Source organism: Sorex araneus, chromosome 5, assembly GCF_027595985.1.
Source record: "Sorex araneus isolate mSorAra2 chromosome 5, mSorAra2.pri, whole genome shotgun sequence".
NCBI classification, from domain to species: Eukaryota; Metazoa; Chordata; class Mammalia; order Eulipotyphla; family Soricidae; genus Sorex; species Sorex araneus.
Window position 1 is genome coordinate 50,784,571 of NC_073306.1, and position 60,948 is coordinate 50,845,518.

The following is a 60,948-nucleotide window of genomic DNA, read 5'->3' on the forward strand; positions in this document are numbered from 1 at the left end:
GTTGAGTTTCCCTCCCTGCCCCAAGTAGAGCCCTGGCAGCTGAAAACCTCCAGAACCCAGCCACAGCCATGCTCAAGGCCACTCTCCACATGCCTCATCTATGAAGGAACCAACAGAGGAACCCAGGTATGTGGGGTCCGTGGCTGAGATCTCCAAGCCTGCTTGGATCAGGACTGGGCCTCCTCCACCCAGATCCCCAGTTTTCCAGTGGCTTGGCGGCCACACCCACAAACTGCCCTCAGCGCCATGTAATCTCATCAACGACCAAGATCCAGAGACTATAAAACAAAGCTCCCGGAAGAGAGCAATGTAGAATCTCACACAGCAGGCCTGGAAAACTATTCATGGCGTATTTGATATGGCAAAAACAGTAACAATAATGGGCTTCATTCCCCTGACCCTGAATACGACAGGGATGAATGGAGATGTTACTGGAGCCCACTCGAGCAAATGGATGAGCCATGGAACAACAGTGATACAGTGATTTATTCATTTATTAATTTATTTTATTTTTTGGTCACACCCGACAATGTACAGGGGTTACTCCTGGTTCATGCAGTCAGGAATTACTCCAGACGGTGCTCGGGAAACCATATGGGATGCTGGGAATCAAACCCGGGACAGCTGCTTGCAAGGCAAACACCCTACCCATTATGCGATAGCTCCAGCCCCCCCTTTTTTTTTTGCCTTTTTGGGTCACACCTGGCAATGCACAGAGGTTACTCCTGGCTCTGCACTCAGGAATCACCCCTGGCGGTGCTCAGGGGACTACATGGGACGCTGGGAATCGAACCCGGGTCGGCCGCGCGCAAGGCAAACGCCCCACCCGCTGTGCTATTGCTCCAGCCCCTCCAGCCCCTTATTTTTTAATCAAAACATCATCATTTACAAAATTATTCATAGTTGGGTTTCAGGTTTACAATCTTCCAGCACCAGTCCCACCACCAGTGTCAACTTCCCTCCACCAGTGTCCTCAGGTTCCTTCCCACCACCCAGCCTGCCTCATTGACAAGCACACTTTTAAGTTTGATTATTGTTGTTTGGGTCTCAGGCTTTCAGTGTTGTTGCTCTGTTGTTTAAATATATCCATATACCAGCCTCTACATCACCCATGTACCCCAGTCCCTACCCCACCCTTGCTACTTCTCATCTGCCTCTTCTTAATCCCTAACCCCTTGATTTCTTTCTTTTCTTATCTTTCTCCTTTCTATGTTCTAGGATCAATGGCGATCTAGTTATCCTAATGGCGATCTAGTTATCCTCCCTTAAATATCTTGTATTCCCTTTTCCTATTATTCTATATACCACAGATTAGTGAGACCATCCTGTTTGTTCTTCTTCCTCAGACTTTCTTCATTTAACAAGACACCCTCCAGTGTTATCCAACTTGCAGCAAATTACATGATCTCATCATTTCTTGCAGCTGTAGAATGTTTCACAGTATATATATGTATATATATATATATATATATATATCTCACCTTTATAGTTCATTCATCTGTCATTGGACACCTTATTTGATTCTGTAGCCTAGCTTTTGTGCTAAGAGTTGGTGTGAATAATGGTGTGCAAATGTCCTTTGGAATGAATGTCTTTCTTTCTGTCCTGGGAGTAGTTACCTGGAAGTGGGACTGCTTGCTCATATGGCAGCTCAATTCTTACTTTTCTGAGAAATCTTTGAGTAACAGATTTAATGACCTCACTCCTCACCTCTTTCCACACATAGATAGCATCTGACTGTAGGTTAATAGGTCATTTTGAAGTTAGACACAGCATTCCTCCCTGTCATTATCTGAAAAGGTTAAGATTTAACCAGAGATGGTCTAATTTTTTTTTTTTTTACTTTTCGAGTCACACCTGACAATGCACAGGGGTTACTCCTGACTCTGTGCTTAGGAATTACTCCTGGTGGTGCTCAGGGGAACATATGAGATGCTGGGAATCAAACCTGGGTTGGCCGTGTGCAAGGCAAACAGCCTACCTGCTGTACTATCGCTCCAGCTCCACCTTAATATTTTTTATAGAAGGATTATATACTCTTTCATGTGGGAAGCCTATCTGCACAAATTGCACATAAACTGGAATCAAATTTCTGAAGAGTGGTCATCTGTGCAGAGAAATCTGATAGCTGTTTCCTGGTACCTGGGTTCTCAGTAAAACTCAAAACAATATCCTTTGTGTGAATGCATAGGGCAGCAGTGTTTCCATATGATGCTCCAGAGACCCAGGGGCCCCACAGGGATTCTCAGCCAACCTGGCCAGTAGTTCAGTCCAAGACTGCAGGATGTGACGTTTCTCCAGCCCAGCAGTACCAGGGATACCAGACCACAAAGATGGTTCTGGGGCCATCAAGACTGCACTCAGCAATACATGAGGAACCTGTGGCACCAGGAATTAAACCTAGGTCAGGTACACGCCAGGCAACCAGTCTATCAGCTGCACTAGTTCCTGGTTCCTCTGAATAATATCTTTTCTTAAAATTTCTTCTTCTTCTTATTTTTTATACCCCTGCAACCTCATACCACCGATGAACTTTGATTTAATTTTGAATTTCCTTTACAGTGATGATTACTTCAGTTGACAGTAAGCAATTCTATATAACCAAGTATAGTTCAAGCTTTTTTTCAAAACTACTTATATCCTCCTCCTCTTTCTTCTTCTTTTTTGTTTTTTTGTAAGTCAAGAATTTATTCAACTATATTTATCTAAAACTAAGAATAATAATTTAGAGTGCATTAGGCAGATAACATATTGACCAAGTAAACAAATTAAAATCACAAATAGTGGAGCAAACTGCCACATGCCTTCTCATAGAATATATTAAAAAGAACAAATTAACATTTATACAGTATTTCTGTCAAAAATATATAACCAGGATCTAAGTGTGTGGAAACATAAGGCAATTACAAACTTGGGGAAAGTCTGCAAAATAGCTAGACTATTATTTGAAAGGCTCAAAAAGCTAGTAAGAGGTGGGGTACTTATCTTGCACATGGCCTACCTGGATTCACTCCTGAACACTACATATGGCCCCCCCCAAACCTTAATAAATTGAAAATAACTGAAATCTTAAAAAGAATGTTCTGTGTCCATAACTGAATAAAAGTACTGTATAGTGCCTCTCTTTGTTTATCCCTTGGTGTGGAGACGTTACTGGTGCCTGTTTGAGCAAATCGAGGAGCAGTGGGATTACAGTGACAGTGGCAGCATTCTCACTGTTTCATTTGACAATTTTATATGTGGAGTAGATTTCTTTGATTAAGTTGACTCTAATTTCCAAAACATTTGAAACTGAGCAGTGAATTAAGTGATAATTAGAGGACGTTTGCATTTGAGTATCAGATATTTTCAATAGAAAAGTATCCTTAAGGCAAGTAATTGATATCATGTTTTTATTTATTATTTATTTATTTCTTTATTTTGCTTTTTGGGTCACACCTGGCAATGCACAGGGGTTACTCCTGGCTCTGCACTCAGGAATCACCCCTGGCAGTGCTCAGGGGACCATATGGGATGCTGGGAATCGAACCCGGGTTGGCCGTGTGCAAGGCAAATACCCTACCCGCTGTGCTATTGCTCCAGCCCCGATATTATGTTTTTAATATGTCAAAATAGATCAGTTTTATTTTGAATATTTTATCTCTTGACATTAGAAAAGGCAGAATACAATTTTTTTACATTGAACTATTCTATATTGGGGTAGGGGTTGTTTGATTTACAGGTAGAAAAATCGCTATTTCAACTTTTACTGTAAATTTTTTATACAATTTAAAAATCATAAAATGTTATGATTTCTAAGTCATATTTAGATTTAAATCACCAGAACATGAGCAATGAATTTTCTCATATAGAAGTCTATCTAAAATAAGGAACTGGAGAAATAGGACAGTGGGGAGGGGTCCAACCCAGGTTTGATGCCAGCACCCTATAAGGCCCTTGAGCCTGCCAGAAGTGATCTCTGCCTCCTCCTCTTTAATTCTCCCATAAACTCCCAAGTTTTACCCCTCCAAAGGTGCATGTAGGTTTCTAGCTGAATCTGTCTACCCCAAATGACAATTCTTCAATTGCAAATAAGCATGCTTTGAGGCTGAAGAGATAATACAATTGGCTGGGGTCATACGGCCAACTGGGGTCAATCCCCAGGACGCCATATGGTCCCTCAAACCCTGCCAGGAGTTATCTCTGAGCATAGAGCCAAGAGTAAGCCGTGAGCATTGCCAGGAATGGCCCCAAAACAAAAATACAAAAATAAATAAACATGCTTTGTCTTTTCCATAGCCTCCTGAAAATTTTAGATTAAAATGATGTTTTTATAAAAGATGGAAAACAAATGGCATAAATTTGTTTTTGCGTGTGTTTCTTCAGCCACACCCAGTGGTGCTGGGAACCACTCCCAGTGCAGTGCTCAGGGACCACACCACTCCAGGGATCAAAGCTGGGGCTCCCACACAAAGCATGTGCTCCAACCCTCTGAGCTATCTCCCAGCCCCAGATTTAAAACTAATTTGTGTGTTTAAGTGTTATTGGTTCCTAAAGTAGGATATGCGCCCCCCCCTTTTTTTTTCTGAGGCACCAAGATTTATAATACTGGACCTTGGGTAAAGCCTGGGACTGATTTCTCCTTTCCTGCAAAGAGCAAATCCTCACTCCAGCCTGAGTCTGGCTCCCCGAGAAATCAGGTGGGGGATGCCTGGCAGACCAAGAGGACTTCAGGTGTGGCCTGACAGCCACCTTCTGGGGCTGGCAGGGTTCATACCCATGCTGAATAGGGGCTCATCGCAGACTTTACCAGTCCTAATCTTCCCAGGAGCGAGCAGATACAACTGGGCTACACTAGCACGTGACAGGGACAAATGGAGACATTGCTGGCGCCCGCTCAAGCAAATCGAGGATCAACAGGATGACCAGTGACAAGTGATACAATCTTCCCAGGGGGTCCCAGGTGGTAGAGGTGGAGCGAGAGAAAGTGACCATCTTTCTCCTACCCGCTTCACATAAGTCACCTGTGGGGTCCACCAATATCACTGTTAATGATAATATTTCATGCATTCTAATACCACACCTTCCAGCAGAGTGTCTCCTCACAACCCACCCACTCCTTGTCCCCCACCATGGTAAGCTCAGTTCTGTAGATCAGTTCTTGGGATCTGTTTCCTTTGGCCATTTGTTATCCCCTTATTATGTTTCTTTATATCCCACATGTTGTTCCTTGTGTAATCACAAAATAGAGAAGAAGCCACGGTGCTCTCTTGCCACCAGCATTCGGTGGTTTGGGGCCACTTTCCCTCACCCAGGACAGCTGATGGCAATGGGTGGATGAAAGAGAAAACAAGGGCAGGCTGCTTGGTGATCAGTTGCAGTTTATTCCAATCTCATCTCCCTCTGCCTCCTTTCAGCTTCACCCACTTTCATATTCCTCCTCTACTCCTCTTCTCTGTGCCCACTCTTACAGCCTTGGTTATATCCCAAAATCATGAGGGGTTGGGGTTGCAACATTTAGGTGTGGTTATATGATTAGCAAATGTAAAGTTCTTCCCTCAGGGGAAGCTTCTTCTAGGACAAATTCTCATCCAGCAAGATGATCTGCCTAAGGGCAAAATACCATGGAGGGGTGTGTTTCTCCTTTCCTTAAAAAAACAAACCATTTAAACATTCATCTTAGTTCTGCTTCTTAATAATATTGGTCATTTTGTATGAGTACAGTAACTGTCTTCCTGTGTCTATACAAAAAGGACATTGCTCTAAAATAAACTATGCAAAAGACATAAGGGAAAGAGGAAAGCAGTATTTCACTTACAAATACAAAATTCAGCGAATTTTGTGTCTTAGAAGAATTTGACCTTACAAGTCATAATAGGGTCTGATTTGGAGAGACAGGCGATTAGGGAAGGTGACTAGGAAAAAGAGCACAGGGAAGTTAAAGATAAACACAGAGGAATGGGAGCACTACATGGGTGTAACCCAATAAGTCTAAACTCCTTGCAGCAAGGGTGGAGAAGAAAGAATGAACCAATGTTAAACTTAAAATGTTTCAAGTTATATACCAACAGTTCGTCTTCTGACAGAACATGCCATTTTATTCATTGGTGGGTCTTTTCTTGCGTTGCACAAAAATTGACACCGAGAAAACGTTTAAGGAATCCTTAACCTAAAAATTCAGCACCCACTTTCCTTCTTTCTCCCTCCCCCTCCCCCAACAATGGCTCCCCTCTAGCCCACTTAATCATCCAGGGCTGTTTACAATGCCCTTTCATTTCGTATTCCTACCACCAGGCCTGCTCTTTCAAACTACTTCTCAAAAGTCTTACACGGCTCCAAAAAGCAAAAGGAACTGCTTCTAGTTCTCTGTACACATCGGACCTTCTCCGCTTCCGATATTTAACCCGTGCAATGAAATCCCTGTTAAATTCTCTGGTCCATCCTTTATCAGCGCTGTCAACGCCTCCCCGCGCCTTACTACATTTTGAGCACCAGAGGGCGCAGCAGGGTCGCCCTAGAGAGCCGGGACGAGACCCGGTAACCTAGCAGCCTGGATTGACCCGCCCCCTTTCCTTGCAAACCAATCATCTCTAAGTGGGCGTGGCCCCGCCCTGCACCGGCGAGTTCCGGGAGAGCGGTGGCGACTCAGTGGCCGCGATGGGGTGTCGCGGCGTGAGGTCTCGGGTTGGGGGCTCCGGGCTGCTGCTGCTGCTCTGGGCCGCCGCCTTGGTGCTTCTGGCCGGGGTCCCAGCCCTTTCTGAGATCCAGTACACCCCGGACTGGACGAGTCTGGACTCCCGGCCGCTGCCCAGCTGGTTCGATGAGGCCAAGTTCGGGGTGTTTCTGCACTGGGGTGTGTTCTCGGTCCCGGCCTGGGGCAGCGAGTGGTTCTGGTGGCACTGGAAGGGCGATGCCAAGCCTCAGTACCAGCGGTTCATGCGCGACAACTACCCGCCCGGCTTCAGCTACGCCGAATTCGGGCCGCTGTTCACCGCGCGCTTCTTCGACCCCGACGCCTGGGCCAGCCTTTTCCTGGCGGCGGGGGCCAAGTGAGTGTCCCCGCGGGGCGGCCGGGGCGCCCCTGCCCGGCCACGCTGGCCGGGCCGGCGTTGGGCTCACTGAGCCTTACGCCCGCTCTGCCTCGTGTCCCAGGGCCCTTCCCACGGGGCTGCAGACGCGAATCCGGAGGTGCCTGAGCACACGCGGGTGTGTCTGGGGATTCAAAGAAAATAAGTTTCCCGGAGGTGGTGGCTCTGGTAGCCTTCAGCGCCAAGAGGATGGCGCTAGGGGACGCCTAATGTCTCTTTGCAGGGCAAGACTCTCAGGATCCCATGACTTGAAGCTTGTGATCCTGGTTGCACTGTGAACTCCAGCCCGTGTTTCAGCTTCCTCCTGTGATTAGAGGAGGGGGTGGGGGGAGGTAAAGTACTTTCTTTCTGTTTCCTGCCTTGCTGGGGATTGAGCCCAGGGCCTCATTTGTGCAGGGCAAGTGCTCCACCAGCTCTTTCTTTTCCCTGTTTGCCGAGGGGAGGACTGGAGCTATAGCACAGCGGGTAGGGCGTTTGCCTTGCACGCTTTCCACGCGGGTTCGATTCCTCCATCCCTCTCGGGGGAGCCCAGTAAGCTACTGAGCGTATCCTGCCCGCGGTAGAGCCTGGCAAGCTCCCCAGTTTATTTGGCGTATTCGATATGCCAAATACAGTAGCAAGTCTCACAATGGAAACGTTACTGCTGCCTGCTTGAGCAAATCGATGAACGGGACGGGACGACAGTGCTCCAGTGCTGAAGGAAAGGGGGGAGGAGGATCTGGCATGCTGGGAGAGGGGCCCCTTCAGAAGTGCTTCAGACTTGTTCCAAAGGATGGAGCTTGCCTGTGGGTGTTTGAGAATGGACAAGTATCTCCTGCAGGGCTAGGGAAAGCTGGGAATCGGGAAGTGGCGGGAGGCTGCAGCCTCTCCTGAAGGAGAGATAGGTCCCTGGCGACCTATCCCTAGATAGGTCGCCAGGGATTGACTTAGGAAGTGATGCTTCTGGAAGGATGAGTGTGGCTTCTGGGACGAGGTCCTTTGGAGGAGAGTAAGGCTGGAGGCGGGGAGGTACTGTCTACCCTCACCTTGTCTCCTTGCTTTTTCCTGGAAGCAGAGCTGACATTAGTGTTATAAACAGGAAAAGGTATTCTCTGTCTTTTACTAGCTTTGAAGAACCATAATTTACAAATTAAAAAAAAATTAAGATCATGGAGACGTCCTTGCTTGGGCAAGATAACTTTTAACACTCTAAACCCGGAAACTTGACTCCCAGATGTAGGTTCTTATCACTGCACCACATTGCCTGGGTCATCTGCTTTCTGTTTCATTTTGCTTTTGTGGCCACATGTGTTGCCCAGTATGGAATGCTTGTATTCCAGCCCTTTGAGTTATCTTACTGGCCCCTCATCAACACATGGGTTTAGTTTTAGGGTTGTTTTTTTTTTTTTTTTGAGGGGGTAGTTTTGATTTGGTTTTTGGACCATACCTGGGTATGCTCAGGAGTTACTCTTGGCTCTGTGCTCAGGGATCACTCCTGGGGGCTCAGGGGCCCACATGCAGTACTCAGGGTGAACCCAGGTCGGCCACATGCAAGGAGACTGACCTGTTGCTGTAGTATCACTCCATACTATCTGTCTTTTAAAGTCTTAAAGTTTGCAGGAGGAGCGATAGTACAGCAGGTAAGGCGCTTGCCTTGCATGCCACCAACCTGGGTTCAATCCCTGGTGTCCCATAGAGTCCCCCAATCACTGACAAGAGTGATTTTTGAATGTAGAGCCAGGAATAACCCCTGAGCATGGCAGGGTGCCCCCCCCCAAAAAAAAGAGTCTTAAAGTTCTCCGCAACAGCCTGTGACTTTCAGTACCCAGCAGCAGCTTTGAAGGACCAGAATTTCTTCTCTTTGCTCCTCCCCCTCAGCTGGAGAGGATGCTCGCTACACTCTGGGTGTCCTTAATGTAGGCACCCATGCAAAGAGATTTCAATTTCTTTTTTTTGGGGGGGTGGGTCACACCCGGCAATGCACAGGGGTCACTCCTGGCTCTGCACTCAGGAATTACCCCTGGCGGTGCTCAGGGGACCATATGGGATGCTGGGAATCGAACCTGGGTCGGCTGTGTGCAAGGCAAACGCCCTACCCACTGTGCTATCACTCCAACCCTGAGATTTCAATTTCTCTCAACCATTTTTCTTTTTTTTTTTCCCCTTAGACACATAGTTTCAACCTATCTTCTTATGGCCTTCCCCCCCCCCCCTCTTAAGTGGTACTGTGGTGGGGGATGGAGGGGTGGTTGGGGGGCCGAGAGTGCCTACTACCACCAAGCTGTAGTTCAAATGTAAGAGTGCCGGGAATGTGGTGCTTTTCTGGGCCTGAAGTGCCAGGGATTACCCAGATCACCCCAGTGTTTGGGGGCCCTCCAAGAATATCCCCAGCAATGCTCAGAGGACCAAGTTGGACCAGGGAGGCCATATGCTTGGCATGGCCTTGAACCCCTGTACTGTCTCACCGGCCCCTCCCAACCATCTTCCAAGGGGGAAGTTCACGCTCAGGGCTCAGTGCCTCCTTCCTTCACCCACCTGGTCTCCATGTCTCCATGTCTCCAGGTATGTAGTCCTGACAACAAAGCATCACGAAGGCTTCACCAACTGGCCAAGTTCTGTATCTTGGAACTGGAACTCCATGGATGTGGGACCCCATCGTGATTTGGTTGGTGAATTGGAAAAAGCCGTGCGTAAGAGGTATGTGTCTCCAGTTACTGTTACTCTGCCCTCTCTTTTAGGAATAACCCCTGATCACTACCAGGTGTCCCAAAAGTAACCCTGCATAAAATTTGAGATGTTGATTAGATCTGGACTAGTAGTTCTTTTACCTTCTGTGTATCTGTTTATTGCCCAAATCATATGATGAAGTACTTTACTGTAGTTCTTTCTGCCTTATCTGTGTCATTGCAATTTTATCCTCATTTCTTACTTGCATAATAGTTATTTCAAAATACCTTTTGGGGCAGGGCAGTGGCGGGGCGGGGGGGGTGCATATGTGGTACTCCAGATTGGACCCAGGTCAGTCACAAGGCAAGTGCCCTGTGCCCTGTACTATCTCTCTGGCCCTGAAACTCACCATTGTTAGCACGAAACAGTCTTTAATGGGGCAAGTAGAAAGCTTAAGGGGCTGGGGCACATACTTGCATGCAGGAACCCTGGGTGTGATCCTTAGCTCTGCCAGGCACCACTGGGAGCAACCGTCAGCTCTGTGCTAGAAATAGTCTCTGAGCAATTCTGGATTAAAAAAAAAAAATTGACATCCCTCAAAAATCCCAAATCACATTTTATTGTATATAAAAATAGATTAACCACATTTCATTAAGAACTATCCCTGGGCTGGGGGCCGGAGCGATAGCACAGCAGGTAGGGCGTTTGCCTTGCACGTGGCCGACCCGGGTTTGATCCCTGGCATCCCATATGGTCCCTCAGGCACTGCCAGGAGTAATTCCTGAGTGCAAAGCCAGGAGTAACCCCTGAGCATCGCTGGGTGTGACCCAAAAAGCAAAAAAAAAAAAAGAACTATCACTGGGCTAAGGAGATGTATCAAAGTATGGAGACCAAGCCTTGTGTGCAGGAGAACTAAGTTCTGTCCTCAGCACTATGTGGCCCCTAGAACACCATTGAAAGTGTCCCCCAAGTAGAATAGTCCCCCCCGCCTTCCACCCCAGCACTGCCATATGTGGCCTAAAAATCAGAAGGGAAAAAATGTACTAAATATTTTTGGCTTGGGGCCACAACCTGCATTGCTCAGGGCTTACTTCTGCCTGTGCATGCAGGGATCATTCCTGGAAGACTTGGAGGACCATATGGGGTGCTGGAGATTGAGCCTGGGTCAATCACTCCGGCAAAATTTAGTAAATCTTAAGGGAAAAATAAATAATAGGGGCTGGAGAGATAGTACAGTAGGTAGGGTATTTGCCTTGCACACAGCCAATTTGGGTTTGATCCCCAGCACACCATCTGGTCCCCCAAGTCCCACCAGGAGTGATCCCTGAGCACAGGGCTCAGATCTGAGCCCTGAGCATTGCCGGTTGTGGCCCAAAACAAACAAACAAAAAAGGTATGGGGATGGTGGGCTGAGGGGGGTGATACTCTGGTTTAAAGCGTGGTGTGTGTCGGGGCTGGAACAACAGCACAGTGGGTAGGGCGTTTGCCTTGCATGCGGCCAACCCGGGTTCGATTCCCAGCATCCCATATGGTTCCCTGAGCACCGCCAGGAGTAATTCCTGAGTGTACAGCCAAGAGTAACCCCTGTACATTGCCAGATGTGACCTGAAAAGCAAAAATAAATAAAGAAAAAAAGAAATCATGGTGTGTAGGGGCCAGAGAGATATGATGGTGGGTTGTATCTGCCTGTTGCATGCAGCCTGTCCAGGTTGCATGCAGCCTGTCCAGGTTGATCCTCTGAACCCTGCCAGGGGTAATTGATCTCTGAGTGCAGAGCCAGGAGTAACCTCTGAGCATCATCAGATGTCATCCAAAAGGAAATAAATGAATAAACCATAGTGTGTCTAAAATTTTTTTTAATTAATTTTTTTTAGTAGTTCTGTGGGGGCTGGAGAGATAGTATAGGCATTTGCTTGAATCCCAGGGGCACCACATCCCTGGTTCCTTGAGAACTACCAGGGGTCATTCCTGAGCACAGAGCCAGGACCAGTCCCTAAATACCTCCAGGTGTGACCCCAACCCTCCCCCTACAAAAAAAAGTAGTTATGTGTATTAGCAAAAGTATTGTAAACCAAGGCATTTTGCTTATGTGGCTAAATAAGAGATAATTTAAGAAAATGGTATTGGATCCCACCTCCTCATTGTGTTAAAATTAATATTTGTTAAAATAGGGTGTTTTTCTTAAATGATAGATGCTGTTCTGTTTTTCTGTTTAAGGAACATGCGGTATGGACTCTATCACTCACTCTTAGAATGGTTCCATCCACTTTACGTACTTGATAAGAAAAATAACTTCAAAACACAGTTTTTTGTTAAAGAAAAAACAATGCCAGAGCTATATGACCTTGTAACCAGGTAAGTATACGACCCTGTAAACAGGTAAAAAAAAAACAGGAGAGTTTGGGCCTTAAAATGTTATTCAGTTAAATCAGAATTTTCTGTGGGATACTATTAACTTGGAAAGAAGAGAAATAGGGTGAACTATGGGGGTAGAGAAAGGAGTTCAGAAGACATTAAAATAATAAAAGTGATATTGTATCCAAATAAGATCGTTTTTCTCTCCTACTTGCCAAAATTTTTATAATATGGCTACATTGCCTTTATACTAAACTAGTCAAACTTGGTAAAGTAAGTTTTGCTCTAGGGCTGGAGTGATAGTACAGTGGGCAGGGTGTTTGCCTTGCATACAGCCAACCCAGGTTCCATCCCCCACAGTCCATATGGTCTTATGAGCCTTCAAGGAGTGATCTCTGAGAACAGAACCAGGAATAAACCCTGAGCACTGCTGGGTGTGACTCAAAAAGAAACCAAAGCGGGGCGGGGGGGGGGGAGGGGTTGGTAGTTTTATTCCTTCTTTGCATGCTGTTTTCTTTGTCAGAACTCGGAAGAAGAGCAACTCAGACTAATGAACCTTGCAAATGATTTGGTGTAAACAGGTCTCCCTTTGAATTCTGACCTTTGCTATTTCTCAGTTGGTTTTTCTTCCCCCCAGTCTTAAAAAGATAACCCTTCTGAGCCTCAGTGTCTATCTAAAGTGAGAATACTGGCTGGAGAGATAGTACAGTAGGTAGAGAACTTGCCTTGCATGCAGCCAATCCAGGTTCGATCCTTGGCACCCCATCAATCCCCTAAGCCCACCAGCAGTGTTCCCTGAGTACAGAGCCAAGAGTAAGCCCTGAGATCCCCTGGATGTGGCCAAAAAACCCAGATAATAAAGAAATACTTTATTTTTATACCCTGCTCAGAATAATAAGTGAGTAGTTCCCATCACAAAGTCTGGGACAGTATAAGGTGTTGGGCTGTGGATGTATCTTAGTAATAAAGATTGGGTGTGAGAGCCTGAGTCCCAGCCCCGGGACCACCAGCATGACCAAAATGAACAAAATAGGGCTGTTATTTTTTTTATTTTTTTTTTTTTGCTTTTTGGGTCACACCCAGCGATGCTCAGGGGTTACTCCTGGTTTTGCACTCAGGAATTACTCCTGGCAGTGCTTGGGGGACCATATGGGATGCCGGGGATCGAACCCGGGTAGGCCGCTTGCAAGGCAAACGCCCTACCCGCTGTGCTATTGCTCCAGCCCCAGGGCTGTTATTCTTTTTTTTTTTTTTTTTTTTTTTTTGCTTTTTGGGTCACACCCAGCGATGCTCAGGGGTTACTCCTGGCTCTGCACTCAGGAATTACTCCTGGCGGTGCTTGGGGGACCATATGGGATGCCGGGGATCGAACCTGGGTCGGCCGCGTGCAAGGCAAACGCCCTACCGCTGTGCTATCGCTCCGGCCCCAGGGCTGTTATTCTTAAAATGATCACTCTCATCTTGAAATTTGTCACTAGTGGATGTAAAAAGGAAGGAAGGAAGAAAAGATAGAAAGAAGGAAGGGGGGAAAAGTGACTTATTTAAATAAATAGTACAGTTGTCAGGAACTCGCAGAGGCGTACAGTGAGAAAGAACTGAATCTGACCGTTAGAGGCTGTCTGGTTGTAGCACATGTTTAGCATACAGGAGCCCAGATTCCATACCTGGCACTGATAGTCTCTAGGCACCATCAGGAGAAACCCCCCAAGCACTGAGCCTAGTGTAGCCCCTGAGCACTGCCAAGTGTGGTCCCTAAAAAATAAGAAATCAGAACTGAATCTGAAATTCTGTTCCTTGTTCCTTTTGTTGTTGTTGTTGTTGTTGTTGTTGTTGTTAGGGGGATCCAGTGGTTCTCTGGGAATGTTGAGATACTGGGTATTAAATCCAGACATTATACATGCAAAGTATGAATTTCAGCCCTTTGCACTGCCTCCCTGGCCCCACCCAATTCCTTTATTGCCAGCTCTATGGTCTGAACTATTCACAATTTTTTAAATATTTTTCTTTTCTTTTCTTTTTTTGGTTTTGGTTTTGGTTTTAGTTTGTTTTGTGGCCACACCTGGAGATGCTCAGGGCTTACTCCTGGCTCTGCACTCAGGAATCATTCCTGGCAGTGCTGGGGAGACCATAGAGGATTGCAGGGATGGAACCATGGACAAATGGCCTACCCACTATGCTATGGCTCTGGCCCTAGATTTTTATTTTTTTTATTTTTTTGCAAAATGTGGATAATATACAGCATATTGTTGTGTATGAACCAATGAACATAAAGTGCCTAGCAGAGTTTCACATGTGTACTCGGGGAAGCAGATCCCTGTGCTGTGTCTGGCCACTCAGCCAGTCTTTTTCTTGGAGTTCACCTGCTTGCTAATTACTCAGTTACAGCACAGGATTTGACATCAGATGAGTGTGAGTTGCAGACCCCGTTACTTACAAGTTCTTTCATGCCCCTGTGCAATATGCTCCCTGTGAGCTTTTGTTTTGTTTTGTGTTGTTTTGCTTTTTTGGGTCACACCTGGCGATGCACAGGGATTACTCCTCCTGGCTCATGCACTCAGGAATTACTCCTGGTGGTGCTCAAGGGACCATATGGAATGCTGGGAATAGAATCCAGATCAGCCACATGCCAGGCAAACGCCCTACCCGCTGTGCTATGGCTCCAGCTCCCCCGTGAGCTTTTGGTACTTGCTCTTTAAAATGGGAAGAAGGGCCAGAGAGTTAACCGTAAGGGCTGGCATGCACAGGGCCCTTGATACCCAGCACTGTATGGCCTCTTTATCACCACCAAGTATAGCCCTGATGGGACCCCCTCTTCCCACACCACACAGGCACTATAGCACTCTCGTCCTGTTATTCATCATTTGCTCGAGCAGGCACCAGTAACGTCTCCATTGTGAGACTTGTTGTTACTGTTTTTGGCATATTGAATACACCACAGGTAGCTTGCCAGGCTCTGCCATGTGGGCGGGATGCTCTTGGTAGCTTGCCGGGCTCTCCAAGAGGGACGGAGGAATCGAACCGGGTCGGCTGCATGCAAGGCAAACGCCCTACCTGCTGTGCTATTGCTCCAGCTCCAACAAAGAGCTTTTATTGAAACTTATTTAGAAAGATATGGGAGGAGAGAGAGAAGGAGGTGTTCACTGTGCTTCTCTAGGTGGGAAAGCAAGCCAAGATACACAGAGATAAACAATCAAGATAGCGTTCAAGGGGGAACAATGGGCTTGTAGAGGAAGCCTGTCACTCTTCATTTTAAAAGCAGTAAATAAAAGATGAGGAAGAGGGGTCGGAGCAATAGTACAGTGGATAGGGCCTTGCACAAAGCCAACCTGTGTTCGATCCCCAACATCCCATATGGTCCCCCAGCACTGCCAGGGGTAATTCCTGAGTGCAGAGCCAGGAATAACCCCTGAGCATTGCTGAATGTGACCAAAAAAAAAAAAAAAATTGAGGGAGAAATTGGGCTGGGGATGTAGCTCAATGTGTGCAGCCATGGGTTCCATGGCACTGCATCATGTTCCCAGAGCACTGCCAGTGCACTGCAGATTCCCCCGCTTGCCTTCCCCTCCCCCCCACAAAACAGAAGGATTAGAAAGAGATGAAGAGATAACTCAATGGACTAAGCATATACTTTGCATGTAGAAGCATACAAAAGACCCAGCTTCAATCCCCAATATTGCATGGTCCCCTGAGCACTGCTATGAGAACCCCCAACCACCCAGCCAGGAGTAGCCTCTGAGTACCACTGGCTATGACTCCAAACCAAAACTAATGATTAGGAAGGAATAGGACAAATTGCTGTGTATCAAATAGTAGTTATGTTAGCAAAGGGGGTTTTCATGTATGTGTGTGTATTAATGTTTTGCCTCTTTTTCTGTATTCTTTATGCTATGATAATTTGAAGTGTTTTTAAAATGTGAGAAGGTTGGGACTGGAGCGATAGCACAGCGGGTTGAGTGTTTGCCTTGCACACGGTCAACCTGGTTTCGATTCCTAGCGTCCCATATGGTCCCCTAAGCACCGCCAGGAGTAATTCCTGAGTCCAGAGCCAGGAGCAACCCCTGTGCATCGCCAGGTGTGACCCAAAAAGAAAAATTTAAATAAATAAATAGTCAATGAAATGTGAGAAGGTTAATGTTTGCAATTTGGCAGTATGGTGGTTAAGGTGCTTGCATTGCATGCGGTCAACCCCAATTCTATCCTTGGTACCACATGGTGCCCTGAATAGCACTGTGACCCCCAGTGAGAGTAGCCAGCTTTTTGCAGGCAAATAAATCCATAAGACTTTGCTGTGAATTAATTCATATAATAAACTGTTCTAATTGCCTGTCTTTCAGGTACAGACCTGACTTGATTTGGTCTGATGGAGACTGGGAAAGTCCTGATTCTTATTGGAACTCTACAGGGTTTCTTGCTTGGCTCTACAACGACAGTCCAGTCAAAGTATGTGATTGCATGATTTATCTCTGATTTATCTCTTTTGATCAAAGAAAGCTTACCTCTGGAGTTAAGACAGTGACAACAGCAACATAAATAAGAATATAAACAGCATATGGGTGGCTGGAGAGAGAGTGCAAAGGTTGAGGCACTTCGCTAGCATGTGGCTGTAGTTTACAACTCTTGTTGGAATCCCAGCATCACATATCGTCCCCTGAGCACTGCCAGGTGTGGCCCCAGAATAATAACAACTACTAAAAAATCATTTTGGATAGTTGTTACTAGACTTAGAACAGAGCACTGTCTGGTGTAGAACATTAAAGAGAACGAGATCATCTAAGACAAAAGTGGTGTTTGGGGACTGGCCAAATTGTGGGGCAGAGGCTGCTAGAGGTGCTTCTTCTCTCCTAGGGGCGTCACACTGGGGTGACTCAGACATGAACTCTGGGATGGGATCCTGCAGACCCTGTTCTCCCATTCTGGCTGTGATGCTTTTCGTGTCTGGGAGGGCTGCTTGAGAGCTAGAATATGTCAGGACAGGACATTTAGGAGATAACAGCCCCCTGTTCCTGGGGCTGTAATCCTGCACAGCTCACACCTGCACTTTCCACGGGGCTTAGAGAAGGGTACATACTTAATGCAGCTGGCCCAACACTGAGCCTGAAATTACACCCTGACCCTGTGATACTATATGCTGTTTTGGGGGGTAGTGTGGTAGAGTGGGCCACACCCGGCAATGCTCAGTAGTTACTCCTGGCTATGCACTCAGAAATTACTCCTGGTGGTGCTCAGGAGATCATATAGATGCTGGGGATCAAATCCAGGTGGGCCGCATGCAAGGTAAATGTCCTACCCACTGTAGTATCTGTCCATCCCCTGACGCTGTATGCTTTTCCCTGCTATTTTTCCCCATTATCACTTACCCAGTGTATTTCAGATGCTATTTCCCTTGATATCTCTTTTCTTCATTATGAAGACAAGGTTTTGACTGACTGATTGATATTTGACCACACCTGGCCATGCTCAGGGTTTATTCTTGGCTCTGTGCTCAGGGATCACTCCTGGTGGAGTTCAGGGAACCATATGGGATGCCACAGGTCAAACCCAGGTTGGCTGCGTGCCAGGCAAGCACCCAACTTGCTGTATTATCTCCAACTCTGTGAAGGCAAGATTTGAGACCTCATTCGTTGTTCTGTCTTCAATCTTAAATGCCATCAAATTGCCTTTCCAATAAGTATTTGTTTGAAGTAAACTGATATTATGGAGATTCAGATTCCTTCCTGGAAGTTCATTCCCTTTCCTGCCAGAGGTTACACTGTTGGCTCTTACGTTCATCTCTAGGTAGTTAACTTTTTTGTGATAATCATGTCTCAACACATCTCTGCTGGATTTATAATGGCAGCAACTGTGTTTTATTTACCTTGGACACTCAAGTATAAATCTCACAGTGGGCTGGAGCAATAGCACAGTGGTAGGGCATTTGCCTTGCATGTGGCCAACCCGGGTTCGATTACAGCATCCCATATGGTCCCCTGAGCACCACCGGGGGTTAATTCCTGATTGCAGAGCCAGGAGTGACCCCTGTGCATCACCGGGTATAACCTAAAAAGAAAAAAAAAACAAAACAAAAAAAAAAACTCACAGTAAAGTTAAACATTTACACAAAGATGTCCCATATAGTGATCTCTGAGTCTAGCAAGACCTTAAAAAAAAGAAAAGAATATTTGATTAATCCCTGCCTCCTAGCTGTAGCTTTCCAAAACTCTCTAGGGAATATGATCTTGGACAAAGCTATTCTTCATTTCTCCTCTAATAGAGTAAGTAATTTTCTAGATGGTCTTTGAAACAGTCCCTCCCAGATCTGACATTACCTATCAGTAGACCAGGGTTTGTCAGGATTTTTTTGTTTGTTTTTGGGGATCATACCCAGTGGTTCTCAGGGCTTATTCCTGGCTCTTCACTTGAGGATCACTCCTGGCAGTGCTCAGTGGACCATATGAGGTGTTGGGGATTGAACCCAGGTTCTCTGTGTGCAAGGCAAGCACCCTACCCACTGTACTATCTCTCTAATCCCCTGTCAACACTATTAACATTTTGGAGCTGGATATTTCATTGGTTTGAGGAAAGTTTATGCTGAAATATTTAATAGCATGCCTTGCTACTTCCCATTGGATAGTAGTTACAGTCTCCCCACCAAAAAAAAAAAAAAAAAACTCTAGCTTGCTCAGTTCACATCCAGGGTAAAAGGGCACCAGTTCAGAATGACTGTCCAGCCTTGGTCTGTTTCTTGCTCCCACTTAGACTCTTCAATGATCAGACTGTGGTTCGAAGTTGAGTGGTTTTATATGTGATGACCCGGTTCTCTTTGCTCCTTTAGGATGAGGTGGTAGTGAATGACCGATGGGGTCAGAACTGTTCCTGTCACCATGGAGGATACTACAACTGTGAAGACAAATTCAAACCCCAGACCGTGCCATCTCACAAGTGGGAAATGTGCACCAGCATAGACAAGCGCTCCTGGGGCTATCGCCGCAACATGCTTATTTCTGAGATTATGAACGAAGCTGAAATCATTTCGGTAGGAAACCTGAGAGTCAGTCGTTTGTTAAGTGTGAACTAGAAACATGGCAGAAGCCCATTACTGACCAGATGTAAGTGCAGCTCACGAGAATCCTGCAGAGTTGCTGAGCGCTTACAGAAATCTGTCCTAAGGAAATTGTTATCATCAGAGAAGGAAGTTTTATGTACAGAGATGTTTCTCCCAAAATTATTTCCAGTTGGGCATAGAAGTGGTTTTCAGTTGGGTTTTTTTTTTTAACAAACATAAAGGAATAATGAAGTAGGCAGGTGCATTTTCCTTAAGTGTTAAAATGTCTATGAATATAAAATAGGTGATCCCAGGGTAGAAAACTGGGTAGGAAAAGACTGGAAAGAAGAAAAAAAAATTAAAACTTAAATGGTATTTTCTGGGGCTGGAGCAATAGCACAGCGGGTAGGGTGTTTGCCTTGCACACGGCCAACCCAGGTTCAAATCCCAGCATCCCATATGGTCCCCTGAGCACCGCCAGGAGTCATTCCTGAGTGCAGAGCCCCTGTGCATTGCTGGGTGTGATACAAAAAGCAAAAAAAAAAAAAAAGGTATTTTCTGCGATGCCTCTAGATTACTCTTACCTAAATTTCTCCTCCGTAATGAAATTTTTCTTTACATAAGTTTAATTTTGGTACTGCCTTGGAATGCATATGTATGTGCTCATAGTAAACAGGTACACATACATACATATCCCATTTCAGATGTCTTTCAGACTTTTCTCTTGAGTGCCTGTTTTGCTAAAGGGGCAGTATATATGTATGTGTGTATATTTTGAGGGGGTGTTTTGGGCTATACTCAGTGGTGTTCAGGGCTTACTCCTGGCTCCATGTTCAGGGATCACCCCTGGTGAGGCTCGGGGGACCTTATGTGGTGCCAGGTTGGCCACGAGCAAGGCAAGTACCCTGTGCCCAGTACTATCACTCCAGCCTCACAGGCAAGTATAAGCTTACATTTACAGCGCATCACAAGTAGAGTGGCTCAGAAACTCTCAGATATCTTCCAGCTCACCAGTTTGCAAAGAAGCCACTCAAAATCTCCTGTCTCATCCCTGAATTCTCTCTGAAGGGCTCTGCATGATACCTTCATGGCCAAGTGCTTTATTCCCAGCTCCCCTGTTGGGAATTCCAAAGCCATTCTTTTGCTATTAAATCCTTTTGGATTAGATACACTGTGCTTCTGATCAGTGGCCCTTCCCCTGTAGCATACAGCACTATGGAGGGACAGTCCCACAGGGAAGTGCCCATGATCACTCCCTGGAATTTGGGTTAATACATATGTTCATTGGGAGCTGGAGCAATGGTACAGTGGATAGGGCATTTGCCTTGCATGTAACCAACCTGGGTTCAATCCCCAGCATCCCATATGGTCCCCTGAGCACCACCAGGAGTAATGCCTAACCACAGAGCCAGGAGTAACCCTTGAGCATTGCTGGTGTGACCCAAAAACCAAACCAAAAACAAAACAAAAACAACATGTGTTCATCAAGTAGACAGGACATACCAGTTTTCTCATGTAAACCTGTCTTGCTTTCATAATGCTAAAAACAGGATTTTTTTCCCAAAAGGATAAAGAATTGAATTGAGGCCAGAAATAGTAGTGTGGGTAGGGCACTTGCCTTGTATGAGGCTGACCTGGGTTTGATCCCCAGCATCCCATATGGTCCCCCAAGTCCTGCCAGAAGTGATTCCTGAGTGCAGAGCCAGGAGGAAGCCCTGAGTATGGCCCAAAAACAAACAAGCAAAAAGGCTAAAGGATATTCATATAACAGTGAAAGAATTCTTCCCAAGATTATTTTCCTTCTCAATATCTGTTTGAAACAGATATGCCAGGCTTTGCATTCTTAGCTCGGATTTTATTATTTCTGTTCTCTCCAGGAACTGGTTCAGACAGTAAGTTTGGGAGGCAACTATCTTCTCAACATTGGACCCACTAAAGATGGAGTGATTGATCCCATTTTCCAAGAAAGGCTTCTTGGTGTGGGGAAGTGGCTGCAAGTCAATGGAGAGGCCATTTATGCATCTAAGCCGTGGAGGGTGCACTTGGAAAAGAACGCAACTGTGTGGTGAGTCATGTCTTGTGTGTATGCTGGGACTGGACGATGACCCAGCCAGAACAGGCATCAAGAAGATGCACAATAGGGTTGCAGCGATAGTATGGCAGGGAGGGCAGCTGCCTTGCATAAGGCCAACCCAGGTTCTATTCCAGTCACCCCTTTTAGTCTCCTGAACCCCTTCAGGAGTGATCCCTGAGTGCAGAGCCAGAAGAAAGCCCTGTGTACCACCAGGTGTGGCCCGGAAACAAATAAACAAAGATGCACATATTATAAGTCATAAGTTGGCCTAGAAATTACTTTGAGGAAATCCCAAAGCCATTCTTCTGCTATTAAATCCTTTTGGATTAAAGATACACAAATTCTGCCCCCCACCCCCACCCCAGACTCAGATTGAGGAGATTCTCAGCTACTATGTCTTCCACCTACCATTCTTCCACCTTCTGAAATTTTTTTCAAGGAGAGGTCATTCCTCTTGATATTGTCAGATATATTTCTTAAGTTGTCTCTATTTCTTAAAATCTCTTTTCTATTACCTCTTCTCTATTGATGATTTCCTGTGCCTCGTATTCAAGGTCAGAGATTCAGTTTTTGGCTTCTTCCATTCTTCTGCTAAGTCCTACTCTGTATCCTTTAGCTCCTTTGCTTCTGTTTGAATGAGTTCTTTAATCTTTACATCAATCTTTCTTCAGGTTTATTGATTCTCTCTTCTAGTGATTTCCTCAGGTCAGTAAGCAATGAGGTGATTGATTGTTGCTCTGTATCCATCCTCAGACAGTGTAGAAAGTCCTGATGTAGTTGAAGACGTTCCTGGGTGTGAGTTTCTAAAGAAAAGGGTGTGGGGGCACACGCAAGATGCGTGCATTCCGTGGATGAGAGCCATTCCCCTGCCTGGCCCATGGTAGTGACAGACGGACAAAGGACCAGGGAATGGAGAAACTGGGGAACTGAGTCCCAGGCTGGTCTGCAGTCGGTTTATTTCTCTCTCCTCCCCAATATAGTCTGATCTCTCCCTTACAGTGCAGTCATAGTCGTAGTTTTGGTCATAATCCTAGTCACCATAGTTTTATCGTCCTTGTCTCCTTGTAGACCATAAAGTCCTTTTTTTCATTATATCTTCTTCCGTTCTCATCCTAGTCTCATAGTCCTCTACTTCTGGTCATCATCGTCGTCTAGTCTTTCTAGTCCTCAAAGTCCCAAAGTCCCAAAGTCTCAGTTCTCATCCTCTTTCTAGTCATCGATTTTCTAGTCCCCTCTTTCCCCTTACATCATTCTTACATAGGAATCATGAAGGGTGGGGGTTACACATAGGTGGGGTTGAACATTGTCATAACAATAAACAGAGGTAAAGCCACTTCTTCAGTAGATTAACTCAAGGACAAAATCTCATCTGAGGATTCAACACTCCAGACTACCAGGAGATCTGCTCAAGGATGGGATTCTATCCAGAGTGTATTGCTTTCTCCTTTCCTCAGCTAGTAATTCATTTAAACAATCATAGTAAATTTATTTCTTATAATATTTCTAGTCACTTTGTATGAACACGGTAAGAGATATATTAAGCTTAAAGGTTGGCTCTTCCTGGGGACATCTCACTATATATTCCAGACCACAGTCCTCAGGCCAGGTTAGTCGTTCCTAACCCCAGCAGGGTCCTTACTCAGTTATTTCTTTCTGGGTCATGACAGAGTTTGTTCCATGACCATGCTCTTAATTTATTATATTTGTGGCACTTAGCTTGTCTCCTTTTGATGCCAGGGTAGCTTATAGCTTGCCCTGGGTCCACCCAGTCCCTTCGTCAGGACACTGCTTTTGGAGTGCTAGGAACTAAGAGTAACTGAGGCTTAAGTCAAGTAAATATGGATACCCAGGAGTAAATATTATTTTGAAGTCAATTAGTTCCCATGTTACAAAGCGTAACATCAACTATCTTCCTGTGTCTATACAAAAAGGATATTACTAAACCATGCAAATGATATAAAGGAAAGAGAAAAGCAATATAGGATTATTAGTGCTTGATGGAATTGGGTGTGCCTCAAGGGCACTGTGGAGGGCTGAGGGGGAGCAAGGACAACCCAATGTTATCCAACACCCGGGCTTCTGTCCCCATCTGGTGATGCAGCTAAATTTATTCTTCTTTTGTTTTTTTTGGTATTTTTTCATCATTCCTGGTGCTTCATGGGAGCTCCAAGTTCCAGCTGGCCTGAGCAGTGAGCTGGTGTTCCTGTCTACAGTGCGAGGCTAGTGCCTGTGACTCTACTGACTTCTGGCAGCTGCAGATCTTCTGAGAATTCCTTACTTGCTCGAAAGGTCAAACAGCTGCCTGTGACTCTGATCTGTGTGCACCTGGATCACAGCAGAGAGTCTGGGTCACCTGTGCACTGTGGATGCTGTAGCGTCAGGTGTAGCTGTTAGCCCCAGCCCAGAGTTTACAGTTGCCAGTACCTGTCAGTTGATATGGTGTCTACAGGAACTTGGCCAGTAACTAAAGACTCTTCTGCAAACTGATCTTTGCACCTATGGGAAGATTTGTTTCCTTCGTTTTGGGGTCACACCTGGTGGTTCTGTATTTAGAATCATTCCTAGCATGCTCAAGGGACCATAGGGGATGCCGAGGATTGAACCAGAATTGGCTACATGTAAGACAAGAGCCATACCCCATGTACTATTGCTCTCACCCTATGGGAGGATTTTTGCATTTGCCAGTAGCAGTTCAGGGATCTTGGCTGAGAAGCATGGCCTGAAGGGTGGGGCTCATCTTTCAGCTCTTTTCTATCTGAATCACACTCTGGACTGGCTGCTTCCAGCTGTGGCCCAGGGACAGTTGCACCCTGTCCATGCTGGGGACTGCCAATTCTTAGTACTACAAGTGAGTGCAGACCAAAAAAAAAAAAAAAACCCTGAACCTCTGTGGGGGTCTATGCATTCAGTGTCTTAGGTTGGAAATCAGGTCTGGTGCACACACGTTAGGGAAGCTTCCTTTAGTTCTGAGCTGGATGTGGCTATAAGCCTGTCAGATTGTATGGACCCTTGAACCCTTTGGTGGAGCCCAAAGCTGTTTACCCTGTTGGGTGGAGTGAAGCCCAGGCTACCACCAGCTGGGCAGGGCCAGGCCAGGAGTGAGCTCAGTAAAATCAGAGTGTGTTTCTGACTTGACAAGTGTTGCAATAAAGCTGAAGATCTGGAAGTCCTGTGCATTCAGCACCTTCCTGCCTTAGGTTGGCATTCTATGTCCAGTACCAGCTTGCCAATCCCTGATTTCTTTCTGTCTCTTCTTCTCCCATCCTTCTACCCAGAGGAAGCATTCCTTAGCTCCAGACTTGTCCAGAATTCTGTGTTCTATAGAGCTGAGTCTCCCCACGATGATGGCTGTTTTCTCCAGTGGATTTTCTCAGAGACACCTTTCACAGGTTTATGCATTCTTTTTGTTGATGCCACAGGTGCACATGTAGAACTTCCATTCTTTCTCAAGAATTAAAAAAAAAAGTTTTGGTTGTTTTTGTTCTTGTTTTGTGGCCATACCTGGTGATGCTCAGGGGTTACTCCTGGCTCTACACTTAGGAATCACTCCTGGGGGTTCTCAGGGGAACATACGGGATGCCAGGAATCAAACCTGGTGGGCTGCATGCAAGGCAAACTCCCTACCTGCTGTACGATCTTTCCAGCCAGACTTAAAATGTTAATAAGAATAAAATGGGGAAAGGGCACACCTGGTGGTGGTCAGGAGTTACTCTTGGCTCTGTGCTCAGGGGTTATTCTTGATGGTGCTCAGGGAACCATGCTGGGGATTAAACCCAGGCCCCAACATGCAAAGCCTGTTTCAGCCCTTTGAAGTATCACTCAGAACCAATTAAATAAAAGAATTTTCAAAGGAAACATACATCCCAAAGTAGAAGACAGCACTGAAAAGAGTCTCCTAGAGCATCTCCTTCCTGCAGACCTAACTGACACAAACATATGGCATTTCCTAGTGGCAGTGGGAGGCTCAAGGATTTGGGGTTGGAAAAAATAAATAAATTTAAATAAATTTTTTTAAAAAAGGATTTGGGGTTGGTGGATAAAGGAAAAGAGATAACAAAGTATGTAAGTTTGTGTCAAGGTGACAAGCCAGGTGTCTTTGACAATGGTCTGTCTTTCTATCTAGGTACACCTCCAAAGAAGCAGATGTTTATGCCATTTTCCTGAACTGGCCAAAAGGTGGAATCTTACACCTAGGATCCCCCAAAGTTACCTCAAGCACAGAGGTAAATAGACTCAGTCCTTTCTGATATTATTTATTTATTATTCCTTTTCATCCTCATCCTCTTTCTCCCTCTCCCCCTCCACCTCTCTACCCCCCACCCCCATCTCCCACCCCAGGCCTCACATATGCAGGGCATGTGCTCTACCACTGAGCCATATCTCTAGCCCTGAGATTTAATTTGTTACTAAGGTATCAGCAGGTCTCTTTCTTTGTTTCTTCCTACTCCAGGTTTCACCATATTCATTCCCTTTTATTTATTTATTTTCAGAGTGCTCAGAATTAAGCTTGGGCTTTCACACAATGCCAGGCAAGCACTCTACCACTATGTTCCATCCTTGGTCCTTATTTAATTCCTTAGATATCCATCCCTGTCCCCCCATGTTCTGGTTCTATTCTGTACTCATTAATGCATTCAAATTATTTTAATTTCCCTTCTGCTCCCTGCAGGTAAAACTACTGGGAATCAAAAAACAAGTGAAATGGACCAATGACTCCACTTCTGGTCTCATCATCAATCTGCCTCACAAAACACCCCCGATTCTCCCAGTCACCTCTGCTTGGACTATAAAACTGAAAGGAGTGTGGTGATCATTGGTTTTCGAAAGGAAGAGATATGTCCAGCTGTTTGCAGCTTTGATTTTCTACTTTCAGCAACATCATTGAAATAAACAACTCTTCTCTACCCAGAGATAGTTTTCCAATACATTTAATCAAGGAACTGAGTTTATTAAAATGACATATCACTGTATCAAAAATCTGAGATCCATTGCTTGCATATCAACAGAAGAAGGGACGACACAATTAAACTCTTAAGTTCACCAATTTATAACTTTGGAAATTCTCTAACAATAGGAACTTCCCTCCCTCTCTGTCTGCTAACTTAATAGGGCCCTCGGTGATAAAGAGTGAGCCAAATCACCCTGTTGTTCCTAGTAGGAAGTGAAAGTGTTTGACTACCTCAATCATGAGTTGTTTACTCAGCGCCAGTTGTAACCGACATCACCAGATCCTCCTAAGGAACAGGAGAGCCTGGTGGGGAAGGAAGAAGCTTCCTAAGCTAGTAACAGGCAGCTCTTCAGAAATTTCTAAAGCAAACTAAGCATGCTCAATTTCAGTCTTCTTAGAATGATTCAATTGAGAAAATTAATGTGATTCTGCTTTTTAAGATATAAAATAAATATGTATATCAAATAACTTCTACCAAAAGCATATTGTAATTTTCTTCTTCCAGTTTCTACATGGACTGCTTAAAGCTTTTGTTTTACTCAATACCCCTCCCCCCAAAAAAAGCCTGTCAGATCTCCTAAATGCAGAACAAAGATGTAATTCCTTTGTTCTTTTTCAACTACAGTCTACCAGTTCAGTCTGTTATTGTTATAGATTAATAAAATTTTCTATTTTTTAATTTTTTTTTTTTTTTTTTTTTTTTTTTTTGCTTTTTGGGTCTCACCCGGCGATGCACAGGGGTAACTCCTGGCTTTGCACTCAGGAGTTACTCCTTGTGGTGCTCAGGGGACCATATGGGATGCTGGGGATCGAACCCGGGTCGGCCGCGTGCAAGGCAAATGCCCTACCCGCTGTGCTATCGCTCCAGCCCCTCTATTTTTTAAATTTAATATAGTTAGTAATATTTACACAACAGTTAAGGAATATATAATTCTCAAACATATATGAAACATTTATAAATACAAATGTCAAAGAAGCAATATCATGGACTGTATAGTATAGTCTACAACATAATTAAAGGAAAATAACAACATAAAGGAAAAAAGATCTTGTTTGAAAATTGTTAAACATACTTCTTTTTTCTTTTTTTTCTTTTTCTTTTTGCTTTTTTGGTCATACCTGGTGATGCTGATGCACAGGGCTTACTCCTGGCTCATGTACTCAGGAATTACTCCTGGCAGTACTCAGGGGACCATATGAGATTCTGGGAATCGAACCTGGGTCAGCCACGTGCAGGGCAAATGCCTTATCCACTGTGCTATCGCTTCAGCCCAAACATGCTTTAATTCATTGATTAAAGAAGTCATGAGCCTGACAATTAGAAAATACTTAGAATGATAATAAAATCCTATGAATGAAGAAAAATAAATGAAAAGATAAAAAAAAAAAAACTGAGGCTGGAGCAATAGCACAGCAGGTAGGGCATTTGCCTTGCACACGGCCGACCCAGGTTCGATTCCCAGCATCCCATATAGTCCCCTGAGCACCGCCAGGAGTAATTTCTGAGTGCAGAACCAGGAGTAACCCCTGTGCATCACCAGGTGTGATCCCCTCGCCCACCCCCCAAAAAATTAAAATAAACTAAAAGAAGTTTTTAGAAAGGATTTGGCAGAAAGGAAGCACTGGGAGTCTCAATACTAATCTACTGCACTGACAGATTATGTCTAACTGTAACAATTTTGGAACTCTCTAAGATGCAAAATGCCAGCAAGATTTGGACATTGAAATGTGGTTTATTTTCATCAGTTCCAGTCATGTGGCAGGCAGCTGTGCACATGTCCCTGGAGCCATCTGCACACATTTTGGTGATGAGGTGAGCAAAAAGGACCCTGTCTGCAAATTTGGAGGATTTGTCCTGCTGCATTCACTGAGACATAAAAACTGGCACCACTGTTGCACCTTAAGGCACTGCTACAAGCTCTTCCTTCTGCTAAGGTGATTTCCATGGGATTTAAAGAGCTAGTGCCCTTCCCACACAACCCTCTTACCCACCCCCTTGAAAGACAGATATTAAAGGCTAGGACATTTAACAATGTATCTGAGGAAAACCAGGAATTGACCAGGCATACCCAGAAAAAGGCTAGGAAAAGACCTGAAATCATAAATTCATACCTCTGGCTTATCCTCAGCACAGAAATGGCTTGCAACAATTAAAAAGACAAAACAGAACAAACCAAATCCAGCAAACCCTAGAGAAGAACAAATCTGGTTTCTGGAGTCCCACATTTTTAGATTAAACTGCCCAGGTTTTATTGTTTTGTTTTGGTTTGTTTTTGGTTTTGGTTTTGATTTTTTTTGCTTTTTCCGTCACACCTGGCGATGCACAGGGGTCACTCCTGGCTCTGCACTCAGGAATTACCCCGGTGGTGCTCAGGGGACCATATGGGATGCTGGGAAACAAACCTGGGTGGGCCTTGTGCAAGGCAAACGCCCTACCCTCTGTGCTATCACTCCAGCCCCCAAATGCCCAGGTTTTAACAGTGGCAATCAAAAGAGTCACAGGGCTTATGGAAATAGGGCATGGTTTACGGTGGCTGTTTTGCAACCACATGTTAATGGATTCAAACCCTGGTGTCCCGCATGCACTAAGTGTGGTCCAGGGAGCACTGCTCTCTGTGATGCCTAGTACCACAGGCGATTTCCAGTTGCACCACAGAAAGGGGATGCAACCCATGGAGAGCAACATAACTAAAAAGCATGAGTTCCAGGGTCGGAGTGATAGTACAGCAAGCAGGGCACTTGCTTTGCATGCAGACCACCTGGGTTTGATTCCAAGCACTCCAAACAATCCCCTGAGCACTGCCAGGAGTTATTGCTGAGTGCCAAGCCAGGATTAAACCCTGAGCACCATCAGGTATGGCCCAAAAAGAAAAGTATGAGTTCCATGACCCGGAAGTGTAATTTCTAGGGAGCACTTGTGTGAGCACCACAGCTCTATCCTGGAATAGCTAGGAGTGTGAGCTTTGGCTAGCATGTGTGGTGAGCACTGAAGCCAAATGTGCACTGCAACGTGACGGCAGGCAACACCGGGTGATCAACAATGACAGCAGGAAGGAGGAAAGGAAAGGAAAAGGGAAGAGAAACTTAAACACAACTTGGGGCCAGGGAGATGCTCAAAGAACTGGAGCACAGGCTTTGCATACTGGGGCCTTGGGTTTGCTCGCTAGCACCTCATGGTCCCTGAGCACCACCTGGGAACAATCCCCAAGCATCAAACCAAATAGCCCCCAGCACTGATAGTTGTAGTTTCAAAACAAAAAATAAAAATTTGTGGTAGAGTTTTTGCTGGTGTTGTTTGGGGCCACAGGCAGTGCTGCTCAGGCATCATTCCCAACTGTGCTCAGAGGACCACATGAGATGCCAGGAATCAAATCCAGATCAGTCACATGCAAGGAAAGTACCCTGCCGACTGTACTACCTCTTCATCCCATTCCCAACTTTTTTTAATTACCTGGAGGCCAGAGAGATAGGACGGCAATTAGACACTTGCCTTGCCTACAGCAGACCTGAATTTGATGCCATCGGATATGGTCCCCACAGCATCGCCAGGAGTGATTCCTGAGTGCAGAGCCAAAAGTAAACCTTGAGCATTGATTGCCAAGTGTGGCCCAAACACCCAAAACACAAACAAAACAAATATTTTAATCACAGGGTACACAAAGAAACAGACTATATGACTCCGTCAAAAGAAAAAAGTAAATATGACCTGAGAAAGACCTGGTGGCACGTAACCAGACAGACTAAAACCACTAAAAGATGTTCATAAAGGAATGAAAGGTTACAGAGATAGCTCAGAGGACGGAGTGCAGGCCTTGCATGATATATCACCAGGTTTCATCTCCAGCATCACATGGTCCCTCAAACACCACCTAGAGAGATCCCTATCACAAGTCAGGAGTAGCCCTGAAGCACCATTCAGGGTGTGGCCCAACTGCCCCCCTCCACCTCCCACCCACCCCAAAAAAACCAAAAAAAACCAAGAAAGATGTGGAGAAAAGACAAACTTGATCTTCTTTATTGCTATTAAGGTTTTTTTTTTTTCAGTTTGTTTTAATTTTGGTGTGGGGGAATGGGGTACACTCTGCAGTGTTCAAGGGCTACTCTTGGCTCTGTGCTCAGGAATGCCCCCTGCTGGTGCTTGGGGGAACCTTAAGTGGTGATAAGGCCTTAACCAGGATCCTGTGGATGCAAAATTCCTTTCTCTGCTCCAGGGTCACAGTCGAGTGTTCTCCAAGGTTTAATAGTTTACGTGGATCCAAAGTCTTGGACATAGAGGCAGCTCAAAAGGCTGAACTTGTGCCCAGCTTTGATGCAGGTGCCCAGATATGATCCCGGGCACTACATGGTCCCTGGCACTACACGGTCCCCCCCAATACTGCTGATAGTGACCCACGCCCCAGACAATAGTCAGGAGTAGTTCCTGAGCATTGCTAGAGTTCTCCAAAATCAAAACCAATAAATGTCCTGTACTGTATGTAGGGGCTGGAGCGATAGCACAGTGGTAGGACGTTCGCCTTTCACGCGGCCGTCCCGTGTTCGATTCCTCCGCCCCTCTCGGAGAGCCGGCAAGCTACCAAGAGTATGGCGCCTGCAGGGCAGAGCCTGGCAAGTTACCCGTGGCATATTTGATATGCCAAAAACAGTAGCAATAAGTCTCACAATGAGAGACGTTACTGGTGCCCGCTCGAACAAATCGATGAGCAACGGGGTGACAGTGACAGTGACTGTATGTAGATCCTGCCCATCTCTCTTCCATCTTAGTAGCAGGTTCCCTTTCTACTCCCTGTTCTCCAGTAATTTTTTCTCTTTCTGAGTGTATTTTAAATAATCCAAATCACAGTATATAGTAGGAAACACATTTTACACGGCAACCTCATTGACATTTCTAAGAAAAATGTGTGAAACTATACTTTTACCGCTTACATGCTGCACTCTGAAGTTACTATATTGTTCCTCAAAAACAGTAACGAGTTGGAGAGGAGTAGAGGGAGTAGATGCTTGCACACACTGACTAGGTAACGCATACAGATCCCCTAAGCACCACCAGAAGTCAGGTGTGGCCCTGAAACAACAAAAAAAAAATTTTAAGAAACAACAACAAAAACCAACAAAAACATCACTGCCTAATAAACTGTTATCATGAGCAATTAATGTGGTACAACATGCATTTATAAACACTTAGCATTCCATTTATTTACCTTAGGGTCTTTGCATATTAGTTTATGTTCTGTGTGGAATTTCTTTGGGATTCTTTTTACCTGCATGGTTCTTATTCATTCTTCAAGACATGCAATCAAAAGATGCTTTGCTTCTGTGAGTTGATTGCCTGCAGATGAATTCTGAAGATTTGGGTGAATGAATTAGGTGCAAAATTTTCAGAACAGGACATAGTAGATCTTATTTTAAGCAAAGTAGATATATTATTACTTTTCTTTTCATTGATGTCTTTCTTGCCCCACAACCCTGACGCTAAACCCATGAAGTCAGAGACGGGTTAATTTTTGTTCATCTCTACTGTTACAGCGCTTCGATTTGGTTGATATATAAAAGAGCTCATTTTTTTAAAAAGGGAGTGGGGGAATGGTTGGAGAGCACATATATTCCAAGTTTTAGTGGAACTCCAGCACAGAAGAAAAAGAAGGGGCCATGGAGACCACGGAGACAGTACAGCAGGTGAGGTGCCTGCCTTGCACGCAGTTAACCCCGGTTTGATTCCTGGCACCCCATATGGTCTCCCAAGTCTTTCCAGGAGTGTAATCCTTGAGGGCGGGAGGGAAACCGGAGACTTTGGTAGGGGGAAATGGACACTAGTGAAGGGACGGGTGTTAGGACATTATATGACTAAAATTCAATCATGAACTACTTGATAACTGTGTATCTCGCTGATTCAATTAAAAAATTAATAAATTTTGAAAATACATAATGCAATTCATGTCAAAGGAATAGAAAGTTATGAAGAAAAAGAAAATGGAGCGATCCCTGAGCGCAGGGCCAGTAGTAAGCATTGAGCACGGCGGATGCTCAAAACAAAACAAAAGAAAGTTTAAGGAAGGTAGAATAGAGGAGCTAGAGGCGGAGCCAGAGCCGAGCGTCATAGAGTCTTCCGAGGCTCCGCCCTAAAACCGGAACCACTTCCTATTGGCGGCCACGGTCACGTGGGAACTCAGCTTGACAGCCGCGGGGAAAGCCGGGCCAAGATGGCGACTGTGAGGAAGGCGCTGCCGCGGAGGCTGGCGGGCTTGACGTCCCTCCGGGCTGTAAGTGCCTGGCTGACGCCGTGACGGTCGGGTCGGGGGCTTTGGCCCGTCGCGGCTGCTCACTGGGAGGCGACGCTGGACACTTCTTCAGGCTAGAATCGTGAGGGCCTCCCAGTCTTGAGCTTTCTATCCTTCCAGTCTCGAGCCAGTCTGTCCCTTCCAAGCCCTCTGAGGGGACTGAGGAAACTTCAGGCTCCGCGAGGGGCGTGACATGCCGGGATGCCCGGTTAGCGCCGGCCGAGGACGCTGTCTCGCGGTCTCATGCCCTGTGCGACGCCCTTTCGGTGTCCCCGGCGCCTTTCTCGCGCGCTCTCTCTCTAATTGAACCTCACGCCTCTGCAAACTGGTTTTGTTTTGGTTTGGTTCGGGGGCCACACCTGGAGATGCTCAGGGGCCACTCCTGGTCCTGTACTGAAGAACTACTCCTGGCGGTGCTCTGGGGACAACGTGGGATGCGAACCCGGGTCGGCCCAAATGCCCTACCCACTTTGTACTTTCTTTCCAACCTCTCAAAAGTCTTAGTAGTACCAGCCACCAGGGTCGTCCTCCTGGCGTCTCCGTCTGCTGCCCTTGCTGCGTTCTGGGGCGCGAGATCAGAGTGGGCTGGCGTGGGGCCAGCTGAGATCCCCTCCCGTTCGCACTGAAGGCCTGTGCTGTGGTCTCCCCTCTCGACCGTGCCCAGCGGGTGAGGAAAAGTGTCGGTCACCTCGCTGACACCTCGGATCCATGGTGGCATTAGTGTTGGTAATGTTGTGGGGTCCCCGCGGCCCTGCCACGTTTTTGGCCGAGTGACAGAGAGCAAGCCTCAGTTTCTCACGTATGCCATGTGTGCAAGCCACCCTAGCGTTGTTTTGGAGATCAAAGAAAACGTCGATAAAACTCGAATTGGGGCCAGAGCGGTAGTACAGCGGGTAGGGCGTTAGTTTGCCTTTTGTATGGCAGATCCACGTTCGATCCTCGGCATCCCATATGGTCCCTGAACACCACTCCAAAAAACAAAAAAAAAAACACACTTGACATTGCTCTTGCTGATGAGGTGTGGAAATTTTGCCTCTGGAGTTCCAGGGACTTTTAACAGTGCAGTGGGAGAATTGACACTATTTTGGTTGGCAATAGACCTCCCCTCCCCAAAAGTCACATTAAAGTCTTCCAGGCCACCCACCTTGGCCAGTTGTTCCTGTGTAAAATAAAGGTGAAAGTTAAGAAAATTAAATCATGTGGCCGGTATTAATATACACCAGACAAGTACTCAGGTGTAATGAGGTGGTTGTGAAAGCCCTATATGAACTTTCTAGCTTAAAACCCATAGCAGAGTCAGGCCAAGTCCAAATGCCCTCATTCTACAGGATGAGAAATTTTGGGTAATACTACTGAGGCTGTGTCTTCCTCAGTAGGGTAATGATAGTCCCTGCCACGTAGAGGATAAATGAGGTTCAGATGCCTGGAGTTAGCACTTAACAGCTAACTTGGTCTGTAGTAGCTGCTGATACAGATACACCATAGCTCAGAAGATTGAGGCTCAGGCCTTGAGTTGTTAGGGGGGGTTCATTTCTGAGCAAACTTAATCTAGGGAAGGAACTCAATATTTATTGAGAAGACTGGAAGCACCAAAGGAAGCAAAAGACAACATAACCTAGTTGTTAACCGTATGTGCCATGGACCCATTCTGCCAATTTCAAATATTGACTCAGTGATTAGCTAACCTGTGGCCTCAGAAAAGTTACTTAATCTCTTTTAGTTTCAGGTTTCTCATAGTAGAATGGCAGGAGGGGGGTGGTTATGCCAATTATTACCTAATAGGGCTGTTGAGAGGGTGCCATGGGTTAATATGTAAAAGGCTTCAAAGTGCCTGAAAAATATTAAATGCTTAATAAATGTGAATGGAATAGCTTTGTTATGTGAACATGGGGAGCAGGAAGGGAATTATTTTATTTTGTTATAAGGCAATTGCAAGCAGGTTTTTGTAATGTTTCACAACATTCATCAGTTATTTACTGAACCCCTATAATCTCCCAGGGCCTTGGAAGCAAGGCACTATATCAAACCAAGTTCCTGCCTCATGCAGCTTACTTCCAGTGGAATAATTTTAGGATAATGGAGCAAAGAGGCTGATCCACCACAAAAGGCCTTCTAATTTAACCTGTTGATTTCCTGAAATTTGGTGTCCCACTTTAGTCTTTAGGAAGCTCTGTTGTTCAGTTTAGGGAGCTTTTCAAGGTCTGTTCAGGGTTGCTGGTCCATTTTCTGCTTCTCATTGCAGGGAATATATTTTTCTTAAGGATTCTGGTGGTTTGGGTTTCTTAGATTGATTACACAGTTCATTCTTCCCCTTGTCCTATGCGGTGTTTTTTTTTTTTCATATTAAATCTGGTAAAATGAAGTTAATTTGAAGAGTAGCGTAAAGAGGAATAAAGAAAAGAGAGAAACCTAGTCTTGTATTACTTAGTAGTGAGCAGAGGTAGATTTTTTTTTTTTTTTTTTTTTGCTTTTTGGGTCACACCCGGCAATGCACAGGGGTCATTCCTGGCTCATGCACTCAGGAATTACCCCTGGCGGTGCTCAGGGGACCATATGGGATGCTGGGATTCGAACCCGGGTTGGCCGCGTGCAAGGCAAACGCCCTACCCACTGTGCTATCACTCCAGCCCCGAGCAGAGGTAGATTTTGAGGCATGTTTTACAAAGGAGATTCAAAAATGCCTGCTTAATGTCAAGCCGGGTACAAAACACAAGGAATAAAGTGAAGGTCAAGCTCCTAGAGTTTATATGCTATGGGATAAAACATTGACCAGTCAGAGACCCAACAGTAGTATGGCACTTGCCTTGCACACAGCCAACCAGAGTTTGTTTGATTCTGGTATCCCATATGGTCCTCTGAGCCCCTCCAGGAGTAAGTTCTGGGCACTGCTGAGTGTGACAAAAATCCCCCTGACCAAAAAAATTTTTTAAAAGAGAAAGAAAGCATTGGTTGGACATTATTTGAAGTGCTTTGTAGGGAATAATTATAGTTTTGAAATGGAAACTGATGGGAGTGAGGGAATTGTCGACTTTGCAATGGGTGGTCACAGTCTTTTCAGTCTGTGACTAAAAGATGAGATGAAGCCAGGACCTGAGTTTTAACCCCAAGACTGGGGTGCATGCCTGGTATTTTATAGTCCCTGAATTGGATCCTCTGGTCCCCTAAGGTCCCACTGGGGAGCCCTGCCTAAGGCTCCTAAATAACCTGAGGGGGTCAGATATGAGAAAATCCAGTTGAATTCTGGGGAAATGGGAAAAGTAAGAAACGTAAGTAGTAGAACACTCCTGTGGGTTCTCAAGGCTAGTGAGACTGGGGCACAGTGATCCCATATTGGCAGGGTGTTGTGGAGGTGGAGAGCAACAGGAATATGTAAGGTCACCGAGATCAGCAGGAGTCAAATGATAAAAAACTCACTGGCCAGAGTTAGTAGGAGGAGGATGAATCAGGTTTCTGGCTTGAGCAACGAGCAAGATGCATGTGATGATTTTTACTGAAACTAAAAGGGTGAATTCAGAATGAACATAAGGAGAAGTAAAACTGTTGTTTTTAGGTCCTTAGATGTTGGAGAGATGCAAATTAGTTTGTGTAAGAAGCAACCTGAATTTTCAACTGTCATTTAGGCAGTTGGAATGAGCTTGAACTGGGAGCATGAGTGACCTGTTCATTTATATTGCTAAATTGTGATGTAACAGAGGGGAAAAATATATACACATATCTGTACATATATATGTGTGTATATATTATATATATGTATACACACATATATCTGTCACTCATTCCATTGCTCATCGATTTGCATCGAGTGGGCACCAGTAACATTTCCATTGTGAGACTTGTTGTTTCTGTTTTTGGCATATTGAATACACCACAGGTAGCTCCACAAACTGTGCCATGTAGGCAAGATACTCTTGGTAGCTTGCCGGGCTCTCCGAGAGGGGCAGAGGAATCAAACCCGGGTCGGCTGCATGCAAGGCAAATGCCCTATCCGCTGTGCTATTGCTCCAGCCATAATGTATATACATTATATATACATATATATATATGTTTCTGCTCCTAGTTCTGGCATAGATTTCCTGACGCTCATAATCTTTGAGTGATCAGAGCGCTTGGATTCTTTTGTTCTAATGCGGTGACTCTTAGTGGGCTCCTATATGACTCCTCTAGAGCAAAGTGTTATTGGAAAGTGTATGTAGAAAGGGAAAAACTGAGATTTGCTGAGCTAAGGATATAGCTCAGTAGTAACTCCTGTGTTAGGCCCTGGTTTCCATCCCTGGCACCCAATCAAAATCAAAAACTTGTCTGAGGTTTTTCCTCTTCTTGTTTTTAATTCTCAAGCAGACCTAATGTGAATTAAATGGAAGAAATACTGCATTTTGCCACAGTAACCTATACTTTCAGATTTCAGATTCAAGATGGATATTTTCTCTCTCTTGAGGGGAGTTGTGGGGTTTTAGTCCACACCATACAGTACTCAGGGGCTATTCCTGACTCTGTGCTCAGGTGTGACCTATGACAGTTCTGGTGATTTGAACTGGGGTTGACCCATCTACAAGGCAAGTGCCTTTCTCGTCAACTTGGATCTGTTCTTTCAGATTTGTCCCCCTAGAGAACTGTGATAACCTTTTTCTCTCTTAACTTTTTCTTTCTCTTTTAAACCAAAGGTCAACACTTCGTCTATGAGTGCTTTTCCCAGCCGGGTGAAAATTGTGGAAGTTGGTCCCCGAGATGGTCTACAAAATGAAAAGGTAAAGATGAAAATCAGCCCAAAAAATGTTCCTCAAGTATTGGGAGTTGGTTTTCTATAGTTGGTGCAATGGAGATGAGCAGAGCTATGTAAGATTTGATTACCTGACTGAGCTCAGGGCAGGTGCATGAAGCCAGGCCCCCCATGGCTTGATGCAAGCAATCTAAGTTAGTGGTGCAACAGGTATGATGTCCCTGATTTTTGAGACACATCTGGTGGTACTCAAGGCTAACTCCTGGCTCTTCACTTAGGGATCACTCCTGGCAGGACTCAGAGGACCATATGGGGTCCCAGGATTGAAACCAGGTCAGCCGTGTGCAGGGCAAACACCATGCCCAGTGCATTATTATTCCAGTCTCTAGTTTTGTTTAGTTTTTTTTATTTAGTTTTGTTTTTCTGAAGCAGGTTAGTTTTTATTAAAACTTAGTGTGTGGGGAGAGGAATACGTGTTCAAGAGAGAACACAGACTTCTCCAAATAGAAAAAGCAAACACTTTTTTGTGAACATGAAAATGTTCCATGTGATAATTGCTTTCTATGATAGCCACTAGACACATGCAGCTATTGAGCGTTTGCAGTGTGATTATGGCTGAGAAACTGAATTTTAATTTGTATGTGACTTAATTCATTTAAATGGAAATAACCACATATGTCTCACATTGAACAAACTGTACTGTAACAGATCTAGACATTTACATGTCTGGATGTTGTTAGTATTTTCCGTGGGATGCTGAAAGATAGTTTCTATTGTTTGGGGCATAATTTTTGAAGAAATTATATATGATATTTGACAAAGGTTTTTATCTTTATTTGTTTGTTGGAGGCCACACCCAGCAGTGCTTAGGGCTTACTGCTGGCTCTACACTCAGGGATCACCCTTAGGGGCTTAGGGGACCATATCCATAGCACCCAGGTTGACTGTGTACAAAGAAAGCACCCTGCCCACTATATTATCATGCTGGTCCCCCCAATTTTTATTTTTTTGCCTTTATGGGTTACACCCGGCATTGCTTAGGGATTACTCCTGGCTCTGCACTCTGGAATTACTCCTGGTGTTGCTCATGGGATCATATGGGATGCAAGGGATGGAACCTATCTCTGCCACATTCAAGGCAAATACCCCACCCACCATGCTATTGCTCTCCGCCCCCCACCCATTTTCTTTTTTTTCCTTATTTTTAATTCTTTTTATTTTTTTACCAATTTTTTTTTTATTAAAGCATGACCTACTTACCTTTAATAGTGGGTGCTTGATGGAAGCACCAGGGTAGAGTCATGTCAGTCCTGCTCAACACTGTGTCACTCGGTGATGATGTGATTCTTTGGGGCCCTATTTCCCGCGACCCAATGGATCAATCATTTAGGCCACTGCACATTGTTCTCTATTTGTTTAGGATGTGATCCTAAATGGACCAACCCTTGTTTGAGCAAAAGTCTGAATGGCAGAAAAGTATTGTTCCCATGAACTCTTTTTCAGATGAGAACCTGCTTCTACTGCAGAATACTATCTGTAGAACTTGAGGACGAGGCCTTGTACCCCCTCTGCTGATAAGAATTATATGTGGATTCTCATCAGTGTTTTGAAATGGAGATAGTGAAGTGCTTGCTGTAGTCAAAGCTTCCCACCACAGACACTGTGCTCAAAGGACACTTTGTTCTCAGTTTTGCTGACCCGTCTTTTCTGGTGCTTATCTCTCTCCCCACTACAGAATATTGTACCAACTGCAGTGAAAATCAAGCTTATAGACATGCTTTCTGAAGCTGGACTCCCAGTTATAGAAGCCACCAGCTTTGTGTCTCCCAAGTGGGTGCCTCAGGTGAGCCCCAGGAAAGGGATTTAACAGATGAGAGGACTGGGAAGTTTTGCATGGGCCTTGGAAGAAAATTGAGGTCAGGAATGTGGGTTTCTGGGTCTCTAGTTTTGAGGGGTCTCAGTGGTTCAGAGTCATGGAGTTCTGCAAAAGAAAAGTTTGAAGCAAAAAAAGTTGGATTTAGTCTTGATTCCACCTCTTAGTTGCTTGGTGATCTTGGCACGATGAAATAGGTAACCTCTCAAGGATGAAAATGACTTTTCACTTCTCTTCTTGTTCCAGCATCTAGAACCTCATACTTGGCTAGAGATGTGGGGTGTACAAGATAAAGACTGACAACACTTGCTTTTCTGAGACAGTCAGATGGGAAAGAAGGATCCTATTCCAAATGAGTGTTAGATAACAGAGGGCTTGAAGTATGTGGCTTGAAGTCCTTCTCAGCAAGCCACTGTAGTGTTACTGCTGTCGTTGTTTATGTAAAGCTGACAGTGTTGGCCATAAGGGAAAAATTGGGGCATCAGTCACACCGAAGGGACTTTTTGCACCAGCACAAATCAGACAGAGTCAACTCTGTGAAAGGACTCATCTTCCCAGACTCCAGACTATAAGAGATTTTGTGACAAAAAGCTTTTCTCACCCTGCCCTTTGCCTGTCCTTGATGGTGGTGACTTGATACTATCTCCTCTGGCTCCCAGATGGCTGACCACGCTGAAGTCTTGAAGGGCATCCAGAAATTTCCTGGCATCAATTACCCAGTCCTGACCCCAAATTTCAAAGGCTTCCAGGCGGCGGTAAGTAAGTTGGTTATTGGTGGGGCTCCTGTAGTGAGACTGACTGGTCCTTGCTTTGACTCTCAGCCTCAGTCCCAGTCCTAGGATGTCGGAATGGTTGTATCCAGTATCACTAAGCACTGTCAACCAGAGCCAGGGCATTCCTGGTCTTGCCATTTATTCTCTGTGTGACCAGCTCTCTGATCATCCCAATCATTCAGGTTCTGCCTAAATAGGGCTAAAGATAGAGAATGACCTGACAATTTAAGGATTTAGAAGTTGGAATGAATCTAAATCTATAAATTGCTTAGGAAAAATCTAGTAGGTGCTAAGTATCTAATAAATCTTAGCTCTTCTTATCACCCATTTCCTTTTGAGAGAATAGTTTCTGTCTTCATGTGGCCACCATTCTATTAGGACACCAGTACTGTCAGCTTAAATGTGACCTCATTCTCACTAATTACATCTACAACAAATTTAAATATAAATCTAATTCATATCTTGTGGTACTGAAGTTAGGATTTCATGATATCTTTTTGGAAAGTGTATAATTTAGTTCTTAGCATCATATATCAAAATATTCTATCAGGGTAGGAGAGATAATACAGAAAGGAGAGCATTTATCTTACAAACAGCTGGGGCTGGAGCAATAGCACAGCGGGTAGGGCGTCTGCCTTGCACGTGGTCAACCCAGGTTCGATTCCCAGCACCCCATATGGTCCCCTGAGCACCGCTAGGAGTAATTCCTGAGTGCAGAGCCAGGAGTAACCCCTGTGCATCGCCGGGTGTGACCCAAAAAGCAAAAAAAAAAAAAAAAAAAAATCTTGCAAACAGCTAATCCTGATTTGAGCTCCTGCACTCTGTGTCATCCCCGGAGCCCTACCAGCAGTGATCCTAGCGCAGAGCCAGGAGTGAGTTCTTAGTACAACCAGATGTGGCCCCAAAGTTTTTAAAAAAAAACACACACTTTTTTTTTTTTTTATTGAATCACCATGTGGAAAGTTACAAAGTTCTCTGGCTTATGTCTCAGTTATACAATATTCAAACACCCTTCACCAGTGCCCATATTCCACCACCAAAAACCCCAGTATACCTCCTGCCCCTGCCCTGTACCCCCAACTGCATAACTGATGAATTTCTCTTTATTTTCTCTTTACCTTGATTACATTCCATATTTCAACACAAAACTCACTATTGTTGTTGGAGTTTCCCCCCAAGAAAGACAGCCCTACTACCAAGGAAGCATTTGATAATTAGTTTTCCATTGCTTAGAATGAGGAGATATGTAGCCCCACTGCTCCAAGTACATAATTCTTTTTTTTTTCTCATCTCCCTTCCCGAGCCTCATAGTATGGTGGATGCCACGCCTCGTTTCTCCCCGAAAATGGGAAACAACTGGGAAAGAGGGATATTTCCTCTTCTTGGCCGGCGTGGGGCTATTGCTTAGTTCACAGTCTAGAGAAATGGCTGCTACTTTGATTACCTTCGATATTTCAACAAAAATCTCACTGTTAAAAAAAAACACTTTTTATTTTCTTTAAGACAAAGGGTTTTTTTTGCCACTTAGTGTAAAGTTTATTGGAGAGAAAAAGACAGCTGAAAGAATTAATCTGGCTGTTGCAGGTTGCTGCTGGAGCCAAGGAAGTGAGCATCTTTGGAGCTGCTTCAGAGCTCTTCACTAAGAAGAACATCAACTGCTCCATTGATGAGAGTTTGCAGCGGTTCAATGAAGTCCTGAAAGCAGCTCAGGCAGCCAATATCCCTGTGCGCGGGTGAGTCTGGAATGGAGCCAGGCCCTGATGCCATTCACCCTTCACCCACAGACTTCCTGCCCTGACTGTGAGTGGCCTCAATTCCGTGCCTAGACAGCTTTTTCCAAGTAACTCAGATAAAATCCAAGCAGGTCCTTTATCTCAAACATGATTTTTGAGTGAACTTGTGAAAAAAAAAAATCTAATGGTAGAGGACACCAATGAGTTTGCCAGGTCATTTGAACCCCAACTCTACGAGCAGCTGTTCTTCTGTTTTGGAAGAGGCTCACAGTTGCCCGCCAAGGAGGGGCTGTCCACACTGAGAGGATACACCTAAGGCATGGGAAGGAAGCCATGCTTCCAGTGAGTTCACAAAGCCACCAGGCTGCAGCCAGATTGTGCTTTCAGAATACATATCTGCGGGCCAGGGGTATGGTTCAGTGGTAGAGTGCGTGCCTTGCATGTAGGAGACTTGAGGTCAGTCCCAACCACCTCAGGAAAATATTAAGTAGTGAGTTTAAAATACAGATTTGAGTGTATCACACCTGGTTAAAACTTATTAACGTGGGGTCTGGAGTGAGAGTAAAATGGGTAAGGCCCTTGCTTTGTACACAGCTGACTCAGGTTTGATCCATATGGTCACCCTATCACTGCCAGGAGTGATTCCTGAGTCCAGAGCCAGGAGTAACCCCTGAGCATTCCCTGGTACATCCCCAAAACAAAAACAAAATTCAATGAGGAGCCAGAGAAGTAGTTCAGTGTGCAGGGCACTTGCCTTGCATGTAGCTGACATGGGTTCGATCCAGCACTCTATGTGGTCCCCCAAGCAATGTCAGGAGTGATTCTGAGCAGAGGGCCAGGAGTAGGTACTGAGTACTACTGGGTGTGGCCCCCAAAAATACCAAACAAACAAAAGAAAACTCATCAGTAACTTCCAAGTCCAGACTTTACACAGTCAACAAGGCCCTGCCCAGCTCTGCATTGTCCACTTGCTACCTTCTGGCTTCCTCTATAAACTATACTCTAGCCTATTAGAACTTCTTTCCATTTGTTTCACCCTCGTGCTATCTCTCTCACCACTGGACCTTTGCACTTGCTTTTTGTAGACTAAAGTTTCTTCTTCTCATATCCTATTAGTCAGCGTTAGCTCCTGGTCATCTTCAGCTTGTCCCTCTTCTGATGTGCTGCCCCTCCTGGGCTTCCGTACATTTCTTGCTGTGCTCTAACAGCATGTTTATTTGCTTGTTACATTATCTCCTATTCTCCTTGAGCAGAGCCAGCTTTTTCTCAGTCCATGTTGGATTCTGCTCCCAGGTGGAAGGGCTTAGGAACTGACAGGAAATGATGGGAAGTGACAGGGGTTGAGCAGGGGTGAGAAGCTGGACCTGTCAGATCTGCCTGATCCCATGTTCGTTCCTATAGGATTTCTAAGCCCTTTTCTGCTCATGGCCCCCTACTGTTTTTTTTTTTAACCTTACTGTGGCCCTGTCCTATTTGATCTGTTCATTCCATAGTCCCTCATTTACATGATTTTCACACGTGGCCCCCTTGAAATATTCTGGGGGTTCATCAAGTGGCCATGTAACTCTTGGCTCTTTTCCCTTTTTTTCCCAGCAGTGGTGGGAGAATTAAAATGGAAGAATGGTGGGGGTAGGGGACAGGGGCAGAACAATAGGACAGTGGATAGGGTGTTTGCCTTGCAAGTAGTTGACCTGGTTTTGATCCTCAGTACCCTATGTGTTCTGCCAGCACCATCCTGAGTGATTCCTGAGTGCAGAGTGAGAAGTAAACCCGGGGCATAGCCAGATGTGGTCCCCAAACAAACAAAAACAAATAAATAAAGGGCCAGAACAATAGTACAGCGGGTAGGCACTTTCCTTGCATGTAGCCAATCAATTCTCAATCCCCAGCTCAAGCCCCATATGGTCCCCTGAACCTCACCAGGAGTACATAGTCAGGGATAAGCCCTGAGCACTGCCAGGTGTGCCCCCAAAACAAAAAAATAATAATAAAATGGAAGAATACACTGAACTTTTGGGGTTTTTAAATTTTTTTAATGAATCACCATGAGGTACAGTCACAGACTTACAAACTTTCATGATTACATTTTAGTCATAAGATGATCAAGTACCCATCTCTCCACCAGTGACAATCCCCACCAACAATGTTCCCAGTATCCCTCCCAACTTTTTTTTTTAAGTGATACAAGATAGTTTTTATTGAATGACACTTATTTAGAAAGATGTAAGGAGAGCAAAAGGGAAGAACTACATTTGAGAGAGAACATGAACTTCTCCAAAGTTGAAATAAAGCCTACAGAGATACATAGACACAAGCAAGTGGGATATGTGTGCAAGGGAGAACACAGTGAGTTTAAAATTAGTTGTCAGGCTGGAAAGATAGTACAGCGGGTGGGTCACTTGCCTTGCACACAGCAAAGCTGGGTTTGATTCCTGGCACCACATAAGGGTTCCCCAAACCCTGCCAGGCATGATCCCTGAGTAGAGAGCCAGGAGTAATTCCTGAGCACTGAGGGTTGTGGCCTCCCCACCTCCGCCTAATAATTTATCCCACAGATATTCATTTTGCCTAATATATGGAGTGTTTATTTTTTTTTCTTTTTGGGTCACACCCAGCAATGCACAGGGGTCACTCCTGGCTCATGCACTCAGGAATCACCCCTGGTGGTGCTCAGGGGACCATATGGGATGCTGGGATTTGAACCCGGGTCGGCCGTGTGCAAGGCAAACGCCATACCCGCTGTGCTATCACTCCAGCCCCTGGAGTGTTTATTAGAGTCAGGGATTGTTTTGTTATTGATTTTGGGGCCATACCTGGTGATGGTGATGGTTAGGAATTGCTTCTGGCTTTGTATTTAGGAATTACTCCTGTAATTCCATGGGTGCTTGAGGTACCATATGGGATGCCTGGTATTGAACCTGGCCACATGCAAGGCAAGTACCATACCCTCTGTACTCTCTCTCTTCAGCCCCTAGAAAATCAAGGTTTTTATAGTACCTCAGCTTTAGCAGGGTGGGTGGGAATCAAAGTCCTCACAGTCCAAGATTCAAACTCCTTACCGTAGCACAAAGTCCACAAGTGGGGCCCACTCTCGCACCTTGCTCTGCCTCCACTCTCTGTCCTGTGTTCCATGAACATGCTTGCTCTTCCTTCTACTCTGCTCTCCTCTCTGCACTTTCCTTCTCTCAGTTCCAGCTCAGTTCCCCTGCCCCCACTGTTGACCACCTGCGGTTGTTTCTGCCCTCAATTTTCTTTTTTTTTTTTTTCATTCATAGCTGGTCACTTTCTGTGATGGTCTAATTCATTTATGCAATTGCCTTGATTTTGATTCTACTCAGTATATTTCAGCAAGCTTGAAATTGTCTCCAAGAGGGTAGAGGGCCCTTATCAGATTCTCTCTCTGGGCTACCCCAGTGCCTGGCACATCGTGGGCAATTCGGTGCATCAATGAACAAATGAGTGAACAAATGAGTGAATGAATAAGTGCTCCAGTACTCACTGGAACTATTCAGCTCTTGGCTCACAGGTTGACCTAGCTCTTTTGTACCTGCCTTGGTTTCATTATTCTTGTCCCTGTATGAATATAGCCTTGACCCTGATTTCTGCTGTACAGCCCAGGACCCTGCTCATTATACACTCTTTTTTTATTGTTTGTTTTTGGACCACACGTGGCGATTCTCAGGGGTTACTCCTGGCTCTACACTCAGGAACCACTCCTGGTGCTGCTCAGGGAACCATGTGAGATGCTGTGATCAACTCCTTACCACTCTACTATGACTCTGGTCCCTCATTCTACACTCTTGTTTCTTTTTGACTATCTCTCCTATGCAGTCCCTGCTCCCTGTGTCACCGGCTGTCAGCTCCCAGCTCCCCACCCTGCTAGCACTATGACATTGAATGGGTCTTCCCCTGCCCTTTGCCCTCCCTCCTATCTTCAGGATGGCTGTTAACTAGCTGCCCTGCCTCCCCTGCTTGGGGCATGGACATCACATCTCCTCTGTCTTTCCACAGTTACGTCTCCTGCGTGCTTGGATGCCCCTATGAAGGGAAGATCTCCCCCGCTAAAGTAGCTGAGGTGAGTGCGCATGCTGAGCCCTCAAGAGGGCACTCTCTGGTCTCCCTTGAGTATACATTTCCTCTTGCCACCCTTTCCTCATGTGACACTGTTCATTAGTTCATGGCCTGGGTTATCACTTCCCTTCTCTGCTCCTGGTGGCCCAGCTCTGCGCCAGGCACAGAGACCCTGAAGCCCCTGCCCGTGACCCTAGGATCCACACCTTGGACTCAGTTTCCAAGCTTGATCAGTGAAGACTTGGAAGGAAGGGCTCCTCACCTCAGGATCCCAGCAGCTCCTGTGTGGTTGGCAAGACCCTGCCTGCCTGCACAGAATGCAGTGTGGCCATTTTTTCTCAGCTCCACATAGCTGCAGGTGGTGAAACTCAGTCTCACTGAGTAATTTATTTACTTTCAAAGCCCACTTGCTCTTCCTACCCCACACAGACCCCCAAAATGGGGAGTGGGAGCTGGTAAGTACTTCCTGAGAGTGATGCTGTCCTTCTGTTGCCTTCAGTCCTCACCGCTGTCTTCCCTAGGCAGAATTGGGTGCTCCAAAACATTCGATCCTTTCTAGCAAAGCTCAGAACTTAATCTGGCACCTCCAGCTCCCCAAGGTTGGCCCTTTTTAGTCCACCTGTGTGGGCTTGTGGATGGGGCTCCTCATTTCCTATTGCTGGAACACCACAGTCGAGCCTTAGCTCTATCCTGTCCCTCTCACATCCCACATCCTTTCTCCATCTTCTCCAACAGCACAGAGGGGACAGCATCCTGGGGTGGGATGGGGATGGGGAAAGCATGCGTTTTGTTCTGACTTTGTAATTATTTTAGGGGGTTGGAAATGAGTATCGAAAGTTGTAAATGGGGGGCTGGATCGATAGTTCAGGGAGTAGGGCATCTTGCTTGCACACAACTGACCCGGGTTCAATTCCCAGCATCCCATATGGTATCCTGATACCGCCAGGAGTGATTCTGAGTGAAGAGCCAGGAATAGCTCCTGAGCATCTCCAGGAATGACCCAAAAAGAAAAAAAAGAAAAAGAAAAAGAAAAACATAAATGGTTATGTTTTCACTAAAAATAGGGGCTGGAGTGATAGCACAGCAGGTAGAGTATTTACATGCTGCTAACCCAGGTTCAATTCCCAGCATCCCATATGGTACCCTGATACCGCCAGGAGTGATTCTGAGTGAAGAGCCAGGAATAGCTCCTGAGCATCTCCAGGAGTGACCCAAAAAGAAAAAAAGAAAGAAAGAAAAAGAAAAACATAAATGTTTTCACTAAAAATAGGGGCTGGAGTGATAGCACAGCAGGTAGAGTATTTGCATTATATGCTGCCAACCCAGGTTCAATTCCCAGCATCCCATATCATCCCCCTAGCACCGCCAGGAGTAATTCCTGAGTGCAGATCCAGGAGTAACCTCTGAGCATCTCCAGGGTGTGACCCAAAAAGCAAATAAATAAATAATTTAGGCGTTGGAGTGATAGGTCAGGTATGCACTTGCTTTACCCGAATTTGTCTGCAGCATATGGTCCCCCAAGCACCACCAGCAGTAATTCCTGAGTGAAAATTCAGGAGTATTTTCATCCAGTGTGGTCCAAAATAAATAAGTAAATAATTTAGATAAAGCTGAAGAAATTATACAGGGATTAAGGTGCTTGCCTGGCAAACAGCCAACCCCAGTTCAAACCCTGGCATCCCATATAGTCCCCTGAAACTCGCCAGGAGTGACCCCTAAACACAGGGTTAGGAGTAGCCCCTGAGCACCATAAGGTGTGGCCCAAACTACCCCTGCTAAAAGATAACTAGATTCACTCCCACAACACACACACACACACACCCTTAACTATTTCCTCTGACTTGTGATTTAATGAATTTTCTCACCAAGAACAAAGCTACATGAATCATTTGACTGATTCTGAAAGGGTGTGTGAAGTGGAAAGTGAAGGATTAAAATTTTTTTTTTAATTTTTTTATTTATTTTTTTGCTTTTTGGGTCACACCCAGTGATGCTCAGGGGTTAGTCCTGGCTTTGCACTCAGGAATTGCTCCTGGCAGTGCTTGGGGGACCATATGGGATGCTGGGGATCGAACCCGGGTCGGCCGCGTGCAAGGCAAATGCCCTACCGCTGTGCTATCGCTCCAGCCCCAAGGATAAAAATTTGAGACCCAGAGGTATGACAAAGGCAAAGGAGATCCAGTCTACAGTACAGCTGGACCCCCACCTTTAGGCCAATTCTCATGATGATGTGACTGAGAGGCTCATTCCCATACAGCTCTCTGGGGCCTGTGATCTGATAATAATTTAGGGCTTCACTCCAGAATGTGTGCAGCATAGGCCAAGGACCCCTAAACTCCTCACATGAGGAATATGATGTCTTCCTGCCTGCTTGTTCCCAGGTCTCCAAGAAGTTGTACTCAATGGGCTGCTACGAGATCTCCCTGGGTGACACTATCGGTGTGGGCACACCTGGCATCATGAAGGACATGCTGTCTGCTGTCATGCAAGAAGTGCCAGTGACTGCCCTTGCTGTCCACTGCCATGATACCTATGGCCAGGCCCTGGCCAACACCTTGATGGCCCTGCAGGTAATTGGGGCAAATCCTTGGGAAAAGGCTCATTCTTCCTGAGTGCATGGCTATGGGACAGTAGATTTTATTCCTTTAGCAGGTTTTCTCCAAGGCTGACCACCACAGACACAAACATATGCCCCTGCCCTGAAAGTACCTGCATCAATTAGGGGTTAGCCACAGGGGAGTTAGGTGATAATCTTAATACCTCATGACAAATAAAGGAGGAAGCACAGGGCTGAGAAAGTTACCTGTGTGACTGGGGAGGAGATCTGCCCAAAGACTCCTGAGCAAGGATCCAAGGGCATGAAGAAGTCAGGCATTGAAAAATACAGTAGTGGCCGCAGAGCTGCTCAGTGCGCTGAGTGTATTGTGCATCATGAGATCTGGATTCAGCCCATAGCACCACCTGAGCGCTGCTGGTGTGGCTCCCCAAATATAAAAGAACAGTGGAGGGCCAGGGAGGTGCATCAAAGGACTAGAGTGCATGCATTGCATTCAGGAGCCAAATGGTCCCCTGAGCAGCACCAGTAGTGGTCCCCCACATGCCAACAGAACAGCAGAAATATGACTTGGCTGCACTATTTTGTAAAACCAGTGTGGGGGTAGGGGGACAGGGAATTCAGGGGAAACTCACATATCACTTCCTGTGGTACCATGCAGGGTTGTGAGTTTGCCTGCTTACGTGTGAGGGAGCTGGCAAGGATGCAGGAATCAGCCCGTAGAGTTCACTCTCCCTTTAATGCTTTTCCCCAAAGACTAGATTAAGTACTCAGGCTGTGTCCCCAGAGGCTTGCCTCTTCAGGGCTGGCTGTGTCCCTAGAGGTTTGCTTCTTAAGGACCGGCCCAGAGTGAGGGGTTGTAAACTGGAGGCTTCTTAGACGTTCTGAGTGCTTGGCCATAGACCATCTTGTTATAGCATTAGTCTATAAATTGTTGTCTTTGGATTTACCGAAGCTTCCATACTTTTTTCTTTTCTTTTTTCTATTGCTTAGAAGCATGTGTTTCTAACAATTCTGATGCTTTTCAGATTTAATTTTCTCAGGCTTGTGGCTATCAAAATTAAGGGTTGCTACAGGATGAAAACAAAAGAGAAAGAATTGTCTGGAGGGAATTGGCATAGGGAAATGGGACAGGCCCAGTGGGGTTAGACTTGAAGTCAGAGTAGTAGTAAGGGGTCTGAGGTTTCAACAGCAAGAAGGGCTTATTTTAGATGGGTGAGCCAGATAGACCTCGCTGAGGTTTTTGTTTGGGGGCCAAACCCACAGCAGTGCTTGGGGTCATGTGGTGCCAGACCAATCCCAGGCTCCTGAATGCAACAAACATGCTTCAGTATGTCTCCCCAGCTCCAAAGAGGCATCTCTCTCCCTGCCCCCCCACCCCTTTCTGTGACCGAGCCCCCTCTCCCCCCCCCCCACCTCCCCGTCCCATGGACGCAATGGTAGAGTAGCAGAATTCACACTCTTCCCATATGGTGCCCTGGGTCCTCACTTCTGCGCCATTAAAAGATATACCTCTCTGCAGCCAGGATTCACACTGGTCTGGGAAATAAACAAGAAAGAAATGTCTTGCAGCAAGATTTTCCCTTCCTCAGAATCCTAATTCCAAGGAATGAGTGAATCTTGGTCTTCAGGCAACAGAAGATTGGAAGTGTGCCTGGAGGGGCTTTTAAACTCTGAACCCCTGGTTCATGATTCACTGTCTTTATGTTTCCAGATGGGTGTGACTGTTGTGGACGCTTCTGTAGCTGGACTTGGAGGCTGTCCGTATGCACAAGGGGCTTCAGGAAACTTGGCCACCGAAGACCTTGTCTACATGCTCACTGGCTTGGGCATTCAAACGGTAAGTCCTCCTGCCCCCTGGTGGCAATGGCACTGAACTGACCTGAGCGCTAAAGCCCAAGGATAGATGATGGGTTAAGGGGTTTCTTTTCCCACTTTTGATGTGGAGGGCAGCTCAGAGGGGTGGCTGCTGTGTGTGAAGGGATAGTGGTGGAAGGATGTTTTACTGTGAAGTTTTGAGGAAGTAGAGTTTGGTTGATGGAGGCCATGAGAAAGCCAGGTTCCAGTGTGAGTTGGAAGGCAGTTGGAGGAGGTACCAGCCCTGTAGCTCAGCAGTACAGCACTTGCCTTGCAGTATTCAGCAGTACTCAGGGGATACTTCCAGCTCAGTATTTAGGGGCTGCTCCTAGCAGTAAACTGGAGGGAACCATGTGATGCCAGGGATTAAACCTGAGCTTCCTGATGCAAGGCAGGCACTTAGCCCTTGAGCGATTTCTCCAGCCTCAGAAGAGGTTTTTGATATCGCCCTTGTAGTGGGCCCTTGTAGTTTTTGCTCCTACCTCTGTTTCTGAGATCTTACTTACAGTGAGGCTCTTGACCACTATGAGCCAGACCTGTGTTAGGCCCTGGATATCGCTGCCCTGATCATTGCACTACATACAAATTGTTGCTTGGGGAATTGGGAAGAACCCTCCTAGGTGCCAGGACACAGTATCACAGCAGCTTGCACCTTTCCTTTTCTGGCAGCTAAGTTGTCTGTCCAGTCTGCTGTTTCTCTGGGCATTGAGAGCATGTTATGACTTACTGTGCCCTCCAACTTGTTTCTCAAAGGGTGTGAACCTCCAGAAGCTCCAAGAAGCTGGGGCCTTTATTTGTCAAGCCTTGAACAGAAAAACCAGCTCCAAAGTGTCTCAAGCTACCTGTAAACTGTGAGCCCCTTGCACTGACCACCCCACTCCACCCCCCAAGCTCGGGGACTGTGGGTATAGGGGCACAGCATCGATAATTCGCAGATGGCAAGTGAAGAGGGAATGAAATGAAAAGAGCTGGCAGTGCCTCACAGCCAGCTCTGCACACAGGCAGAAAGGAGGGGAGCAACAGGCCCTCCTGCCAGACCTGTGTGTGAGAGGCTGCAGTCTCAGGCGCAGCAGTGTGCCTGAGAACTTGGGAATCAGTTCCCTAGCTCTGGTCTCCAGTAGACAAAGTCTGTGTGTGGATGTAATCTTCTAGTTGGCTTCACAGTTCAGCTGTGATCTCGGGTCATTGCTCTTCAAGGCAAAGGGGCATGAAGTTGTTCCCCAAGCTGGTGACAGTATTTGCTGGTGGGGTGAGAGTGAGCTGCAATGGGGTCACCAACTCTCCAACACCTCTCTAAAAGTGATTTTTGAAAACACCTTATGTAATTAAAAGTTTGATGAGAATCGTTCCAGTATTCTGTGCAGGTGTGTGTATTTATAACTAAAGGAGGTTTGGTGGGGGAAATAAACCATCTTTGTAACAATGCTCTGTGTATCTTTATGAGCCCAATTTATAGGGACTGGAAATTGGCAACTCAAAGCTTGCCGGGACACCCTGAGGAGGTTGTTTCTAGGTTCTGGGTGGTGACCAGGCTCGCTGCACGCACTCCTGGGACAGGAGCCCACACCTGCTCTTCTGGGCCTGGCCAGGTGCTGTTCTGGTCACCACTTGCCATTCTGCCATCCGTTGGTGGCCCTGCCTGAGTAGGTGGGCACAGGCTTTCCGGACCGCGGGAAGCACCTGACGTTTCTCTTTCTGCTCAGGTGTCATCCACCCCTGATTACACACAGCACTCCTTGTGCTGTCGTCAGAACATCAGGGTGCAGACCAGCTCTGTCCCACTGTTGGGAACACGGTGCGAGTGAAGGCTGGGTGTGCCCTTGGGTTTCAGAGCCTGCAACGCAGTGCTCTGCTTTTCAGACAAGACAGCGCCAGACAAGACAGAGCCGGGTCCTTCTCAGCGCCGCCCCAGTGGCCTCGGTCCAGGGGTCGGGGCGGAAGCGTGCGCCAGGCGCGCGTACAGGGACAGTCGGGGCCAACCTCCGTGCTCGGCTCCCACCCCTGGCGGCTTCCCCCAACCCCCACACCCCCGGCCGCCAGCCCGACTCGCACCGCGCAGGCGTCGTGAAGCCGCTGCGCATTGGCCCTCCCCGCTCCCCGTAGTGCCGACTCCCAAGTGACACGTTTCCGAGGGGGCGTGGAGGGGGCGGGGCGGGGAGCCCGGGCTCTTAAAGGGACCAGGGTGTGGGGCGCGGGAGGCGGCGCCGCTGGATGCAGCGCGGGGCTGGCGGTCCTCTGCAGGTTCGCGCGGCGAAGGAAGGGTGGGCGGGCTGCCGGGGGCGCGGGTGGTCGGGGTCTAGAGAGGGAGACCTGGGGAGGCCGCTCTGAGCAGAGTCCCGGCCCGCCCTCTCAGCTTCCACTTCCCACCGCCTCGGCTAGAGCGGCCCGGGTTCATTCATTCCCGCTAGCCTCTTCCTAGTCCGGGCCCCACCGACCCTCGGCCCACACCCCAGCACGAGGAGCACCGCCCTTCCCTTCCTTTCGCAGCCTGGAAAAACTGAGAAGGTGGCCGCTGACGGCCCGGCCCGGCGAGCCCCGTCTCGCCAGCCCCTCCTGCCTGCTGGAGCCCCTGGACCGCCGCTTTGCCGGCATTCGCGCCGAGCTGGAACGCGGCGGCGTAGGGGTGGGGGCGGGTTCGCCGTCCCGAGCAGAGTCCAGCGCGAAGCAATGGAGGGGGAGGGCTGCGAGCCTGCAGATTCGGATTCGAGAGCTCACCAGCTCTCAGTAGCTGTGTGGTTTCCAGCAAAGGATCTGTATGCCCGGGAGCAGCACTTGCCTCCTCGGGATGTTGGGGGAACTCAGGAAAATAATGCAAAAGTGTCCGGTTTGGTGCCAGGCACGCAGCGGGCGCTCAGTGGGTTAGAGCTGGGTGAGCCCAGAAGGGATGGGGGCAGGCCGCTCCAAATGAAAGGCCTCAGTGTCAGGACCTTCCTTCCCCTTGGCCCCCTCTGCCCACAGAGTTTGTTTAGGGCGGAGATGCACACCTGGCATGGAATCGGGGCCAAGGCCACGTCTACAAGCCTGGCCCAGTGCTGCTGAGAGTGGGGCGGGATCCACAGCTCCAAACCAGGATGAGCCAGCGGCCCCTAGCCAGCCTGCCCGCCCTGGGGTGGGGTGGGGTGAACCCATTCCTGGACTGCCAACATGTAACCCGGAACCAGGCTCAGTCCTCCTGGCAAAGAACCCCACCCTGAGGCCTTCTGGTGCATTTCCTACTTCCTTCCAGCTGACCCTGGGGGCTGCCTAGAACAGGTTAGTCTCTGAGCAGAGGAGCCCTCTCCACTGAGAGCAGCCAGATTGGAAGGACTGACCGGGGTCCTTGAGTCCCAGGTCTTCTGCCCTGTCTCTGTCCAGTGCTCCCCACCCCTAGGTCCATGAGGAACCTGGCACCTATGCATTGTGCCCCCCACCTATGCCATGTGGCAGCAGGAATGTAGCCACTTGAACTTCACCCCACACCTCCATCTGTGGTTTGTACAATTAGCAGCACCCTTTCCTAGAGGTGGAAATTAAAGCAGAGAGACTAAGTGAACCCTATGCCTAAAAAGTGAAGGTCCTTGGTCCCAGGCTGACTCCACCCCCTTTTGACCAGGTCACTGCTGCCCCCCTCCCCAGTAGCCCCGAGTGGGAGGAACCCTGGGTGGACTCTGTGGCAAGCGCTGAGACTGTGTCCTTGGCCAGGTACCATGGCGGAGAAGGTGCTGGTGACAGGCGGGGCCGGCTACATCGGCAGCCACACAGTGCTGGAGCTGCTAGAAGCGGGCTACTCGCCTGTGGTCATTGACAACTTCCACAATGCCATCCGCGGTGAGCATATGTGGGAGTGGGGAGCACTGAGGGGATGAAAGGAAAGCCCCAGGAACCAAGGAGCCACCCCATCTTCTGCCGAGCTGATGGCCTCTGTGTACCCCATTAGGAAGAGGCTCCATGCCTGAGAGCCTCAGGCGGATTCAGGAGCTGACTGGCCGCTCTGTGGAATTTGAGGAGATGGACATCTTGGATCAGGCAGCCCTGCACCATCTTTTCCAAAAGGTGAGGGATTGGCAGGCAGGGGATGCCACCCAGGTCCTGGGCCTGTCAAGCCACCTCTGAGCCCCACTCTACCCTTACAGCACAACTTCATGGCCGTCATCCACTTTGCGGGGCTCAAGGCTGTGGGAGAGTCAGTGCAGAAGCCACTGGACTATTACCGAGTTAACCTGACAGGGACCATCCAGCTCCTGGAGGTGAGAAGTGGAGCAAGGACACAGACAGGGAAGCCTCCACCGGGTGGTGCCAAATAGTGGAGAAAAGCCTTGGGAGACGGTGGGGAGATGCGGAAGCGCTAGTGTATATGCTTGGCATGCAGGCCCAGCTGTGCTCACTTCCAGCTCTGCTGGGAGTTACTCCTGGCAGTGCTTGGGGACCAGATGTGGTACGGGGCATCAAATCTGGACCTTCTGCATGCAAAACATGCACTCCAGCCTGTTGAGCTATTTCTCCAGCTCAAGCTATACTGTTGCATGCACGCTTGCATGCATGTATGTGTTTGTGTGTGTGTTGCTAGGGAAGCATATGCTTTACCATGGAGCCACATCCCCAGCTCCCCAATCTGTATCATCTTGATTATGTCTCTGCCATTCAGCCTCAGTTTCCCCACCTATACATGGGCTTGCCAGGACCTTGGCCTTATCCACCTGTGGGCAAGGGGGTGGGATTAAATGAAGACTGACACCCCCCTCTTTGGGCAGATCATGAGGGCCCACGGGGTGAAGAATCTGGTGTTTAGCAGCTCAGCCACCGTGTATGGGAACCCCCAGTATCTGCCCCTGGACGAGGCTCACCCCACTGGGGGCTGCACCAACCCCTATGGCAAGTCCAAGTTCTTCATAGAAGAAATGATCCGGGATCTGTGCCAGGCAGACCAGGTGAGACTCAGCCCTGACTCCTGACATCCCTGCATGAGCCTGAGGGCGGGATGGCATGGAGGCAGCCAGGCCACATTGTGGTGGGGACTTGTCCCCCTTACAACACTGTCTGGGCTAGGGAAGAGACGGTGTGGGCTAGAAAGGGCAAGAGTTGTGGATTCCACTGGGACAGTCTGCACCCTCCCCCCGCCCCTCCGCTGTCCCAACAGGCCTGGAATGCAGTGCTGCTGAGATATTTCAACCCCATCGGCGCCCATGCCTCGGGCTGCATTGGCGAGGACCCCCAGGGCATCCCCAACAACCTCATGCCCTATGTGTCCCAGGTAAGGGGGAAGAGGGAGTGGTTGAGGGCTACAGCCAGTGCTGAGAGCCTGGGAGGAGCTGACTGCATTTCTTACACTAGGTGGCGATTGGCCGACGGGAGGCGCTGAACGTCTTTGGCAATGACTACAACACAGAGGATGGCACAGGTGAGCCCAGGAACAGGGGCCAGTAGGAGACTGGGGGACACTGATTACTGAGCCTGCCACCCAAAGCTGTCCTTTCCTGCAGGGGTCCGGGACTATATCCATGTAGTGGATCTGGCCAAGGGCCACATTGCAGCCTTGAAGAAGCTGAAGGAGCAGTGTGGCTGCCGGGTAGGGAGAAGGAGACGGGGTGGAGGCAGGGGGCTGGGGCTGGGGACATGCTGGAGTCCTGGGCAACTGGGGCCCAGAGGGGTAGTTAGCTCAGCCCCCTCCCCAATCCCTTTCTCCTCTCTCGGGCAGATCTACAACCTGGGCACGGGGACTGGCTATTCGGTGCTACAGATGGTCCAGGCCATGGAGAAGGCCTCTGGAAAGAAGGTGGGTCACCAACCTCCCTTTGGTGATCCCTCAGCAGCAGTGAACTGACCTGCTGGGTGGGTGCTCTGCAACCCTCCCTGAGACCCAAGGCGGATGTCTAGCCAAGCCCTGTACACCCCATCTCTCGCAGATCCCGTACAAGGTGGTAGCACGGCGGGAAGGTGATGTAGCTGCTTGTTACGCCAACCCTAGCCTAGCTCGAGAGGAGCTGGGCTGGAGCGCAGCCTTAGGGCTGGACAGGATGTGTAAGTGCTGACCTGACCCCTTGGTGAGAGGGGCTAGGAGGGCGCTGCCCAGCAAGGGACCCTGCTTCCCAGTGTGGCTCTGACCACCCACGTGGCCTCTTGCAGGTGAGGATCTGTGGCGATGGCAGAAGCAGAATCCTTCGGGCTTTGGTGCACAGGCCTGAGGCCTCGCCCTGACCAGGGACCAGAAGAGAAAAAGAACAACTGCTTGCTCTCCAGCCTCTGGCAGAACAACCAGGGCACAGACCCTCCCCTACCTCAAACCCCAGCAGGGCCTGCTGTGCCCGGCCCGAGGCCACGGGGTTCCTAGCCAGGAGTCGCTCCCGCTTTCCTTCCACACTGGGACCACCACGAGCGAGTCGGGGAGGCAGGGCCCTGGACGAAAGACCCTCTTATGGGCACGGTCATACTGCTCCGACGGAGCTTTGTCCCGTACTGAAATAAAAGGTTTTCTTACGCTGAGCAGCGCCTCAGAGGTGGTCGCTGCCCCGGGACAAAATGAGTCAGGCCTAAGAGTTGAAGCAATTTCTTTAATTTTATCGGAATCCAGGACACAACGAGAAAAACACCCAAAACCACATGGAGACAGAAGACAAGACACGACTCCCCCCTGACACTGCCCTGGCCCTAGAGTGGGGACAAGGTGGGGAGGAGACAGCTGGGGGACACCTTGAGCCTCAGTCCAACCCTGCAGGCTCCAGGCCTGCAGAGAAGGAGGGTAACGGGGAGGCAGGGCCCAGCCCCCAAGTTGGGGAAACGGCTGAGGGAAAGGCCCCCTCCAAGGACTCTGCCTCCTGACCCGACACGCCCAGCAGGGGCAGGCAGCCCACAGCAGCCAGGGGGCCCGGGCCACGGGCACATTCATGACTGAGAAGCAGCTGGAGCGGAGGCAGGAGAGACACACGATTATCTGGGCAGATTCCGGTGGGGTGGTTTGGAGGTGGGGCCTGGGAGGGCCCCAGGGGCCAAACCCTGAGGTCACAGGAGGGGGCCCAAAGTGGGGCTAGTGAGTGAGGTCCTGAGTGAGTGGGTCAGCGGCTGGGCCCCTTTCTCCCGCTGCCTGCAGCCCCTCCAATACTGCTGCCAGGGGGCCCACCTCCAGGGAAACGGGGTAAGAAAGTGGCCCACTGCCGGCTGCAGAGAGCCAGGTGGCTGAGGTCGGGAAGGAAGGCCTGGCCGGGCTCATCCCGCCTGCCTCAGAGGCCTGTGGGAAGAGAACAGGTCAGGGAGGGTGGGGACAGGGGCTCGGCCGGCTCAGATCCAAGATGGTGCTGCGCGTGCTGGGTCCCCTGTGAACTAGGGGACTGCGCTGGGGGCCAGCAAGTCTGGTTAGACAGGAGGCAGCAGCTTCTCAAGAAACTCCTTCACGGCTGCCATCTCCTGGGGGGCAAAGCAGGGGCTGTGAGAGACTCCTGGAGGAGGGAGTCGGAGGGGAAAAGGGGCCCTCACCACTGACCTGAGGACAGGAGTTGTGCATGACACCTGGGTAGGTCTTGAATTGGACCCTGGTAGGGGTGACAACGGACCGGAGCTTCTCGGCTGTCAGGGCCCCAAACCGTACGGGAACCATGGGGTCCAGCTCCCCATGGCACTGAAGAATGGCCAGGTCCTTGGCACTGCCATTGGCTGCCTACGGGCCAGACAGGACTCAGAGGACCAGGCCAGCACCTTGGGACCAGCGCCAGGCCACAAGGTCTCGGGATCACTCACCTGCGGGAAGGCCCGGTGCAGGGGCAGCCAACAGCTCAGTGCCACAATGCCAGCCAGAGGGTGGGGACAGGTAAGGGCCGTGTAGAGGGACAGGGCCCCACCCTGGAAGGAGGAGAGAATGAGGTGATGAGGGCACAGATAAGTATGCACACCCCTTCGCCCGTCCTTGCTCTCCCCTCACCTGTGAAAAACCTCCCAGAACAATGCGGTTGGCAGGAATCCCGTTCTTCATCTCATGCTCAATCAAGGCCTTGACTGCAGGGAGGAGTTGTCACTGGGTGGGGGGCAGGCCACTGGAGGGGCCCAGGGAAGGGACTGGCCAGTGCTTTGGAGGTGGAGGAGGATACTGGGGGAAGGGCCCAGGCCTTACTGTTCTCTGCTGCCTTCTTAATGCCAGCCTCATCCTCCGGGGCATCCGGACTGAGCCCCATCAGGTCAAACCTGGGGAACAGACATTGGCAACCACTGGAAGAGCCTGGCCGGCCCTGCTGCACCTCAGCTCCTCACCTCCCCCAACTCACCAGGAAGGCATCACCATCTTCATGTTGAGTGTTACAGGGATGCGCGGCCTGCGGGGGAGAGAGAAACAGCGGGCTCAGGAGGGGGGAAGGCACAGAGGCACCAAGGAGGGGCAGAGCAGCCCCTAGGGGCCCCTCCCTGCAGGCCAGGACTGTGTTTGAGGGTTGCCAGGCAACCTGCCACGTGGGGCTGGAGCCTGTGTTTGGGGCATCAGCAGCAGCAGCAAAGGCAGTGCAGAAGCCGAGTCAGCACTCGGTGGGCCACAGCTCTCTCAAGGTCGGCTGGTGAGTACTTGGGGAAGGGGCATGGGCAACTCCAGGTCTAGGGGGGGCTGGGGCTGAACCTCATTCCTGGGGCCCCACAGGGGTGCAGGCTAAAAGGGGCACGAACAACTGCCCTGGGCCTAAGCCCCAGGAAGCAGCTGGCAGAAGCGCCCAGGCCTGGGACCACAAAAACGCCCCCTCCCCCAACTGATCCCTAACCACACTCACGCATGGGGACAGATGTACTTGACATGAGGAAGCCGGATGGCGGAGAGGGCGTCAGCCCAGCTGTGCCTGTCAGGGAGGAGAGAAAAGGCACCGCTGCGGAGGGGGAGAAGGGAAGGATCCAGCCTCTCCGAGCTGACCACTGGGCTGCCCTCCCACCACACCCCAACCCGGCGCTCACCCCGTATCTCCAAGTCCGTGCAGAAAAATAACCTGAAAGAGGATTAGAGTCATTATCCTGCCTTCGGTCCGGTCCTCCCACCGCTGGCCACCACCCCAGCAGGTCCCAATAGGCAAATAATCCCTTGCCTCTCGCGGCTCCCATTCCCCGCTCCCCAACAGCTCCGGGGCTCCAGAGGGCGCTTACCGCCGCCGTTTCCCGCTCAGCTCCAGACACAGTGGCAGCATCGGTGAGCAGGGGCACAGACATGCTGTTACCGCACATACACCGCAGGCTCCAAGGCTGGGGCCTGTGTGAACCCCAAGGCGGGCGAGAGCAACAATCAGGCTCAAAGACCCGGGCGCAGCGCCCAGAGTGAGAAACCCAGAACCCAAGCCCCCTCCTCTCTCAAGCACCCCAGGTTCTGTCCTGGGCTCAGAAAAGTTCTGGCCCAGAGTGGGTCTGGCCTGTCCCTCCACCTCCCTCTGTTCCGGACCCCACATGTGGGAAGAGGCTGAGCTGAGGAACTCCTGCTGCCTCCCCCTCACCTACCTCTCAGCCAGCAACCGCTCTGCCCGCTCCGAACACCCCCTCTCCAGAGCCCTGGGTCCCTCAGCCCCAAGTCCCAGCCTACTGGCAAATGACAGGGGCAGCAGTGCCGGGAAACCTGCTCCAGCCCCTCCTCCCGCCCCCTCCGCCCCCACACACACTCGCTCCAAACTCCCGCCCACCCAGCCCCCAGAAGGCACAGGGACTCCCCTAGGCTACCCACACCCCAACTGGTGCCCTGCAGCCCGTGAATGGGGTGACCTGTTGCTGCTGCTGCCTGCTAACTACAGCGGGGTCCCCCTCCCCCACAGTCTGACCCCACGCCAGGGTTCCCAAAGGCATCACAAGAAAGCCCGGCCGGCTCCCGCCCAGCATCAGCACCCCAAGTCCCTTGCACGCTCGGAAGGCCCACGGAGAAGCCCACCTGCTCCACCCTCCCAACAGCTCCCAGTGTCTGCCTCCACCCCAAGTACCCCTCTGCACTGTGGGACCCTTCGCTCGGGCCTGGCGTCCCTCTCCCTCCACAGGAGTTCCCCTCCTGACCTCAGCTAGGAACCCCCCTTCTTCCCCATCCTCCCTCCTTCCGGAATGATGTCCCGCTCGCTACCCAGGGGGCCTTCTGCCCCAAGGCCCAAACTTCCCCCGTGATTCGGGCACTCCCACTGCCCCCAGCGGGGGTGCCTATTCAGCCCGGGCGGCGGGCAGGGGGAGGCGGGCGGGGGGCCCGCCGTTCCCACGGGGGGAACATTTCCTCCCCGGACAAGGGAGCCACTGCAGCCCACAAAGGGACGCTCTCCCTGTGACCCTGGGGGGCGCTTGTCCCACGAGCATCTTCCCATTTCCGAGCCGGGGGTCCCTCTCCCGGGCTCGGGGGCCACTGCGGCCCCTCCCCGGCCCGAGTCTCCGGACCGGCCAGCGCCTCCTCGCACCTCACTCCCCGCCCCCATCCCCAGGCCCGCGGCTGCCCCTCCCCGCCCGCCGGGCTCCGCGCGGGGGTCCCGCGGGCCGCCCCCCCGCGCCCTCCCCGCACCCTCCCCGCGCCCGCGGGCCCCCGGCCGGGCTACCTCCACTCCCTGGGGCTTCCGAGACCTCGCGGGCGAGTCTCCTCTTCCTCCCGCACAGACACACACTCTTCCCCTCGGCCGCCCCCGCCGGAAGTTCCGTTCGAGTCCCGGGAACCCAGCCATCGCGCTGCCGGAAGCAGCCCGGCCGGCCTCGCGGAACCCGGAAGCGGCGGCGGGCGCTGCCCGGCCGGTTGCCATGTTGGTCGCCGGGGCGCCACTCCCCGTCCTGAAGCCACGCCGTCACCTGTGTCGAGGTGGCCGCGAGTGGGAGTCGCGGCCACCGCCCTTCCGCCTCCTGGAGGAAAACGCCCTGCGAGGACGGGCGGTTCTCGCACGGGTTTCCCACTCTCTCGTTCCCGGGGGCCACGCTGCGTGACGGTCTCGAGGGGCCGCCACGGCCTTTCATCCCCGCTTCCAGGATCGTGGATGAAAGAAACGCACAGAAATGACCCTGGGAGACCATCTGTTTTTCTAAAGTTAAGGACGGGGAAGCCGAG

At 48.4% G+C, this 60,948-nt stretch overlaps 4 protein-coding genes across 5 annotated transcripts; 3 read left to right on the forward strand and 1 right to left on the reverse strand.

Annotated features, from left to right (window-relative positions):
• The first annotated feature begins 6,588 nt into the window (after positions 1-6,588).
• On the forward strand, positions 6,589-26,692 carry FUCA1 (alpha-L-fucosidase 1). The gene is made up of 8 exons (XM_004603694.2): positions 6,589-7,028; positions 9,609-9,743; positions 11,931-12,068; positions 16,403-16,508; positions 18,880-19,080; positions 20,967-21,154; positions 25,287-25,386; positions 25,833-26,692. Exons 1-8 carry the CDS (start codon positions 6,637-6,639, stop codon positions 25,971-25,973), a joined length of 1,401 nt encoding a protein of 466 aa, XP_004603751.2. The 5' UTR covers positions 6,589-6,636; the 3' UTR covers positions 25,974-26,692.
• Positions 26,693-32,263: 5,571 nt separating this feature from the next.
• HMGCL (3-hydroxy-3-methylglutaryl-CoA lyase) lies at positions 32,264-51,318 on the forward strand. 2 transcript variants are annotated; one of them, XM_004603436.2, is made up of 9 exons: positions 32,264-32,368; positions 37,048-37,131; positions 38,839-38,946; positions 39,636-39,731; positions 41,334-41,482; positions 45,494-45,557; positions 47,935-48,123; positions 49,822-49,947; positions 50,718-51,318. In XM_004603436.2, the coding sequence occupies exons 1-9, from the start codon at positions 32,309-32,311 to the stop codon at positions 50,817-50,819; spliced, it is 978 nt and encodes a 325-aa protein (XP_004603493.2). In that variant the 5' UTR covers positions 32,264-32,308; the 3' UTR covers positions 50,820-51,318. The 2 variants fall into 2 exon arrangements, with proteins under 2 accessions (XP_004603493.2, XP_054995126.1); XM_055139151.1 differs by having other exon boundaries at positions 32,331-32,468.
• An 813-nt stretch (positions 51,319-52,131) lies between these two features.
• On the forward strand, positions 52,132-56,423 carry GALE (UDP-galactose-4-epimerase). The gene is made up of 11 exons (XM_055138927.1): positions 52,132-52,205; positions 53,646-53,771; positions 53,881-53,996; positions 54,077-54,190; positions 54,695-54,871; positions 55,081-55,194; positions 55,275-55,341; positions 55,424-55,509; positions 55,639-55,716; positions 55,847-55,961; positions 56,067-56,423. Exons 2-11 carry the CDS (start codon positions 53,651-53,653, stop codon positions 56,123-56,125), a joined length of 1,047 nt encoding a protein of 348 aa, XP_054994902.1. The 5' UTR covers positions 52,132-52,205; positions 53,646-53,650; the 3' UTR covers positions 56,126-56,423.
• Positions 56,424-56,471: 48 nt separating this feature from the next.
• Positions 56,472-60,688, reverse strand: LYPLA2 (lysophospholipase 2). Its single transcript, XM_004603434.2, has 10 exons — positions 60,452-60,688; positions 59,046-59,148; positions 58,860-58,891; positions 58,682-58,747; positions 58,193-58,240; positions 58,042-58,112; positions 57,853-57,926; positions 57,672-57,773; positions 57,418-57,591; positions 56,472-57,341 (listed from the first exon to the last, which is right to left on the reverse strand). The coding sequence occupies exons 2-10, from the start codon at positions 59,121-59,123 to the stop codon at positions 57,291-57,293; spliced, it is 696 nt and encodes a 231-aa protein (XP_004603491.1). The 5' UTR covers positions 59,124-59,148; positions 60,452-60,688; the 3' UTR covers positions 56,472-57,290.
• Positions 60,689-60,948: the final 260 nt, after the last annotated feature.

Bases quoted from the DNA above. Each gene is read 5' to 3' on its own strand.
- FUCA1 (XM_004603694.2), top strand. From the start codon at position 6,637: ATGGGGTGTCGCGGCGTGAGGTCTCGGGTTGGGGGCTCCGGGCTGCTG. The intron at 7,029-9,608 runs GTGAGTGTCCCC...CCATGTCTCCAG, and splicing joins TTCCTGGCGGCGGGGGCCAA to GTATGTAGTCCTGACAACAA. The intron at 25,387-25,832 runs GTAAATAGACTC...TGCTCCCTGCAG, and splicing joins AAGTTACCTCAAGCACAGAG to GTAAAACTACTGGGAATCAA.
- HMGCL (XM_004603436.2), top strand. From the start codon at position 32,309: ATGGCGACTGTGAGGAAGGCGCTGCCGCGGAGGCTGGCGGGCTTGACG. The intron at 45,558-47,934 runs GTGAGTGCGCAT...GCTTGTTCCCAG, and splicing joins CCCCCGCTAAAGTAGCTGAG to GTCTCCAAGAAGTTGTACTC. The intron at 48,124-49,821 runs GTAATTGGGGCA...TTATGTTTCCAG, and splicing joins ACACCTTGATGGCCCTGCAG to ATGGGTGTGACTGTTGTGGA.
- GALE (XM_055138927.1), top strand. From the start codon at position 53,651: ATGGCGGAGAAGGTGCTGGTGACAGGCGGGGCCGGCTACATCGGCAGC. The intron at 53,997-54,076 runs GTGAGGGATTGG...CTACCCTTACAG, and splicing joins TGCACCATCTTTTCCAAAAG to CACAACTTCATGGCCGTCAT. The intron at 55,195-55,274 runs GTAAGGGGGAAG...TTCTTACACTAG, and splicing joins TCATGCCCTATGTGTCCCAG to GTGGCGATTGGCCGACGGGA.
- LYPLA2 (XM_004603434.2), bottom strand. From the start codon at position 59,123: ATGTGCGGTAACAGCATGTCTGTGCCCCTGCTCACCGATGCTGCCACT. The intron at 57,774-57,852 runs GTGAGGGGAGAG...TCCTCCTTCCAG, and splicing joins TTCTGGGAGGTTTTTCACAG to GGTGGGGCCCTGTCCCTCTA. The intron at 57,342-57,417 runs GTCAGTGGTGAG...TTTGCCCCCCAG, and splicing joins TGCACAACTCCTGTCCTCAG to GAGATGGCAGCCGTGAAGGA.